Source organism: Rosa rugosa, chromosome 1 (assembly GCF_958449725.1).
Source record: "Rosa rugosa chromosome 1, drRosRugo1.1, whole genome shotgun sequence".
Lineage (NCBI taxonomy): Eukaryota > Viridiplantae > Streptophyta > Magnoliopsida > Rosales > Rosaceae > Rosa > Rosa rugosa.
The window spans coordinates 43,692,462-43,763,258 of NC_084820.1; the positions used below are offsets into that span (position 1 = coordinate 43,692,462).

General features: G+C 37.0%; 6 protein-coding genes and 1 long non-coding RNA gene across 11 annotated transcripts; 3 read left to right on the forward strand and 4 right to left on the reverse strand.

Annotated features, from left to right (window-relative positions):
* Positions 1 to 5,124: 5,124 nt before the first annotated feature.
* LOC133738177 (large ribosomal subunit protein uL30z) lies at positions 5,125 to 8,196 on the reverse strand. The gene is made up of 6 exons (XM_062165640.1): positions 8,054 to 8,196; positions 7,732 to 7,934; positions 6,895 to 6,992; positions 6,664 to 6,801; positions 5,575 to 5,677; positions 5,125 to 5,467 (listed from the first exon to the last, which is right to left on the reverse strand). The coding sequence occupies exons 2-6, from the start codon at positions 7,915 to 7,917 to the stop codon at positions 5,252 to 5,254; spliced, it is 741 nt and encodes a 246-aa protein (XP_062021624.1). The 5' UTR covers positions 7,918 to 7,934; positions 8,054 to 8,196; the 3' UTR covers positions 5,125 to 5,251.
* A 1,332-nt stretch (positions 8,197 to 9,528) lies between these two features.
* LOC133725024 (Golgi SNAP receptor complex member 1-1) lies at positions 9,529 to 13,072 on the forward strand. The gene is made up of 5 exons (XM_062152040.1): positions 9,529 to 9,806; positions 10,925 to 11,164; positions 11,782 to 11,949; positions 12,096 to 12,209; positions 12,788 to 13,072. The coding sequence occupies exons 1-5, from the start codon at positions 9,768 to 9,770 to the stop codon at positions 12,899 to 12,901; spliced, it is 675 nt and encodes a 224-aa protein (XP_062008024.1). The 5' UTR covers positions 9,529 to 9,767; the 3' UTR covers positions 12,902 to 13,072.
* Positions 13,073 to 21,916: 8,844 nt separating this feature from the next.
* Positions 21,917 to 23,347, forward strand: LOC133738186 (zinc finger protein 1-like). The gene has a single exon (XM_062165652.1). It carries the CDS (start codon positions 22,148 to 22,150, stop codon positions 22,898 to 22,900), a length of 753 nt encoding a protein of 250 aa, XP_062021636.1. The 5' UTR covers positions 21,917 to 22,147; the 3' UTR covers positions 22,901 to 23,347.
* A 3,930-nt stretch (positions 23,348 to 27,277) lies between these two features.
* On the reverse strand, positions 27,278 to 30,902 carry LOC133738196 (uncharacterized protein At2g39795, mitochondrial). Its single transcript, XM_062165662.1, has 4 exons — positions 30,441 to 30,902; positions 29,328 to 29,668; positions 29,013 to 29,177; positions 27,278 to 27,907 (listed from the first exon to the last, which is right to left on the reverse strand). Exons 1-4 carry the CDS (start codon positions 30,693 to 30,695, stop codon positions 27,901 to 27,903), a joined length of 768 nt encoding a protein of 255 aa, XP_062021646.1. The 5' UTR covers positions 30,696 to 30,902; the 3' UTR covers positions 27,278 to 27,900.
* Positions 30,903 to 45,168: 14,266 nt separating this feature from the next.
* LOC133738206 (deSI-like protein At4g17486) lies at positions 45,169 to 47,127 on the forward strand. Its single transcript, XM_062165672.1, has 3 exons — positions 45,169 to 45,600; positions 46,032 to 46,319; positions 46,669 to 47,127. Exons 1-3 carry the CDS (start codon positions 45,468 to 45,470, stop codon positions 46,917 to 46,919), a joined length of 672 nt encoding a protein of 223 aa, XP_062021656.1. The 5' UTR covers positions 45,169 to 45,467; the 3' UTR covers positions 46,920 to 47,127.
* A 1,018-nt stretch (positions 47,128 to 48,145) lies between these two features.
* LOC133725025 (uncharacterized) lies at positions 48,146 to 53,221 on the reverse strand. Of its 4 annotated transcripts, none has more exons than XR_009854231.1 (10): positions 51,877 to 52,971; positions 51,487 to 51,568; positions 50,757 to 50,831; positions 50,641 to 50,677; positions 49,770 to 49,853; positions 49,586 to 49,646; positions 49,369 to 49,475; positions 49,156 to 49,221; positions 48,541 to 48,692; positions 48,146 to 48,443 (listed from the first exon to the last, which is right to left on the reverse strand). XR_009854231.1 is itself a non-coding variant. In XM_062152041.1 (10 exons), the coding sequence occupies exons 2-10, from the start codon at positions 51,917 to 51,919 to the stop codon at positions 48,597 to 48,599; spliced, it is 651 nt and encodes a 216-aa protein (XP_062008025.1). In that variant the 5' UTR covers positions 51,920 to 52,050; positions 52,152 to 52,967; the 3' UTR covers positions 48,146 to 48,596. The 4 variants fall into 4 exon arrangements, 2 of the variants coding, with proteins under 2 accessions (XP_062008025.1, XP_062008026.1); XR_009854230.1 differs by having other exon boundaries at positions 48,146 to 48,462; positions 51,877 to 52,968; XM_062152041.1 differs by having other exon boundaries at positions 48,146 to 48,692; positions 51,877 to 52,050; positions 52,152 to 52,967.
* A 1,657-nt stretch (positions 53,222 to 54,878) lies between these two features.
* On the reverse strand, positions 54,879 to 57,048 carry LOC133738214 (uncharacterized). Of its 2 annotated transcripts, XR_009860017.1 has the most exons (3): positions 56,807 to 57,048; positions 55,664 to 55,706; positions 54,879 to 55,053 (listed from the first exon to the last, which is right to left on the reverse strand). It is a non-coding gene; the product is annotated as an uncharacterized LOC133738214 (long non-coding RNA). The 2 variants fall into 2 exon arrangements; XR_009860016.1 differs by lacking the exon at positions 55,664 to 55,706.
* Positions 57,049 to 70,797: the final 13,749 nt, after the last annotated feature.

The window sequence follows — 70,797 nt, forward strand, 5'->3', positions numbered from 1 at the left end:
GATGATCCTCCATAGGTTTCTCCATGTACCGACTAACCATACTCACAGCAAACATAATATCTGGTCTTGTGGTAGTTAAATACATCAAACTTCCAACTATTTGCTTGTAGAGTGTAGCATTCACCCTCTTTCCTGACCCATTCTTTGTAAGCTTCAAACCCACTTCAGTTGGAGTGCAAACCGAATTGCAGTTCTCCATTTTGAATCTCTCTAGAACCTCCAGTGCATACTTCTTCTGTGAGATGAAAATCCCAGCTGATGACTGTAGAATTTCTATGCCAAGAAAGTAACGCATTAACCCCAAGTCTGTCATATCGAACTCCTCCATCATGGACTTCTTGAAGGCATCCAACATAAGGCTATCATTACTGGTATATATGAGATCATCCACATATAAACACACAACAAGTATTCTGCCATCATCTCCTAATTTAGTATAAAGTGTGTGCTCATAAGGACATTTGCAAAACCCTTCTTTGACAAAGAAAGCATCAATACGGCTGTACCAAGCCCTTGGTGCTTGCTTTAAGCCATATAATGCTTTCTTTAGTCTATATACCTGATTTTCAAAGCCTTGCTTCACATATCCAGGGGGTTGATTGATGTACACTTCTTCTTCCAGCTCTCCGTGCAAAAATGCTGACTTCACATCAAGCTGATAAACCGGCCAAGAATTCTGAGCAGCCAAACACAACACCATCCGCACTGTATCAAGCTTAGCTACTGGCGCAAACACTTCTTGGTAATCAACACCAAATTTCTGCTTGTAACCCTTTGCAACGAGCCTCACTTTATATTTGTCAACTTCACCGTCTTACCTCAGCTTTGTTTTATACACCCACTTCACTCCAATGGATTGTTGACCTTTTGGGAGTTTTGCCAATTCCCATGTATCATTTTTCTCAATTGAATTCATCTCTGCATCCATAGCTTCTCTCCACTTTGTCTCCTTAGCAGCTTCTTCATAAGTTATCGGATCACAATCAGAAAACAGAGCTAAATGAGCAATTGCTTCATCATCTGTTAGGTCACCTCCACTCTCATAATCCATCATCCAAGCAGGCCTCTTCCTCTCACGTTGAGCTCTTGGACTTCGTGGAGATACTGGCTGGACCTCACTTGGACTTCTTGCTGCCACAGGTGATGGACTTTCATTTGGCGCTTCCAACTCATGATTTGTCTCACTGTCAACTCTTCCTTCATCAGCAATTAGCGGAACTTGCTGCTGTCCAATACCATTCCAATCCCATGAAATCTCCTCATCGAACACAACATCACGGCTAATAATAATTTTCTTGGTAATAGGATTAAACAATCTGTAAGCTTTAGATTCTTCACTTACCCCAAGAAAGATGCACTTCACTCCTTTATCATCCAGCTTCCTCCTTCTCTCATCCGGAACATGGGAATATGCTACGCACCCAAACACTCTAAAATGATCAACTGCCGGTTTACGATCACTCCAGGCTTCCTCAGGTGTCATGTGTTTCACAGCAACAGTTGGGCTTCGATTGAGCACATGAACACTCCAATTTACTGCCTCAGGCCAAAACTCCTTTGGAATCCCGCTGGTCTTCAACATGCTTCGCACCATATTTAGAATAGTGCGATTCTTTCTTTCGGACACGCCATTCTGTTGTGGTGAGTAGGCTGTTGTCAGTTGCCTGCGAATGCCATAAGAAGCACAGAAACTCATGAATGCACTTGAGTTATATTCACCACCACGATCAGTCCCAAGAATCTTAATTTCCTTCCCAGACTCTTTCTCCACTAGAGTCTTAAAACTTTTAAACACACCAAACGCCTCAGACTTCTGCTCCATGAAGTATACCCATGTCTTTCTACTAAAATCATCAGTAAAAGTAATAAAGTACCTTTTGTTTCCATTTGAGACTGGATGGATGAGACCACATATGTCTGAATGAACAAGTTGCAGTACCTTTTTGGCTCTCCATGCTCCTGCTTTCGGAAATGGGTCTCGGTGTTGCTTCCCAATTACACACTCTTCACACACTCTAGTAGAACAAGTGATATGAGGAAGACCTGTCACTAAACTCCTTTGTTGCAGCGTTCTCAAGCCATTGAAATTAAGATGACCATAACGCATATGCCACAGCCATGATGCATCTGACATTTGCATAGTGTAACAAGTTTGAATAACATGTTGGATGTGTAGAGGAAACATACGGTTTGTTGTCATGGTAACCTGAGCTATCAGTCCTTTTTCTGGATGCATGATTTGGCAGCAGCCTTTCCTCATAATGATCGTGTATCCCTTTTCTTGCAACTGCCCAATACTGATGAGGTTGCTCTTCAAGTCTGGGACGTAGAAAACATCACAGATTTTAACAACATGACCTCCAATTTTCAGTTTGATATTGCCCTTCCCCACAACAGTCATCTTAGCATCATTTCCAAGCTTCACAGTATCTTTGAAGAATTCATCATAATCTGAAAATAAGTACTTGTTACCGCACATATGATTGCTGCAACCAGAGTCTAAGTACCACACATCTGTATTTGTCCCCTCATGATATGCCATCAACAAAATTTCCTCCTCATTCTCTTCTTTCTCTGCAAAATTAGCTTTCTCTCCTCTACCATAACGCAAATTAGAGGTGCATTCAGATTTGAAGTGGCCATACCCATGACATCGATAGCATTCGACATTTGACTTATCGAAGCCTCCTCTGCCACCATCAAAGCCTCCTCTGCCTCTTCCTCGTCCTCCCCGGAACCATCCTCGACCTCTACCAGAATTTCTCCAATTTGTGGATACCTTCAATGCTTGCTCCTCCAGGTAATTGCTCTTCATTCTCTGTTCATGCACCAAAAGTGAGCTGTGCAATTCCTCAATGGACATCTCTTCAACATTTTTCGACTCCTCAATTGAGCAGACCACATAATCAAATTTTGATGTCATGGATCGCAGGACCTTCTCCACCACTGCTACATTCTCAAGCTTTCCACCATGAACACTCATCTTGTTGGCTATTGAAAGTGTTCTTGAAAAATACTCATCAACAGATTCTCCTTCCTTCATGTGGAGAACCTCAAACTCCTTGCGAAGAGCTTGCAGCTGCTGCCTTTTCACTCTTGTGGACCCCTGATATTTCTGCTTCGTGGCATCCCAAATCTGTTTTGACGTGTCCTTTTGGAGAATGGTCTCCAAAAGATCACGATCAATTGCTTGAAACAGATAGTTCTTAGCCTTGAGATCTTTCAACTTCAGCTCCTCCAATCTCTTCTGTTGAACCTCTGTCTGTGCAACTCCAGCTGCTGGTTCACTGACTCCATTTTCAACAACACACCAGTACTCCTTTGACCGCATGAAGTTTTCCATGAGCATACTCCAATGGTCATAATGACCATCGAACTTTGGGATCGAAGGCTGCACAAAATTTGATTCTGTGGCCATGATATTTGCTGCTGCAAATTTAAAGCTGCTGCTTTCTCCCGACCTCAGGCCCAGTGGGGGCTCTGATACCACTGATAGAAAATAGCTTTTACAGAAAGTAGTAAACAAGAAGAGGATTTTCTGGAATTCAAAAGTGCCTTTATTGACTGATCAACATGGTTTAAATAGTAAACCTACAACCAACTCTACGAAAAGAAAGCAACAGCTAGTCCACTACAATATGACTAGTCTACTCAACTGATAACAACAACTAAACTATGTCTCCTAATCTTTAGGGATATTCCTAAAGAATTGTTCTTCCTAAAGACTGGGTCATCACAAACCAGATTAGGATTTCCACAATTATTCAAATAAAACAAACTCTTTCAGGGATGATGCTCGATCTTAATCTGTTCCGCCCGCCACCCCATCTGGTTCACTAACAAGTCCATTGCTTGCAATATTTTCTTCTCCGAACAGTGGATGCAACCTGAAGGCACGAACAATATCCATGTCAGACCATCCCCACCTCCTCAAAGCCGCTTGATTTCGGTTCCACGTCTCCTCCTTCCCAGACAATGCCCGCAATGCAGTCACAAAGCTCGATTTCCGAGGGTCGAATCCTATTTCTCTAACTTCCCTCACAAGCTGGCCGAAGAATTCAGGTCTTCTCAACACAAGATTAGCATAATGCGTCAGCAACAAAGCAACACACTGCTGCGGCATCCCCAGTTCATTCAAAATCCCAATATTTGGCAACACATTCTTGGACAAATCTTGCAAGAAGATTCTCGAATTGTGCCTCAAAATATTGAGGACCCCTGACATCGGAGACCACGATTCCCTTGACGAAGTTAAAATGGCCATGTTAGACACTTGAGACTAATCAGTATATGGAGATTGTTCGGATTCTTCCCAATTCTCACTAGGGTTTATGTGTTGGTTTTGGGTGGTCTTGGGTTTTGGTTTTTTTTTTTTTCCTTTTATTTTTCGAATTGAAAATTTGAACTTGTTGGAACCTCTATCAACATTTTTGTTATAAAAATGAAAAATGTTTTGTTCATGGGACGAACATTAAAAAAAAAAAAAAAAAGACGCTAATTGCTCAAATCAGGCAAGTTCAAACAAAGGTCACCCAAGCAACAACTAGTTAAGAGGAAGACGGACAAACATAGTCAACACAAGCTTGCAGGATTACAGTTTGATCAGATCTAGAGAGCTTAGGAGACGCCAACTGCAACACAGAGCACCAAATCCCATACATTAGCACCCAAGAACATCTTCCGCCATCAAATCAACCACAATAACCAGATGAATAAGAACGTAGGTAGCCAAACCACAAAACAATCAAAAGGCCAAACCACCAAAAAGGGCAATCAAAGGGACAAACCACCAAAAAGGGCAATCGATCCCTTGTTGCACCAGCCACAGCCCCCCACTTGAAACGAAGCTCCAACAAGCAAAATCGCTGTGGCTGAAGGCATAAGATATTCACATATGCCTTCTGATCTGACTGAACGTCAATACCCAAAGAGAAATCTATTGTGTATATGGTCTAAACATCATTTTATAATACAGTAGGATGCAGTCATATAGTCACATTGATGGGGGTCGAATCTCTTATCACAAATAGAAATCACATATTTCTAAATCTAATGATACAATGACAGTTTCATGTTGGAGCTTTCACGAATGGCAGCTAAAACAAACTCTTGAGTTGGAAAAACGGGCAAGAACATTCAAAATTTAACAGCCTTAACTGCATCAAAGTCACCATACAGACATTGTTTCCAGTATAGATAAAGAACAAACGAAAACGTCGGGTCCTTGTTACAATAATAAGATTTTATCTTGCTAATTCATCTTGCTAATCAGATCATTGATTTTATCCTCCCGATTACCAGTGTCTCCACCATCTAGGTAACGTGCTTTTACTCCTTTCAATCCTACTTCTGGCTTGTTGAGTGTAAAGGGCCATAGAAAGCTGGCAGCCTCCTTAAAATATTTACCAGTAGAAGCAATTTCATGCACTATATCTTCTATGCATATGATATTATACTTCCCCAGTGCCTGCCATATACAACAATGAGGAATATAAGAGAAGGTATCTTAAAACGTAGCAATTAAAAAGAGAAGACTAGGATATTATCCCAATATTGAGAAAGACATTCAAATACCTCTTCAATCAAGTTGTTGTCAGTCAAAGGAACTCTTTGCTTGCCTATCTTTGCATAACCTTTCTTGTAAATCAACTCCTTCACATTCTTAAGGCTAGGATACCTAGGGAAACAAGAAAACTATGATCATTACTATGAAACCATATAATGCAACAAGATGAATTAAATAAGACTAATGAACTTTAATATTGGAATTAGTCTTTGATTAAATTTGGGAGAACCTCAGCTCCATGGTGAATGTTTGTCGACACAAATGTCAACCAACAATACTATATATACAAAATCTTTGTGCAGCCAAAAATCAATATTATGCATATACAAAAAGTTCTTCACAGCTAAGCATGTATTAAATCCTGTTACCCAACCTTGAACAAAATACTGCAACCAGAAATTGAAATCTTAGAACAAAGATGCCAAACTAAGGCACGATTATTAGGGAACAAATGCCCAAAAACATAGAGTAAGGTTCGAAACATAAACAGATCCAAAATACACAAGATATGAGAGTTGAGAACCATATAAGGAAAGATTAAAATTCTCATACAGTTGAATGCTTAAAAAAATCCAGGTAATTTTAAAATACAACTCCATCTTATACTCTTAGAACTGCAAAGCTTATAATTACTATACATTTGGCATAAGAACAAGTCCACTTCTAGATATAGAGCTTAAAAAGTTTAATAGCAACACAAAGTGCTCATATACATCTAATACGAAGTCACAAACATGAGCTGAAATTGTTCTCAATCAATCAAAGAGATTAACAGTTTCTTCATCAGAGAGTAATAAATGGTAAGTAGGTCCAGAGAACCAACACAAGACAACATACATCAATCATTAGGTGAAAAAAAGGCACTCCTTATCCTAATGTTAAGCTTTTCCCATTATGTGATACCCACAGTAAGTCGATTAATCCCATAAGAGGAAAGGGATCAAATGTAACACGAGACAGGCTAAGTCATTCCACCAGCATGGCAATCAAGTACTAGACTATTGTAGTGATCATTTCAGAATGAAAATATGCCGATAGATCTTGTATAGGTTCATCCACTTGCAAAATTTAATGTTGTGGATTCACATCGCTCTTACCCATAGGTAACATAAGGCTCCACCCTCTGCAACTTTTCTAACATTGCTTCATCTGCTCTCACGAGAACAGCATTGAAGATTTTCCTCAAGTTTAGGCTGTATAAGTTCTTCCTAACAACAGGATGCATGTCATTTTTCCTGGAAAGATAATATTTAAGATATCAGAAAATAGAGAGTTGAAGACAGAGATATTGACAAACAAAAATGTATAATTTGAAAATGGAAACCCACCCCTGTATGCGAATGACCAAAAGAAGCTGGGGGTTAGTTGTCTCTAATGCTGATCTCTTTCTCTTCAACCTGTGTTTCATTTGGACAAGGTCCACCTCCTGAAAAGACAGCAAATATCTCAATCAAGTACTGAATCAGAATATAGGGAAGCCCGTGAAATGAAGTCTCAGATATCAATGAACCTATGGTAACATTATCAAATTGAAGGACACCTAATAGATTGAACCTATGGTAACATTATCAAATTGAAAGACACCTAATAGATTACCTAAACGCTATCAACATGCTTACAAGAGCCTCCACACTAAGTTGTATATGATTGTGAATAGTAAGGATCCGTATTAAACCCTTTCCTACTGTATTCTTGCATCCCACTTGGAGAGTGAAAGTGCAATGCAAAATTGCACATATCTCAAACTTCAACTAAAAAATGAAACCCAGCCGTTTGTACTAAAAATCATAATCTAAACTTTCCCAGGAGACTTAGCTCCAGTATAACCTGAGTAAGATGGAGCGAACGGTAGATTCCAGGTTAAATGTCCTTCGTAACCACATGATAATCGATAGTAAATATAAAATGTGTATCCATGTATATATAAAACCTCATTTTGTAGCAATCATAGATCACTCCCTAAATCACACATCATGGTCTTAAACTAGGTTTGGGCTCTTAAAACAACAACCCAAGAGCCGGTAACTATTTCTACTATATACAAGTCTAATTATCCTGGATTACAAAAGTGTTGTTGTGATTTGAAGCTTTTACGAAATCAAGAATACAGGAGAATAGTAAAGATTAGATTAGATTAGTGAGAAGGGAAGAAAAGAAAAGGATACCGTGTAGCGAAACTCTTTGACAAAGTCCTCAGGTTTCTTGATAAACTCTTGCTTGTTCTTGTTAAGGCGAAACTTCCTCTGCTCCAATTGCTCCTTCCTCCTCAAAGCCAATTCTTCATTACTTTTCCTCTTCTTCAATATTATCTCCGGCACGGTTGCCAACGGCTGCGCCACCTCTTGACTCATCTCTCCCCTTTCTTTTACTAAACCACACAAAAACAGTCAAAAAAAAAAAAAATATGATCCCAATCCTAAGCTTTCGAAACAAACGCATCAACTGAAACACAAATCAATGGTGAAAGAAGAAGAAGAAGAAAATTACCAGTATGGGATGGTTGAGTTAGGGTTTAATAAAGAAAGGTAGAGAGCGGCGAATGTTTGAGAGGGTTTTAGGCTTTTTTGCGGTTGCAGTGTATATGGCAACTCGCAATAGACAGACCCGTTAAACCTCGAATTGTTTTTCTAGGAAAAATACGAATATAACCTTTCAAGAAAAATAAAAGTTTATTTAAGAGATGGGGCAATTTTATGAAATTACGAAGATGATGCTACCCCTTGGTCTACTTCTTTTTCTTTCTTTGTTTAATTGGTCAATAGGGTCAATTTCATTACTTTCAATTATTATTATTTTTTTAAGGAAAGAGGACGAGCTGTATTAAGTGAAATTAAGGAGTATATGGGGCGATGCAAAGTATTGAGAAAAAACGATAAAACATAACAAGATGCACTAGCGCATCTAAAACTAAAGATAAACAGGATGTGACTTGATGCCAGAAGGGGTCACCTAGGTACTGCATATGTCACACAAGCAGTTAACCGTAACAGTAACCGATGGGATCACCTAGGTAATGCGCTCACCAAGAGTTTGAAACTAATCGAGGGTGTCAAAAACTCAAACGTTAGCAAATAAACTCCTCAGAACCAGAACCAATACCAGCACAGTCTTGGATCCAAGATTCAAATTTGGGTGCGACCCAGGTCCCAAATTTGAATCCAAATCCGACTCGAATTCAAAGCTAAAACTGCTAAAGCATACATGACTAAAGCCCAGGGCCAAGTGGATTTCCTTTAGGTTTGGGCCCCTAACTCTGGCCTGTCTAGCAATGTTGTGGATACCCGAACAATTGGTCACCCATGCACCAACCCACCTTGAGTCAACCCGTCTAGCCGAACCATTGCACCATCGAGCGTCGCATCGCCTGAAAGAGAACGAATCGAGCAGGGAAGAGCCCACCAAGCAATCTAGAGAAGAGAAGCCCCAGATCGAATCGATCTACAAGTTTTTAAATGGAACTCTTCCCCGCTGGAGAAAGCCCAAACTCAGATCTGCTGACCCTCGTCAGAGAAAGCCCAGACACTATATCGTTGCAGTTTAGATTCTAGGATAAAATTCACATTTGCCAAAATATGAAATTCGGCCAGTACCATTTGAAAAGTTAAAGACAAAAGGTCACTGTTGGGTGTGTTTAAATTTTTTCTTAAATCTCTACTACTATAAATGAAAGCATTATTTTGTTGGTGTCAAATGACTTCACCAAAATTTAAAGTGTTTAAAACACACCCTTCTAAAATGTCATTTTAAATAAAAACTAAGATCTCAAAATAAAATGATCTAAAGAGTTATTATAAAAAAAAAAATTTAATTTAAAAAAAAAACATAAGTAAGAAAAATACTGAAGAGTTGCCTATATTTTTAAAAAAGTAAAAATTTTGTTTGTAATATTTGGAAAAACACAATGTGTTTTGGTGGACCCACCAGCAAGCAAGGGGCAGTTTTAGTGGGGTGAAATTGGGGGTGCGGTGGTGATGAAGGAAAGGTTGAATTAAGAAACACGCCACGACCACATTTTGCCGTTGAATCAGACCATCTGTCTCCATCTCCAAACGAATCCCCAATCTCCAATCTCCAAATTCCATTCTCAATTCTCAATTCTCAATTCTCAAAACAAAACCACCAACAAGAAGAAGAAGGTTCCAGAAGCCTCAAGGAAGTAATCTCCGAAGATCGATCGGCCTCTGTTTTGGTGTCGGTGGATATGGATGTTCCAAGCTCATGGGACGCGCTTCGCAAACAGGTACTCTTTTCTTCATATCTTTTTTTTTTTTTTTTTGCTTGCTGATCATGTTTAGAATTGAGATGAGATCAAAATTGGGACTTGTCTGAATTGATTTTCGGGGATTCATGGTTTGAGTATAAGATCAGCTTCTGATTTGTCTTGATTTGTGTCATTCTGTGTTTCTGATTTGAGCAGCAATTCTATTGAAGCAAAACTTAGTTTGACTGTAAACTTGACATAGGGATTTGTTGTTGATTCATGCTCAATTCACCGTGGATTTAGTTTTCTTTGCTGCCTAATCATGAAATACTTAAAGACTACTTGTATTGCGAAACTCCGGTTTCAGTATATATGATTACAACACCTGAACACGTTATTCCGTTGGTTCCGAAAGTTTTTAGGATTGTAATCTGGTGCAAGGTGTGAAACCTTTCTTACTTGGAAAGAGTTTCTTAAGTTGAAAGAGTTTGCTAAAAGTCTTACCACTGCAATCTATATGTGGCCTATAAGGTTTGCATTAGGAGATTCTAATAATACCAACTATCCTGACAATCAAGAAGAGCTACAACTGAGGCATCTCCTAAAAAGATGCTACACAGCTGAAAAACAACGACATCAGCTCCCTCCGGAGCAGAATTTTGCATTAATAGAGGATACTTCTCCCATAATGATTGTCGGTTATTAGAATATTTCTTAAAGCAGCCTCCCAAATCTAAAACAGCTACTTTAATAGGGTTTTTCATAATGCCGACAGTTCTCCCTGAAAGCCAACATGCTCTCCTCCTATAAAAGCCTCTTTTTAAGATCTGACATAAAAATAAATAAAAATAAATAAAACTATAGGATTAGGCGATCAGTAACCATTTCAACTTATATCTTGAAGCTCTCCATCAGTAACTTTAATTTCCAATCTTGCACAGCTTATTGAAAATAGGAGACATCGGATCTGATCATTAAACCATGATACAGAGTGATATAATCCTCTAACCAAGCAATGTATTACACAGTTTGAATTTTTTGGTATACGCCAAGCATATTCTATGCTAATTGCTTTCCTTTGTTGTCCTTTTCATGCACTCCTGTTCATACCAATTTTTGATACCATAAATGAATATTTTATCTGTCTATAATTTCAGGCTAGGAAACTTGAAGCTCAGTTGGATGAACAGATGAATTCTTATCGTAAGTTTGTCTCTGCAAAGGGTTCTGTCAAATTTGATGCTGCTGATAATGAGCTTGAATCTGGGATAGATCGACTATTAAAGCAACTCCAACAAGTAAATTTACAGATGCAAGCATGGGTATCATCAGGAGGATCAGAAATGGTTTCTCATACCTTGACTAGACATCAAGAGATTCTTCAAGATCTCACTCAGGTATTCTGGCCTCTTGACTATGCCAACAGGCGAACTTGTATGGCAGTTTAATATTTGAACTGTTCTGTAGTTTAGGTGTTCCCCAGATGTTTTGTGTTACTCAAAAGAAATATGCATGAGTGGTATATATTTTATGATGTCTCATACCTCCTTGTAGTTCTGTTTGAAGTCGAGTCAAGACCTGCACATGTTTAGGAAGAAGTTTGAGTTACAAAATTTATTTTTAATTTTCTCTTTTACCTTTCTTTCAACTCATTTATTAAATATTTTGACTTACCGCCTTTGTTTTTGTTTCAGAAAAAAGTTGAATGATAACTTTAGTCTTTATCATTCTGACTTCAATGTGAAGTTGAACAGTTAAAAATGGCTGACCAATTTCACTTTCCAAAGGATAATTCTGTCGTGTACTTTAGTTTGATATTACTATCCTCTTTTCAACAAAATACCTAGGTTTAGAGTCATGCTATATGCTGGTGAAGCAACTTTCACATTCAGTTTCTTCTCATTTTTATCCGGTATTGTATCATTCTGCACTCTATATCAATAAACCAATCTTAATTAGAATACGATTGAACCTAGCAGACACTAACTTGCTGTTAGACATGATTGAAGTGCAGGAATTTTATCGTCTCCGCTCCAGCCTTAGAGCTAAGCAGGAGCACGCTTCACTACTTGAGGATTTTAGGGAGTTTGATCGAACAAGAGTTGACTTGGAAGCTGGTGGAGATTCTGCAGAAAACACTCTCCTGAAAGAACATGCTTCTGTTAGCCGAAGTACAGGACAGGTATGTAATAGAAAAAAAAAATGATACATTTTTGTCCTTAAGGTTAGGGTTTGGCTGGTTAAAGGACAAGCAATTTTGGACATGCAGTTTGATTAGCATTCAGGTTTCTCAATATTGAAGTTCCCATATTTGTTGTGGTGATGCAGATGGATACTGTGATCTCTCAAGCTCAAGCAACTCTGGGTGCACTTGTCCTTCAACGTTCAACATTTGGCGGTATTAACTCAAAGCTCAGCAATATTGGCAGTCGCCTCCCAACGGTATAAAACCAGAAGTTCTAGTCATTCACATTGGTCTCTTTCATTCTAAAAACAAAAAAAAATTGAATCAAGTATTTCTGCTTTAGATATGAATTATATATATAAACAAGAGTTAAGATGCGTGCAATGCGCCAGTGGTCAAAAGTGAACCACCAGTTGAGAAACTACTGAACCAGAACTTATCAAGTGAATCCTGGTGTTTAAGGATTCAGGCTGAAAGTGTCTTGCACATGTTACCCATGATAAACATTTCCTTAATAAGGTAAACTGCTAGAGTCTAGATTTGTCTAAGATCAGACCTTAGAGCTCTGATTGTAGGAGATGCCAAGTTCAATACCTTTAATGCCCTTGCCTTCTTGTTGATTTTTGGCATACTTTACCTATGTGCCTTGTCTCAGGTCCAAAATGTTTATAAGTATAATATTAATTAATTCTTCTGAAAAGCAAGAGGATTTATTTAAAGGGCATTGCAAGAAAAGTAAAAAAATAAAAAATAGGACTGATGCTTAAATAGATATATTATGTTATCTTAGTATGTCTCTACTATTAATGGATAATGTCCCATGTCATGACTGCAGGTAAGTCACATCCTTTCTGCAATAAAGCGTAAAAAGTCTATGGATACCATCATTCTTTCGCTTGTCGCATCAGTGTGCACATTTCTCATATTTATCTACTGGTTGACAAAGTGAGGCTGCAAGAGGAACTGGTATATGTGGGGGATTGTGTAAGTGAGAAAGAGAATTGTTACGATTTTTTTGCTTCAATTTTTCTTTGATGAACCAGTTATTTGTCTCTCAAATGTTTAGGTGTATGAAAACAATATCAATCTATGCAGTTATTTCCAGTCTATTGCTTGTTCAGTCATAGAGTTCAGTTTCAATTTCTACTTTTCAGCAGGATGAAACAACATGCACCCACTCAATATGCAAGTGAATTGTATTATATATCAATACATAAAATTTTCTGAAAATTTGGTTTAGATTAATCATAGTCTAGGTTAGGGCCAGCCAAAGATATGGATTTGTGTGGTTTGCGCAAGTGATTGACAAAATAATGGGACTGAATTCTGAGGAAGAGTGGTGTTACATATTTGTTCGTTCGTTTTATCTTTAATATTATTAGAACTTTACATTGGGATATCCTGTCTGTTCTGCCACCTCGCCCTCCTCCCCCTGACATTTACATTAGACCCATATTTCCAACAACCTCCCAAGATTTTACAGTTAATTTCTTACTGGTATTTGGTATGTAGTATTGTGAATGGTGATATCTGAGTACTCTGATTGAAAACTTTTCCCTTCAGAACCACCAGAGGTACAGGACTAGAGTGAGGTAGTGATTAAATTGAGTCCGAGGAAGGTACAGTAGCGGTGTGAGGTTGGGGCATGGGGTGAGCTTTTGGGGTTTTGGGCAGGTGTGCGGTTGGCGATGACTTCATTTGCTGGTAAGAATTAATGTTTAGGTGGTAAGGATGGAAATGCTAGAAGCTTCAATTGGTGGCCGAGTGGTCTATTTAGAGCCTCAATTTGTTTTTATTGATTCTGTTGTTGGCGTGCCTGTTCTTGTTTTTCACGACTTAATATTGTTGGTTGGGAGGGTTCCCTGTTAGTTTTTCCTCCAAAGAGAGAAAGATTGGCAGGTCACTTGGAGCTTGAAACAATCCCAAGCTGGAGGATGTGAAGCCCTGGATAGTGAAAGCTAGTGCTGGTGTTAGTGTTGAGAAGAAGCCTAGGAAGAAGCGGATCCCTAAGCCTCTGGTGGGTGGTGGTAAGCGTGCCTTGTAGTTGGATAGGGAAGAGGTTGAAGAGCCTCCTATGGAGGCTTTGATGGATACTGGAGCTGAGAGTGAGCTGTAGTTGGAGAAGGTGGAGTCTATGGTAGATTCTGTGGTTGATTTGCGGTCTACCCCCATTTAGTTTTTTTCTAGGTCTTTGAATAATTTAAGGTTTAATTGTTTTCGAATTTTAACTCTACCTTTGTCAGGTTACTTGTTACTTGGTGCTTAATTTTCATAGCAACATTCTAGGCTTTAGTAGTCTAGGGCTCTAGGCAATGATTCAATATTGATGTAGCTCTCCTGGAGTGAGTCATTGTGTAGTTTCATTTTAATAGATTGACGCCCTCCTTCTCAAAAAAAAAAAAACAAAACAAAACAATAAAACTTAAAAAATGCAACTCAAGCTTACTGTAGAGGATCCGCCTGATACCTATTACCTAGGCAGATCAGCTTGCCGTCATCAATGCAGCTCCGCGGCGGCAGAGTTGTGCTGTTGTTTTCTCGGCCAGTCTCTTCTGTTGGTTATCTTTTCTTCATTTTAGTAAATTTGAAATTGGATTAATTATTAATTATAAAATAACCCCTGAACTGAGGCAATTTTTATTTTCATACTCTACTACTAAATTTTTGCATTTGCATGTCTTAAGTTTCATTCCGTTAACATTTTGATACATTGGTCATTAATAACACCGTTAAAATTTAAGGACATTTCAGTGATTTCAGTGACTTTATGACTTTTGACATTTACTTTAACAAATATTTTTTCTGTTTGAAATTATCATATATTAGTAATTTGTCAAAATATTTAACAAACACTAAAACTAATACAGTATATTTTTTGAAACAAATATTATTTCCAATGACTAGAATAATTCATATATATATATATATATATATATATATATATATATATTTGGAATAAATATGTTAAGCAAAACAAAATAAAATAAAAGAGATCAAAACTAAAATAATTAAATAAATTAGAAGCCGATACGAAACAATTCAATCACAAAAACACATTGGTCTTAGCATGCATCGGTGAACAAACGTGCTTGGGTTTGAGCAACATTAAAAACAATCCCAATGAAAAAACAATTAATTTTAATTACAAAGTTCAATGAAGAAATCTTAATTTTAATTACAAATTTGACTAATTGACGGAAATGTCCTTGAATATTATTAAATTTTAACGATGTTAGAGCATCTCCAACAGAATACTTATTTCAAAAAAAAATTGAAATTTAACTAATTTTAGGCTAAGTTTGATCTCCAGCAGACTAGCTAAACAAAAGCTAAATTTAGCTTTAGCTAAAAGACCTAGCTATATTTAGCTAGAGAAAAGAGAAATTTAACTAAAAGTTAAATTTAACTTGAGATTTAGGTATTCTGCTGGAGCATAACTCAATATTCAACTAGCTATATTCTAATTTTAGCTACTTTTAGCTATGAAGATAGCTATCACTGTTGGAGATGCTCTTAGCAGTTAAGGTATTTAAAATGTTAACAGAATAAAACTTAAGGTATGCAAATGTAAAAGAGAAATTTGATTATTGGGTATGATAATGAAAATAACCTCATAATTCGAGTCTCGAGGCGTAGCCAAAAATTTAGTTAAGAGGGGTCAAACTTACATAGCTAGTCGATTAAGTGAAAAAAATAAAAATAATAACCGACTCGATTTAAAATACTCTTTACTAATCTACAAATAATCACCTAATACAGTTTTTTTTATCTCCAAACTATTTTCCTATGATGACAAAAAACAAAAAGAAATATGTACATAAGGATGAGATAAACAAATCATGGAGAGGAATAGATATACAAAAAGAAACACATTTGTTTGTAAGAATAAGGTGTCATAAGCTAGTTAAAATTAGATTAAGTAACTTCCTTTTTTTTTTTAAGGATTCATTTTTTTCTTAATATGAAAATACCTAGCGCTCTGCTAGGGCTGGGAGAACGCCGCCTCCGGCCTCTCTGTACCTTTCTCCATCATCGATGGAGTACTGTTCCGATGTCGTCCTCGGCATCGGTTGTTGTGCGCACGGCTCCCGCCGTGCCCTGTATCGGGTCGTGGTTCGCATCTCGGCCGGTGGTAAGTTCTTCTGATCAGATTCGTTCTGATCGTGTGTCGCGTCAATGGGAAGAAGCCATGGATGTAGTGTTGTCCCAGATCCGGTCTGCCTGTAGTGCTTTTCGTCAGAGTGGGGAAGAGGCTGCGTTCCCGTTCTGGTTTGGGACGGCGTCGAGATTCCGACCAAGCCAGGCTCGACTGAAATCGGGTTTAGGGATGGCGACGAGGTGGCTGGGCAAGGAACTCGAGTTCGACAAGCGTGGTGGTGGGGAGCTGCTGCCAAGGGGTTTGTCGGAGTCAGGCTCGGTTAGTCAGAGTCTCTCCGATCTGAGAGGGGACTGGGTGTGGCGGAGCAATTGCACAGTCCCGGGTCGAACCAAGATCCGCGCCACGGAGGGCGGCGCCTGTGAAGGTGTTTGGCGACGAGGTGACCAGGGTGGGATCGATCTGGGCGAGATCTGCGTTCCGGCTGGGATACCCTTTCTGCGACGAAGGACGGTGGAACAGAGTTCAAGGCCGAGGTCAGGGATGGCATGGGTGCCAAGAGTGATTTTGGGTGCCCATAGCAGGCTGTGGATATGGGCCTTTGCTCTGTTGGACTGCCAAAGGGTGTTGGCGTGGGTCTTCATTCTTAGGGCTTTGAAAATGGTGTATGAGCCCATAGCGGTTCGGGTTCGCATTTGGGATCCCGGAGACGCTCTATGGATCTTACATTGTTATGAGTTTTGGATCTGCTGCTTTGGTTCCTTAGGTAGAAGATTGCTCTCTATTCAGCGCATTTTTTTGCGTGGAGTAGGCAAGGTCGGTCACACTACCGGCGGTCACCTTAATAGAAGGTTACCCTCTATTCGACGCATATCTTTGCGTGGAAGTATGGTCGACCATACTATTGGTACCGTTTTACATAGCCCGGACTCTGTCTGGTGCCTCATCAAATGCTCAATTGCATCCCTTCGTATCCGTGCTAGGTTTTATTTCCGATGCTTTGTTGCATCTAGTATTTTTCTTACTATTTTATATTTTGATGTAGTTTCTACATCTATCAGTTGTAATCTTTATTCTGTTTATTATTAATAAAATTGAGTTGACAGTTTCTCAAAAAAAAAAAGCTAGTTAAAATTAAAGTAACTATTTTGTTACTTTAGAAGGGGCAAATTGAGTCAAGTAGCTCATATTTTTCTTACATAAAAGCAAACACTTCAGGCAAAATGGAGTTCATCAAGATGGTGAGCAGGGTCAATTGACCCTTCTGATGTCCATGTAGCTACGCCCTTGATTCAAGAGTATTCTGTAATTAATCCTTTCAAATTCTAAAGAGAATAAAGCACAAGACTAAATATGAGAGTTGACTAGATTTTCATATGAAGTGAAGTGAAGTTAAGTGAAGTGAAAGTGGTGTCAAGAGTTGATGATGTATTGGGTCCATTATTGTACTAGCATGAAACAGAGATGGATGAGCCTGCCAGTGTCACAACAGAGCAAGCAGAAGTTATGAATTTACATGTGATTTTTCTCAAGTGGGGAGAAGGATTGATAGTTTTTTCATGTGTTGGAGAAGTTTAATCAATCTCTGTGGGCAGAGATAAGATTAGATGGATTCCTAAAAAGGCCACAGTTCATCATGACTTTCACTTCAAACTACATTCAAACACCCACCATCTCTACACAGAGGAACTCACAGACAAAAAAAATCTATCAAAAGATATGCCTCTGAGCTCCATTCAAAATTTCAAATTGGATTGGACAAAGCAAGCGAAAGCCAACAAAAAAGGGAATCATACCGAAGCAAACAGACAACCTTGCCAAATGGCAAGTAGACAATCTTAAAGATAGTTAGTGCACTCAAATACTACTCATAGGAAATTGCATCATTTTCTTCAACCATGAAACAGCCACGTTGTGCTTCATCAGTACATGTCAAAATCACAGTTGGATAATAATGCACATACAAAACATATGGAGTCAGCTTTCCAGGGCGACCACTTCTTTTTCCTATAATTGTAAGTTTTTTTCTTTTTGTGGACAAATTTTATAATTGTAAGTTAATTTTAAGTTATTCTCTAAACATTATTTAATCATTTAATTACCATCATCATTTATTCTTTTCCAAAATTATGTTTGTCGATAAACTCATTAATTTTTTTATTGAAGAACATAAATAATAGGTTTATATATATATATATATGAGGGAGTATCAAGATAAGACATCCTTAAACCTGAAAAGTGAGAATGTTTTTATTTTTAAGATGTATTTTAATAATCACAACCACTCATTCTCTAGTTACCTACACACATATGAATTCTACAAAAAATTAGCCAAATTGGAAAATGTTTAATCATTTTATTAGCACAATGTTCGTTTTAATTTTATCTAACGGATTACATTTGTTTACACAATTTTGAATAACCAAACGATTATGGATTTGGTTGATTTTTTGTAGACATCATTCTTGCATAGGAATATAAAGGATTAACAGTTGAGATCATTGAATTAGGTCACATACTTGTGTAAAATAAGAAAAAATTCTCAAATTCTTAAAGTAAGGAGGTCCTCTCTAGAACGGGCATATTTCTTTTATTTATTTATTTTAGAAATCATTGACATATCAAGCAACACGATCTCTAGCCTTAGGATATTGTTAAGAACATCTAGAGGCCTAACGTAGAGATATGTTTATCTTTAGATGGAGAGATTAATTGCTTCTCTCTTGTGTTCTAACTAGAGGTATAGTCATTTGTGGTCATCGTATGTGGTATTATTTGTCTAAATTTTGCATCAGGATGACATTTTATCGCAGCATATGAATACTGTTCTCACTAGATTTTTTGGCCAAGAGTACTAATTTTTTTTTTTTTGTTAGAGTAGACAAGGAGCAAGTGTTCAGTAGGACAGTCGTATCACGTGAGAATTTCAGTGACCTAATCTTATGCAAGAAGGGAGTGGCGTACGGGTATTTTTGGATTTTTCTTTATTAACATAGGGTAGGGGTATTTGAAATATGTAATGTACAAATGAAGAGTTCTAATCGGTGAATATGACCGCCGTACCTTAGACTATTTTCCTTAAGGAGAACTAGTACTTCGTTTTTCAGGAAATCTTCGTATATATGAGCTTCTCCAATCTCCATCATCAATTTGTCGGCCACTTGTCGCCTACTCCACGTTGTAGCATAACCCATTAACCATCTCTATTATCTTTCTAGATAGTGAGTGGCCAAGCCTTATTGGCTAGGTCTTAGTACTTGCTGTTTAGTTGTGCACTTCTCCTGGATTTTCATTTGGATTCGTATACTTGCATTCGATTTTTTTTTTTTCTGAACAGTTTGAAGATAGTTATGACTTATCTGTCAAAAGTCGCAGAATTCTTTCTTAAGGCAAATGCGAAAGAAAAAAAAAAAGGTTGTGGGGGAAGAAAAGAGCCTATATGATCGAACCAAGGGGGAGGAAAAAGTGCCTATATGAACTATTATATATGCGATGCCATTGTCTTACGGCTGGTAGAGTTGACAGCGACTATATATATTCCCTATATGATAATAGGCTCTTAGAATTGTTATGCAAGGATACCTAACATTTCCAGTAGCAAATTCAACACCATTGGCTATACCAGTAGCCACCATGTACAATGAAGCTACTAAGAAAGAGACGGAGAGATTCATCAAGTTTATGAGAAAAGTTCTATAACTTCTCTGATTCATAGCTGGAGACTCTCCGAGATAAAATTGAAGGAGTTTTATCCGCTTTTGACTTCCAAATGTTGCAACAGGGGCTTACTGTTACTCTTCTGTTAAATTTTATCTTTTTTACTCATTAGGAATGTGGAGATTCTTATCGAAACTCCATTTTCTATTCATCATTTGGTTTTGATTAAAAGGCTTTGGGGTATTTGCAAACAATGTTATGGGGGGTTTGAATACTAATTTAGTAATTTTGTATTCATGGTCTTTTGCTGAAGAAATTGAAGTTCAAAGTGTTTCCTAAAATAGGAAGTTAAACATTGAGGATCTTTTTGATTCATTGATTGAGGGTTGATCTTGATTCGAAGAGTCTGTAAACATGAGGGAACAAACTCATGTACTGAATGACTTGGCTTGATGGATTTAAAAGTTTACTTATTTATCCCACCATTGATATATTCATTGTTTAGTTAGATAGAATCACCCAAATTATTATTCAATAAATAGAAGATGCAGAAGGCAATTCAAAACCACTACTTGGGATATGTTTCATGTGTTATAGTAATTCTTCTCTCGTGTTTGTGTAGGCCTTCTATTCATGTTTAAACAACTAGATGACTATTCATTTCGTTAAATTTATCAGTAAAAAATTTATATGGTTTTTTACGGAGGTTTCGTTCAAATTCGAACTGATGCAAATGTAGTATCATTACCGAATACCGATATGCATATCTTCAATCCTTGGGCTAGGAAGCAGTGAGAAAATAAGTTAGAGAGTTTGTTTTGGGACCTCTTAATCTACTCACTAGACCTCCCTCAATTTTTAATTATTCAATGACATATGTATCTTTATACAAAAAGACCGTTAAAGACAGCAAACTAATAAGGAAAATATTTTTTTCTCTGCAAAGATTTATAATAATGGAAACACATTTACAGTACTTTAATTATTTATTTCCATTTTAGTTCTCATTTCATATTTCTCATTTTCTTTGTTTATAAAAGCTTTTAAAAAAGAAAAAATCAAGAGAAAATGCATTCAAAATTACCTGGCAAATTATATAAAAATAAAACTATGATACAAAGGTCTTTCTCTTGAGGATCATAAAACAGGAGATAGAGAGCTCTCATGTAAACTAACCAAATAAGTTTGTGAAGCAGCATATAAGACAAAAATAAATAATAAAAGAAGAGCGTGAACAAATTTAATATTGCAACCTACCTAAATTCCAGCATGCAACCATAAACCATAAAAACTAAGCTTTGAAAATCCATAATTAAGCATGAAATAGTAGGCTTGAAAAACCCCTGATAAATTTATGTTAATTAGTTACACTATCTTTTTCAATAATTATCTCAGGTTTTATTTTTTGAACAATGTCAAGTTTATTTTGTGGTAAATAAATACTTATGGGAGCACTAACTCATCTTTAATGCTCCCAAATATTTTCTTTTATGATCGAGTAAGGTTAAGTTAGGTATATGAAAGGGGTTTACATAGCAAATTTTTCTTTTTAAAAAAAGCAAATAGGAGGTGTATAGAGATGAGAGGTCAAATGAGCAAATATGGAGGTCCTAATAGAAAAACTCGATAAGTTAATATTATGTGATGATACAATTACTGTCGAAGAGAATTCTCCAAGTAATCCCATAACAGCTGGATCCCCCCCCCCCCCCCCCCCCCCCCCCCCCCCCCCAACATTTAATCTAATCTAATTTTCAACTTCTTTGATCCCTAGGGAACGAACTTGGAATCTCATCCAATATTGGGTGAAGGAATAGCACTACAGTCATTCTCAAAAAAAAAAAGGGGGGTGCACTACATTGAGTAAATCTTCAAAAATTTGGATCTTATTGGCATCTTAAACGATAACGTACTGTTTTACAACAGATTGAGTTAATGTAGCTACACACTTGCATACAATTCAGGAATCCTGATTTGTCTACTTTGAGTGGGAGTTCTAGTCCGTCCCAAGTCATATCCAATATCCATGAGTGTATAGTGTGTATGCCTATAGAAGGTTAAACCCCTAAAGACAAGAAATGTAAGCAGACAAGAGTGGGAATTAGACAAACAAAAGTTTTAAAAACTTTCTATGGGGGGTATACTCACTGTACGCAAAAAAAAGAGGTACATGGATGGATGTCCCTCATATGTTTCAATCAAGCTTCTCTCTCTCTCGTATTCCTTAAGTCTCGCTATATTAAGACCTCTTAACTGTAAAAACAGTGTAAACATCCTTCTATACATAGACGAAAACAGCATTATTATTATTATAGCATATGATCAAAACCATATTGATCCTCATAACCCAGAAGGAGGCCACGAAATTCTTTGTTTCTCCACATCAAGCCTCAAGCTTCTGATTACCCTCAGTCTGAAAATTCAAGCCTCAAAGTCTCAATAATGGAAACCCAAAGCCAAAAGCCACATAAACAACCAGTACCAGAAGATACTAATCAACAACTCCCACAACAAGCTCCAAACCCTGCAGATATTGTCTTGGATCTAAGCCTCATATCCAACAAAATATCCGATCAGAGGTTGAATACCGAACTCAATCTCATCGACTGCGTCGATTTGAATATGTGTTCCGAGACTAGTACTGATGATCCTAAAGGTACTAGTCATGAGCCTAGAGTTTTCTCCTGCAATTATTGTCAAAGAAAGTTTTACAGTTCCCAAGCACTTGGAGGGCACCAAAATGCTCACAAGAGAGAGAGAACACTGGCAAAAAAAGCAGTGACACACAAGATTGGTGCAGCCTCAGATAACTTTAGGCTTCTCTCACACAGATTCTCTAGCATGGCTTCTCTCCCTTTGCATGGCTCTTTCAATAATAGGTCACTTGGTATTCAAGTGCATTCTACAATTCACAAGCCTTCCTGGTACCAATCAAGTCTTTATGGACATAATGGCAATTTTCTGAGACACCCCATTGATCAACAACCTGCAATTGGGCGGCTTGCTGCCGCTGGATCCATGTCATCGTCTTCTTCGAGTGGTGGTGGCATGGGAAGGTTCGAGACTAGTACTGCTCGGAAGTTTTTTCCGGTGGCTGAAAGAATTGGAGGTTTCTGGTGGAATAGTAGTGTTAGCCATTTGAAGACTACGCAAGATCATGAGTTGCAGAAGCTTGACTTGTCCCTCAAACTCTAATTAAGCACTTTCCCAATCTATTACTTTTCTATGAATTTTCATTTTTTAATTTGAATCCGAGCACCCCTTCTTTTGTTCTCATTTAATTTTCAGGTATGATGAGTTGCAACTTTTGTACAATATTCTTCTTTCTGGCTATAGTTGTCAACATTTTTCAGAGAAGTTGTTTTGAAATTCTAATTGTGGGTTAGGTTGGAACTTTATTTGAAGTTGCGTGGTGATAGATCAATAATCAATCTTCGGATTCCCTCAATGCTGATGTGCTATATTGAGAAGTTAATAAAGCCAGAAAAGTCTTCTTCAAAACCTGTTGGGAGGGGCTAGGATATCATGACTTTTGTGTTTCATCGATTTCTAATTGTTCAAAACACGAGTTTTGGTTGAAGTTTCAGTTATTCAAGATGGCCATCTCATAATATGATTTTGCGGGTGAATTCGATTTGATCGCCTAAACCTTTATACCTTACATTATTTGTGTTTCTTCACTTCTAATTTCATTATATGCTCTTATATTCACCACTTTTAACTAATTTCGTCCAACTCTTGTTTTTTCGTCGACTAATTTGTAATTTTTTTTTATAATTTTCGTCACCTATCATATGAACTTGTCAATGATGCTACATCATATAGAGCGCCAACTATGGCTATATCAGTAAACTTAACAAAATTATTGATGGAAAATTTAACAATTTGAAAAGAAAATATTCTGATTTCATTAAAGTTGAAGAATCAAAGAACTATTCTCCTAAAAATTAGGATAATTCGAGAAGTATTCTATAAGAAATTGTAGAAATTAAAAGTGCAGACTACAAATGTACAAATGATTTAAAATATAAAATTTTGAAAAGTAAAATAAATGGCTGTTTGAAAAATAACAATTTCATCTAATGAAATGGTGAAATATCAACTACTCTTATTTTCTCCTTTTTTTAACCTCTGTCTTTTTTTTTTTTTCTTCTTTTTAAGCATGTACCTTTAGAATCATATGATACACATAAAAAAATAAAATAAAAGAAAAACCTCAAAGCGATGACGACCTACTAGGCTTAGAGGCTCCTCAGTGGAGTTAGGAGTATTTGTAAAGAGGTTTCTTATTGTCTATTTGATTTGGTGGTTAAGATTACTCGCTACTATTTTATTGCATGTTGGATTCCACCTTGCTTTAAAGGACGTGAGGTAAACATATTTGCGATTAGATTAAAGTCAGTTTTGGTTGATTGTGTGAACTTCTTTTTTCTTTTTTAATAAGGGTCGGTGGCGGTTATTCTCAAACATTAATTAATGAAATCACAGAGTACATGAGATACATGCTATCTAAACCTCAGATTACAATATGTATCAAGAAATAATAACAAGAGTCTCAACTAAAACAGTGAATAGAGCAAACATTAACTAGCGAATAGTGCACTACTGGCTATTCCATTCACTTTACAATTGTGGTGACATTATTGAAAAGATAACTCTATTTCGAAGAAGCATCATTACAAATAGCATAGTTTTCCCACTATGTTGCCAACAGAATATAAATCCGATGACATTTAGTTTCACCTTACTACTAAGAGGCTGCGACCATTTGACCAAGCAAGGAACTCATTGCCTCCCTAGAGCAGATAAGACATACAAGGTGCATAGACCGATACAAAGCCAACCCCATCCTACCAAACCATATCAGAGACTTATTATCAATTAAAAAAAAAAAAAACAACAACAACAACAACTAAGCCTTAAACAACTAGAAACAAAAGACCACCAGCAAGGCCCGACCCAACCACCACTCTCCCCAGCATGGAGCCAGCATTGCAAGTAACCAATTTCGCCTCCAATGAACTCCCATGTCACCACGCTGCCACCTCACATCTCCATGCCGTAGATTAGCCCCAAAACCTAGCTAACGTTCGTGACTGGAACTCAAAACGAAACATACCTCTTTTGGGATCGTCTCTACCATGAGATCAAAACCCTAACCATCTACCCAAATCTCAGGTGCAAAAGCTATAACAATGTTGGATCCATTCGATGGGCCAAGGCTTAAACGACCTGACGCAGACGGATTGATATCTAGGTTTACCAGCAATAAACCTAAGCAAAAAGATTCTGGAGTCCACTAGAGATAAAAGAGAATAATCTCAATTTTATTGATAAAAGATAAAAGATAAGTTCTGCAGCCTGAAGGCGGCTTATTTATAAGAAAATAAACCCTAGGGCGACTAACAATGAAACCCTAAAGCCCATGGGTAAAAACGAAAACAACCCGAAAATAACTAGGAAAACCAAAACACCGGAAAATAGAAAAATGCAGTTTTGAGGTCCTAAACGACCCCGAAAGCCCGAAAAAGGCCACAGGTCGTGGCATAGCGACGAGTTTGATTTCTGGCGCGATTCCCTTTCCGGAAAGGTAAGGTGCGTCCCAAACGGACTCCGAGGAGTTGTTTCGCGTCTACTAGTCACTTTTCGTTTTCCTCCTTTAGCACGATCCAACTGTTCTTCAAATTGGGCTGCCATCTGTTCTGCATCACGACCAAAACCCTAACATCAATAAGGTCTCCAAAGTCGTGTTGCGGCCATTAATTGACTGATCTAAAGGTCGCAACGAAGTCTTACCAAGACCATTTTAGTGTCTTCCCCAAAAAAAAGGGCACCACTGCCAACTCTGAAAAAAAGGGTAAGGACCAATTGAAGTTAAACCCCTTTGACCACCAAATCCTATTGAGCTGCAAGGATCTCTTCAAACCGTAACCTCATGAATCATTATCCGCGGGTTTAAAGTAATTAACACCGGCCCATAAACGATGCCTGACAACATTATCCTAGTAGTGTAAAGAGCACCAACCCAAAACTGAATTAGTTTGAATTACCAATAAGAGCAAGTTCACCCGTTGGATCACTGGGTCAGATACTGTTCACTACTTGTTTATATTTGTTTTCACCCGTTAGGTCCGGGTCACTGGATTAGTTTGGAAACTGACCTGGGTCACTTTGGATCAGTTTATAGGTTATGAAACTAACCCAAAGAGTGAACCAGAGTGACTCAGGTTAATTTGGAAACTAACCCAGTGATCCAGACCCAATAGGTGGAAACAAACATAAAAATACAGTGAACAGTGTTTGACCCAGTGACCCTCACCCAATAACCCAACGAGTGAACTTGCTCTAATAGCACTCCCCAAACAATACTTAGCATAAAAAAAGACACACCACCTCAATCGAAGATCAAAACCTGAAACAACTTCCACCTAGGTGTTCTCTACTGTCAAACTGTTTGAGTGAGTCCATATCTATGTTAAACTTCTGAATATATTGGTCCACAAAACGTGCAAAGATTGGAATCTTGTGATTGCCATTTCTTACTGTGAATTGACAAGGACTTATCCAGAGGGTATGTAGTTTGGTTTGGATGGTCATGATCTTCTAAGGGACACCATTCTTTGACCCACCTGCAGTTGAAGTAATAGACTATCTCTATTGGGATCAAAATGTTTGGTGTATATAGCAAATCAAGCCATGTGAAAGCCACATAATCATAATGACCCCATCTCACTTCACCTATCAATTTTCCTCATTTTAAATTATGGATAAATCTTGATTCCTTTGATTTACAAAATCTATCACATTAGGCTCCTCATTATAGTGGGTCCAAAATCTACCTGATGTTTACTATATCAGCTTAGTCATAATAAAACAGGATTATCCTAGAATTAAGGTGCAACTTAACTACAATTACGTCTTTTTGACAGTTAACCATGATTGAAATCTCAGATTAACAGAGGGTTTTGATAGGAGGTAGACAAAATGTCACACTAAGTCCAGAAAATGAAATGTGAAGGTTCAGGTTTTTAATACCCCAATTGCGGCTAATCAGTTGGGCAGTCCCATTCTTTTGTGTTACACTGCCTCATTCTTTTACCATTACACCATTAGAATACACAGAAAGCTTCCTCCAAATTAAGAAACACTTGAAAACACAGGAAAGTTAGAAAGAGGTGCATGTCAATGTGGAGCTATCATGTTGCTGAGATTAGGTGAAAAAATAATTAATTAAACCAAGAACAGGTCCTTCTCTATTGCTATTAGGATCAATTTGTCGTTTTATAAATAATAGAAATCATCATCAATCTTAATTTGATTGTACCATACCAAATATCTCCTTTCACTCTCTTTGAATTACTTAAGAGTTCACCTAATCTGAAAATTGTGTTTAGGTGCATGCAAAGTTACAATGTCTGTATAAGTTTATATACATGGAATGTACTGAATTGTATGAATGTTCAGAAACATCTGTTCTCCTTTCGTTGAGTAAATTTTTGAAAGTTAATCTAGAGAATATTAATCAAAAGCAGTTAGCAACATGACCTGTGCCTAGAAGTGTCTTAATCAGTGCTGTCGTCGTTCTTGCTCAGAACACTGTGGACTCCTACTGATAAACTGGAATTATAGTCTACACTAAATTCAGTAGATAGAGGTGACAAAATCTGATACAGACCAGCCAAGATACCCCAAATAACATGACATCAGATTTGAATTGATCATATTCAACTAAAGTGGATAAGACTTGGATCCTATCCATGTTTGACCAATATACACCATAAACATGGGTGTCAAGCAATGATCATACATCATAGTGGAATGTGAAGTTCACTAGCCTCAGATAATACTGTAAAGCATCTTCATAAAGCTTGCTAGGAGTCTAGGACCACTACTTGAAGAGTTGAAGACAACAACAAAACTTGTTAGTGTTTGCTTAATTGCAATTTAGCTTACTTGGTACACAAACATTATCATACGAACTTAATTTGCCTATCAATATCCCTAGAAAAGAGTGTTAATTAACACTGAACAAAAGAGAGTAACGACGGTAGACCATGTAATGATACCTGCTATTAAAACATGTAAAAGTAGATGCAGACATTATATGAGAATGGAATTCAGTCCACAACTTCAGAGCAGTATGATCCAAGGAGCAGAATCTACCTACGCACCACCACAAGTAGTCTTAAATCTGATTATGACCTGCAAGAGCTCATTTCAACTTTCTGAGATGATATCTTATCCCAAAGTGAATGTTCAAAGTTTATGGGGCTACACCAAAATTCAATAATTGATGTTGTTTTTTATTTATTTTTTATGTAGCAGAAGCATACTTTTAACTTGAAACAATGTTTAAAACATATAAGCAGTATAGGACAAAAGCCAGTCTATTTAATGAACAAGCACAGAAAAATACCATTTAGGTGTACCAAGTGACTGAGTCGATGAATACAAAGCCAGAACGAACAAACATAGAGTGAAGCAGGAGAAAAAAAATATGAAATCTTTCCACGTAATTCAAAGAATTTCCATTTCCACAACAAGGCTTACAAGATCATAGAAATTAGCAAAATATGTCCCGACACAAGCTTCATATCTACTATCTAGCATATTATCACTGGTGACTACATATTCAAACCTCCTGCACCATGAACTCGTAAACCTAGAGCTTTGGCTATGGCAATTGCATCATAAAACAACCAGGATAAGTAATCTCAATGCATAACCAGCAGCAGATACTTGTTGTCATAATGCTCTCAGCAATTGTCTAGCTAGGGTAGAAAAATTCACATATAAAAAACTTTTAAAATAGCAAATACAAAGCTTACTGCTTGCAGGATATGAAGACTGCATGCACTGAGCAGACCTACCCAAAATATGGTAGGATAAGAAATTAGCTCTACAATGAGCTGAGCAGATCTACCTGTAAGTTAAGCTCTACAATCCTACCATGTAAGAATAAATTCTGGTGCTAACAAGAGAAAACGCCAAAACATTATTTTGAAGATTCTACAACCAATAGAGATGTCATATGCCAAAATTAGAGGCTCATCTATTATGCAACCTGCCTAAAGAGGTCAAAATAGACACTTCTACATACCTGGAAGTTCAAAACAAAAAAATGATTCCATCAACTGTTTTAATGCAGTACTCCAATTACAATTATCAAGCCAGTTTCTTCTCTCAATCAAATATAACCAGACAAGACCAAATGCAACGCCAATATGGCATCTAGGCTGAGTTTTCATTACCCAAGACAAATAGGATCTTAACATAAAATTCTGTCAAAGTGCTGCAGTATCAATACCTCTTCTTCTTTTCAATATATGATTTCACAGTTCCCATCCATCTAATGAACTCAGTTTTATCTTTGTTCTTCATATATGAGTGCAAGAAAATAGCAAGATCATCATTTATACCCCTTGCTTCTAAGAATTCGTAAAGCGAGTCTTGCAACTCATCATCAAGTTCCCTGCACACAACCCGACAAAACAAACATAAATACCATTTAAAAAGATGAAAGCAACCTTTAAGATGTAACTATTTTGTTTAGCCTCTAGCTCCTTTCAGATTATTATAGTTCCTCATAACAATTAGTACAAGATATCATATGTGCTCATACCTGAATTCAGGACCCGTATAGGGCTGAGCTGGCATGTTCTCAGTTTTTCGTATGAATAGCTTGTTGATCTCTATAGTATCTGGCCATACCGAGCACATAATCTCCAATGCATTGCCACCTTCCTCCTTGGAGATATTGACAACCATAGTAATGTGAAGTTGCACATCTTCTCCAAGGCCTCCACCAACACCACCGCCTCCGGATTTTGTAATAGGAACAGATCCATCAAACATGGTGGCTTCAATCTTTATCTCTTCATTATGTCCAAATTTTCTCTTCAAGCTTATCCATTGCTCGCCAGACCGGTTGTCAACTGTAAATGAGTTGAATTCTGAAACTGGCTGGAAAAAAAAAAAAAATGTTCTAATCAAGGAAATGTTTGGGTCAATGATAGTCCTCCATGGCTATCTCGTATTGTAACTTATGATGTTTGTTGATTGTTTGTTATCAATGGTAATTCCACATTCTCAAAAAAAAAAAAAAAATTACAAACAAATTTCTTTCTAGAGATTAAGATAAGACTATTTAAAGTACTTCAATTCCCCAAAATAACTGCCCACCCTAACTAGTAATTGTCACATTAAGGGTCAGTTCTTGGAGAAAAAGATAATTACATACAGCAATAACACTAGGTTCTGGCAGAAAAACATAGCAAAGCACAATATCTTGAATACAACCTATTATCTGGCCTTGAAAGATTGCATTTACAATGAGACCAAAAACTTCTCACCACACAAACCGTATTTTCTGATTCTCTCCTCAGTCCCGATTTATGAAAACTTGCTAATACATTGCGTAACCAGAATAACAATCAAAAGGACTATGATGCACCTTTTAGTATAGGAACCTATTCGACAAAACAAAGTCTGAGATGCATATTAAAAATCTAGAATAACTTAACATAGTTGTACACAAGCTCTAGAGCACTCTTCCAGAGAAGCCGTCTATCCATACACAATGCATTTTTGAATTTTTCAGATTGACCCCCTTATTCTTGAAGCAAATTCTAAGGCCTAAGCTTCATTCACACATCAAATTTCTTTTCTTTACAATCAGATTCTAAGCAAATCCAAAATTACCGATGTTCATCGTTCTCATAAATTACGTTGGTACCTGATTAGGAGGAGAGCGATCGAGTTCATATTGGATTTCATTGCGTAGGAGTCTGAGCATGTTGCCTTCGAAAGCCGATTTGCGCATTTCAGAGATGTAAGTTCTTGCGCTCTGTGGTGATGGAAGCTTGGGGTTTAAGAGGGGGGCTTGTTTTTCTGGTGCAAGACGTAAACTGGGTAACTGGGGAAATAGGATTTTGGAAGAAGAAGAGGGACGAGAAATGGAGTTTCTTAGAGGTCGGATTAGGCGCGCCATGGAGTGAGGTTTAGGGTTTAAGGTCTTCAGTGAAAATGTTAAATGGAAAGAAAGGTGGAGAATTGGGGATAGGGAAGAGGAAAGCTAAAACCTTGAATAGGAGTAGAGAACAAAACACAAACAAACTCCAGCCCAACAACAAGCCCAATACCAGACCCTCCGCCCGAGCACACGACAGACTCAACCGGTCCGGTCAACCAGCTCTGCAAGCCTTGACTAACACATTGCACGAGTTGTGGAATCAGGTCATGTGACGTGACCGAAGTTTGCCTTAATTTCTTTGGTACTCAAGTAAATCCAATGGCACGTTTACTTACTTGGAATGGAAAATAATCATGAATCGGAGACAAGTGGAGTGGGAGAAGAAAGGAATCGGTATTGATTCCGGAGGAATGATTCCTAAACCCATCTCCCCCCTTCGTAATCGAATTCCTGATTATTCAGGAATCGATTCCTGATAAGGAGGTGAGACCTACATCCATTCTGATTCCTTCATGTGTTAGTAAACGCAGGAATTCTTTTACCCGGAATCATTCCGATTCCTTTATGTGTTAGTAAACGCAGGAATGTTTTTACCCCGTAATCATTCCATTTCCTTCCAAGTAAGTAAACGTGCCCCAAGTCTCTTAGGCAGTGTTTGGGTAGGGGGTTTGGAGATTCCAGCAACTTCAAGGCGTCGTGAAGGGATTATGAGGTGATGGGACCATCGTGAAGGGATCTTTCAATGACTTTGTTTGAGTAATTTGAGTGAAGGGATTTAATTATGGGATTTTGTAAATATATTTATTTTTGGGTGTTACTATTGACACAAATTTTTTCTCTATTCACACACTTCCTCTACTTTTCTATTACTACAATTCAATTTTTTTATATATATTATCCTAATTACCATCCCTTGCAATTACATTTCTCTCTTTTTTCTTTTTTCTACTTGGCAAATCAATCATCCCTACCCTTTTTATAATGATATCATTATATCTCTCCTCCTCAACGTAGGGTCGGTCCCAAACTCCATAATGTACCTCAAGCTCACCCCATCTGCTTCATACAACCCCATCTCTACACCTCATCAACCAAGCTTTTCGAGAAGGACTTGCATGCCATTTTAACTGCCATGGCTAACGAGCCCACACCCAAATGAATGAATAGATCACCCACATGCAAACCTCCTCACTCTAGAAAACAATGCCACATTGATGACATAGAAATCAAGGTAGTGGATTTAAAGGATGACGATGATGAATTGGGGGACCTTAGGGATTCCAAACCTTAGGGTTAGATTTTAACCAGAGGAGCATCCATCACTGAGTTACCACCCGATTGAAATTTCCAAACTTTGTTGTTGTAGATTTGTTTGCTTCTCTCTACTGATTTTGGCCTTTCGATTTTTCTTATATGGGTGGTGAGGTTTTGAGGTGGACTAACGAGGTGACACATGGCGGAGAGGCGCTATCCTTACCTGAAAACTCTGCAGGTTCCGTTGGACGTCGCATGATTAACTTGCTGAATGGAAAAAAGAAAAAGAAACGTAATTGCAAGGGAGAGTAGTTAGAGTAATTTGTAAAAAAAAAAAAAAAAAAATTTGAATTAAAGTAATAGAAAAATAAATGGGGTGTGTGAATAGAGAAAAATGGGTGTGTCAATAACACCACCCTTATTTTTTAACAAATTAATCTTCTTTTATATTTTTTGAATCAATCCATCAATGATTGTCATTACTCAAGCCAGAATGACCATTACATACCCCTCCCCTATCATTAGCCAATCGCGAGATAGACAAGAGGTTGTGGGGAAGTTTTTCTATTGGAACCTCCAAATTTACTCACTTGACCTCCTATGCTTTTTACACCTCCTATCAACTTTGCAAGTACTAAATTTACTCACTAAACCTCACTAAAGTTCCTCAAATAACCTTATTCATATAATTTGCAAACAAACTATTATGTTTAAAATAAAAAAAAACTTAGTCATTTCAATGATTTAATTACTTCATAAATCTTAATTACATATCCATTCCTTAATCAAATAACATAAATCTCTTTTTCAATAAAAGAAAATCAAACACAAGGTATTGAGTTTCAAAAATTAATTTCTAATCAACAAGAAAATAACATGAACTATTATGTGGCTTTTTTTTTTTTTTTTCTGTTTTAGCTGTGCTAAAAAAAAAAGATTAATAATTTTTCTTAATGTTTATTTTATTTTCTCTATTTTCTGTATCTCATGATTAATTATTTAAATATTATTTAATTTTTTTTAATTACTGGCTCATTTTTTGTTTTTTACAAGTATAATGGATAGACTTAGATTTAGGTCATAATATGATTTATTTTGTTTTCTCTCATCAATATGAGTTCAATACGTATATCATACATTTTTATGTCACGTGATCTTAATCATAGTTTTAATTCTTATTAAATATATATGAATACTTTAATGAGTATGTAGTGAAATTGAAAAATGAAAATAATAAAGAATACAATCTAATGTTATTGAATTGGAAAGTCTAGAGAAAATTAATATAATATTTATTTGGTATAATTATTGTCTTTAGTAGTCATTTTATAGTAGGTTATATATGTCATTTAATAATTCAAAATAGAGTGAGGTCAAGTGAGCAAATTTGGAGGTCCCAATAGAAACACTCATCGTTGTGGGGGTACTACAATGGTACATAGGTATAGACCATTCATTATACAATCAGTGCTCACTTAATAAAGCGAGTCTATAAGCTAGAACTAGCAAATAGGTCATGTAAAACTATACTCATTAGCACTCATTAAGAACTAACAAGCATAGATCCCTAGAAAAGTAGGGAATTATTAGAGAAAAACTAAACTAAATAGAAAATGCCCAAAGGGCAGCCCAAAAGAAAAGCCCAAACTCAAGCCCAGCAAGTTGGAGCAGCGAAGCCCAAGCGCACTAGCAGCAACCACATTCGGCCTCCTCGCCTTTGATGCAAGTTGCCCCGATCCACGCTGCCCTGCCCACGTAGCCGCACCACGACCACGTCGCTTGCACAATGACGCCAGATCACGTCGCCTGCACCACGGCGCCAAGCCTGGTCGACGCCGCTCGCCTTCTTCGACCGAGCTTTGCCTCTGTATAGGACCGCCACCGCACATCATAGGAGTCAAAATCGGTCATCGCTGCCTCATCCCTGCCAGAGCGTTGAGCAACAACCATTCTCTAGAATCTGCCCGAGCAATAGTCTCAGAACGTTTCTCGTCCGGCCACACTCTCCACACAACGACAAGCCAGAAGCTTGCCACGGGCGGGAGCCTCTGGAAGAGCAAAGAGATGGATAACGGGAAAAAAACCTAATTTTGGCTCGACGTAGGGTTTTCCTATAGAACTATTGTAGTTAATTGCAATTTTTTTTTTAACCAAATAGATGGAAAAAAAAATGTATGGCTCACAAATTAATACCAAAACTTCCATTAAAATAAAATAAAAAAACATGAAAAACACTAGAAATTTGAAAAATGCAGCAACTGAAATTTCAAAGTTACTATCCTATTTTGGTCTTGCTTGAATTCATAGGCTAAAATGTCAACATTCTAATGACATTATTGTGATAACATCCTAAAAGTCATAACAAAACCATACAAATTTCAAAAGTCTTGTGGCATTGACTTTAAAACAAATTCATTTTACTTCTGAAGTGGAATCTTCTTCAATATTTAAAACTTTGTTAATTGCATTGTTAGCAAAAACTTCAATTGCTCTCAAACGAAGATGTTTTTGTAAATCAGGTATTGTCATCATCTCCTCATAACCTTCACCAATCGTCACATTTGCTTTCTTTGAAGTTGTTGAAACCATACTAGAGGCCATCTCTTTGATTGAAGAAGTCATTTCAAACATCGCCATAGCAATTGTTTCTTCCACCTTGACTTTTTTTGCTGTGATGGAACTGTTGAAGTAGAAAAAACGGCTTTCCTCTTCAAACTATCATCTTGAAAACCAACTCTCATTCCACTTAGGCTAGTGTTGTCTTCTTCAATGCTCATAGTCTCACTCGCATCCTCTGCATTTTCAGTCCCAAATTCGGTGGCCTATCCTTTGCACACAAGTCCACTATGTCATCCCAATTAGCAATTGTCTTAAAGTGATACTTTGCAGCATCAATATGTGTCTGCCATGGAAAAAAGAACTATGTTATACATATATATATGCAAGACATGGCAAACATCTTGAGTTTCTAGATGTCAGTAATAAAGCAAATAACTGCAAACTATGTAATCAGAGAGGGACTAATAAAGGGCAATCTCCACTGTGCTTCAAACAATTTGAAAGCATCATGCAATATTAGTACATAGTGTTTAAAATAACAGAAACCATAAAAATGGTACAAGATAATAACCATGTTCCTCTTTTAGCTCACTATGCCAATAATGCCTTCAGACGACACACTTCAGACGACAGAAGTCTTGTTTTCTGTTGTCTGAATTTTTTAAACTTCTTTAGACGACATATAAGTTAATTCTGTTGTCTGAATTGCATGAGAATCCATACTATTTTAGTTTTTTCATCTTTTTTGTAAGTTGGAAAATTAGGACAACAGATAACTGTCATCTGAAAAAAACTGATAAATTCTTATTAAAGGTTGAAAAGTTGGACAACATTTATATGTTGTCTAAGTAAACGGAAAAATAATTTCCCCTAGTCTGACCAAAAATAATTTTTTTGGCACAACTAAACTTATCCAACCTTTTTTTCCCTAAGACCCCGTGTTTTTCCCACACTTGACTCAAATTTTCAAAAACTCAGCTTTCTTTCCATCACGCCTTTCTCGACCTAGAGGTTCATTCCACAGAAACTCAGATCGATTCAATGATTCATTCATGTCTCAAAAACTAGGAGAGGTTCTTCTCCCCTAAAAGAGACAGAAGCTACAAACACACTTCCCGAGCTGGGTTTTGGACAGAGAAGAGTTTTCTCAACCTCTCTCCGAGCTTGTGGCTCTCATCACTGTTGGTGGAGTTCTTCAATTTGAAGAAGGAACAAGCCCAAAGAATTCATTCACTGTTGTTCATTGGTAAGCCTCTTTCTTCGTCGATAGGGTTTCGACTTTGGTTTGTTTTGGGTTTTAGGGTTTTCTTGGATATTGATTTGGGGGTTTAATTTTCTAAGGGTTTAGAAATGGATTTGGGAATGGTTTGTTCTTCAATTCGATTTGGGTGTTTTATGGGTATAAATTTTCATTAAAATTTGCTGAAAATTTGATTTGGGGATGGTTTGTTCTTTTAATCGAAGGGTTGTCAGCCGAATGAGTACAACGTTGGGATTTTAGTTCGTGGGTATTGTAGAGCTTGGTTTAGTAGTAGAGGATTGGATGTTTTGGATTGTAGTGTTGTGCTTTGGTTTCGAGTTTTTGTAAAGAAGGCAAGACTGATGAGGCTGAGAAATTAGTGGAGAGGATGCAAGAGGAAGGTATGTTTCTGGATGTCATTACTTTCAATTCTTGGATATTGGCTCTTTGTAGTGCAGGGAAAATTCTTGAAGCCTCTGGAATATTTAGAGATATGCATATGGATCAGGCTTTGGGTAGATAAGGGAATGGAACCCAATATTTACTCATATAACATTGTGATAAATGGGCTATGCAAAAACGGCCGGGATGCTCTATGATGCAAGAATTGTGATGGGTCTAATGGAAAGAAACAATATTTTGCCATATACGGTTTGCTTTTGATTTAGTTATGCATTTGGGGACTACCTAAGTGGTGCTTCAAGACTTGGTTGCTTTCAATTATGTAAAGAACTATATATGTACTTAAACTATCTGATTTTTTCTTATCAAAAGTTTATACAAACAATCAAGGTCTACTAGTTAGGGTCAGGCATAAATGTAATGCTTTATGCCATTATCATGGTTCCTTTAGGTTTCTGCTGCATTGTAAGTTCTGCAACAATGGCAGTTCTAATATGGTAGTCTCGTTCTCTGTTTCAGTATTCCACTCTTGGTTTTTAGGACTTTCTTTTTGTTTGCTTATGTTATTATTCTTCTCTCCTTTATAGCTGGCATGTGGGTTAGTACTTTCTGTATCCTATCATATCTTTGCTTACATGTTTTTTGTGCTTCCAAATGCAGATTGTCCACCTTAGTGTCTTTTGGATGGTTAGGTATGTTTCAAAGAAAAGACCTGCTATTGCTTTATTTTTTAAGGTACTACCCTCCCATTTTTTACATCTGTAGAGAATATAAGGGTTTTTAAGTTTCAAAGCTTGCATGTAATGTCTGCCATTTTACTTTTGGGATTGCTAGCTAGTTTGTTCTAATATCCATATATTATGTTTGTCTAAATTGGTTCCGTAACGGATAGTGGTTCTAAATGGGAAGTTGATATCACAAGACGTGATTGTAAGGTTTGGTTTGAAAAGGGTTGGCCAGAGTTCTTTAATTTTATAATTCAAGGTTTGTGCTTTACCCTTCTGTACCTTGCTTTTTGTGTTTGCAATGTGCATGATATAGTTCAGAACAGTTTATGCCTGTGTAGTGGGGCAGTATTCCGGTGCTGAAAATAGAAAGGTTCACTAAGTTGTTGATCCAAGAAGTCATGGAAAGGTGTTAACTTCCCGAAGAAAGATAAGTTTGAATCCTTGGCTCATTCCCGAAGAAAGAACAATTAGCTGGAAATTCTGCAGAAACTGCCCTGCAGCACAGCTCTATTTGGTATTTGTTTTACCCTACTTACTGATGTTCAAATATCCTGAAATTTCGACATGTTTTTTTTTCTGTTAGTTAACAAAGGATCTGGAAAGTTTCATCTTATTCCGAAGCAAGGTGATTTTTTGGTGATTTTTCCAAATTTCGTCTGCATTTGGGAAAGTTCCAGCATTTTGAATGTATCTTCTGATTATCTGTTGAGATTTGAACTCTTATTTGAATTATTTAACCTCTGGTTCTTATGTATATTGAATTATACATTTCAAATGGTTGTTTCAAAACTGATTTTATGTCAATTGGACTTACAATGAATTTTTGGTGAATTTTCTAAGTTGACCATAGTGCTGAGATTTTTTTTATATAACTCCTGCAGTTCAGTCAGATTGTGTTCATCTTTTTCCTTGCTTCCCAAACTCCGAATTGCATGAAATTTTAATATATTCTAACTTAACATGTTTAATATGAGTCTGCAAAATTTCAAGCTCATGGCTTGTTAGTATAAGTTTGTGTTTGGCATTCCCTCTTTTAACAAAACTCTACTCTCATTAAGAAGCCCAAAATATGCAGCCCAATCCCATATTTGTTTAATTACAATTGTTGTGGTTGTCTTGCTGTCAAAGACTCACTTGAAGACATGAAGATCAGTTTGCTGCCTTGCTGTCAGCTTCCCCATCTTAGCATGATTGCAACTTGCTTCTTCTTCTCTTGCTGTCGAAAGCCAAGGCCAAGTTTGGAGATTAGTTCAATTGCAACTTGATACCTCATCTCAGTTTGCTGCTTTGCTGCCTTGATGTCGTGTTTCCCCATCCCATCTCATCTTGCTGTCTTGTCCAAGATCAAGCTTCAAACTTGAAGATCAAAAGAAGACCCCTCTTCATCATGGCTCAAGTAAGCTCATACATGGCATCTCTTTGACAAAGTCAATGGTTTTTCATGGGTTCCCTTCTTGTGTCAGTTTTGATTAAGGAGTTGGAGTGTTTGGCTTATAGAATTGGTATTCCCAATTGAAATTAGGAGCATGGGTTTACATGTGCAATCTGAAATTATGGGTATGGGTTTACCTACTCCAATTGAGATTAAGGGGTTTTTGAGTGAACCAACCTTCCTCTTCCTCCTCTATATATATGGGTTCTCTGTTCCTACTCGTGCATTGAAAATAGTTGGGTTTTCAATCCCTTTGTTGTTTAAAGAGCTATCTCTTTGGTTTTCTGTTTTTCAAAGTGTCTTGTTCCATGTTGAAAACAATTTGAAAAACAACAAACCATTCATTCATTCATGCATATTCATCTCTTGCATCCCATGAGGTCATTTGGGTATTGCAAGATTCAAAGGTGAAATCTCCAAGACGAACTTGCTGCGTTCATAGCTTGTTTCATAGTTGAGATTTCTGAGTTGTTCACTTGTGTAAACAATTAGCAAGGAGTAATTACAAACTGTCTAGTGAGTCAGTCTAGAGAAGTTGCCGCGTCCAGTGCAATCTTTGTTTTTGTAATCTTGTAAGTTGTTGTTCATTAGTGAATTGGTTTTGGTCTTTCAAGAGTTAAAGGCCACGCAGATGTTTTCCCTCGATAGGGTGTTTACTGCGTTAACAAAAATCTGTGTTCTTTAATGCTTTAGTTGGTTTGCTTGATTGTTCAATATATTCTGTTCAATATCAGCACTCAGGATTGATCACCCAGTTGCAATCCCTAAGAAAGTTTTGAACGAAAAAAATTGGTTGTGAGCCTATTCACCCCCCCCCCCCTCTAGGCTCCTTCTAGGATCATCATGGCTAAACAAATGAATTCTCAAATCTAAGCTGTTCATGCCTTAACATTCCAGTTCACTTATGTCTACTTTTTTATGTGTGATGCACATTGCTTTGACCCTTTCGTGTCGATTTTACTGGGAGAGGAGAGCTTGCAGATCGTCATGTCAGTTCCATATATATGTATGGTAGTTGAGTAGTAGTACTAAGAAACTTTTGTTGTCCCTATACATAGAACTAACTGGTCACTATATGATCATACTTATACCTAGTTTTTTTGTGCCTTCATCGATCATACTTAAACCTAGTTTAGTATTAGGGAACTGATGGGATTGATCACTATATGTATTCATGTATTTTGGTGGAGACAATGACAAATTTGGCTTCTTTTTTATGACTAATTTTAATGGCTTTGGTGATTGTTATTTATGAATGATATTGATATGGTTAAAATCTAACACAGGTTTAACAATATATGTTGTCTCAACATATATAGGAACAACTAAACCAAACTATTATCTGTTGTTTCTTCTTATTTGTAAACAATAGAAAAGTGAAATCAAAATCAATATCAAACAACAGAAAAGTGAAATCAGAATCAATATCAAACAACAGAAGTTGCAATCAGACGACAGAACTCATCACATAGATGTTGACTAGAAGAACCTAAAGCAACATAAAACTGACCTTGACAACTAATTCAGACAACATATTTGTCAACTAAATGCTAAAATTGGTATATTCAAACAACAGAAACAACAGGTATATGTGGTGGGAATGGGGTGGGGTTTTTTTTAAAAAAAAAACAACAGAAACACATGTTTCCCCGTCAATTAAGAAGCATTAAAACCACAGATATATGTCTAAGTCTGTTGTCCATAATGCTTATGGAACAACATTTATCTGTTGTTTCTTCTTGTTAAAAACGACAGAAGGTCACAAATTCTTCAAAGTTGGGTTGTTCAGACAACAGAGCCTTGCGAAGATTCTGTTGTGTGAAGGAGATGAGACGACAGAGGATATCTGTCGTCTGATGCCATAAGAGACAGCAGCTGGATACACAACAGATAATTTGCATATCAGACGACAGATATCATCTTTCGTCTGAAGCTATTATTGGCATAGTGGTTTTAATGTCCATATCATAACAGAAGGCATAAATAGTTGATAACAATTTCAAGTCTCAGAAAAAGGTAATGACTGATATATGATTCAAGGTTGGTATTTTCAATACATCCACTTCAATAATAATCTATATAAACAATATGAATTGATAATCTAATTTTATCATACAACCACTCGTTTTATGCTATAAATATCCATTATATCCCTCAAGTTGCACTCATTCAGTTAGTACCCCTATAATTGAGATTGCTCTATTCAACAAACTATGACCCAACTATCTCTGATATAAAAAGCTGTTGAAAGGGAACCACTAATCTTCTACTAGTACTGGGTACTTCCCACATAAACACTCTTATGGCATCAAAAAAGCAACATGGTTTTAGAAAAACATATCCATTCAAAACCTAGTTTGCCATTATCCATGACACAAAGAGAGTTGAAAATTAAAAAAAGAAACAATACAAGTGTAATGGATACGTGCACATTAGAGTACTCTTATGTTTAACATGAAAATTTAGGAAGCAACAGTATGAGTCTTTTTCTCAAACCTTACAACTATTTCCCATAGTTTCAGAGAATACAATATAGAAAATATAAAAACGTTATAGCTACAACAAGTATCATAGGACAATTTAGACTAACAAGACTGAGGTCATTCCTAACAAGTCTAATAAGACTCCGATGGTGGCTCTAACAAGGAAAAAGATTCATTAATCCGATAACCACATAGAGCTTTCAATTTTTATCTATCTCATTATATCAGTAATTGTAGAGGAAATTGAAACAAAATTGCATCAATTGCTTTAGTCTAATAACACAATCAAGGCACATGCGTGGCAGCTATGGCAAGATATTTCCCTAAAGTGCTTTCTGCTTTTCATATGGAGGCAGAATCTTTTAAGGCAGGACTTCTCTTGGCTATCTACCAAGGGTGGGATGAGTTTGAACTTGAAAGTGATTGCTCACTGATGGTTGCTACTTTGAATCAGAATATGGAAGACAGGTCTGATGTTGGGCGCATTATCGATGATTGTAAGTCATATTTGGCATCTTTACACTCAATTCAGATTACTCATGTCTTTAGAGAAGCAAATGGTGTCGCTCATAGATTAGCACACCTTGCTAGTTCGGCTTATTTAGATGATGTTTGGTTAGATGAGGCACCTGTGATTATCCAGGATGTCCTCTATAAGGATTATTGTAATCTTACTCGAGGTCAAGGCTCTATGTCCCCCTCGAGATATGTTCTAAATTCTAATGCAATAAATCAGGCGTGGGGATGAGCCTCCCAGCTCGGCTGGGTTCCAAATCCCTTTAAAAAAAAATAACACAATCAATTTGATAACCTAATCAAAAAAATTCTCATTTTCTTGTTATATGCAAATTAGGCTAAGAAGTTAATAGATCATACCTTTGCATATTCATTCCATACATTGTCATCATCCACGGGTTATCATCTTACGCTCACTATCCCAATAAGCCACTTTGGCTTAGGATATCAGAAACTGCTTCATAAGTCCTTTTTCAACCTTTGACATGATTCTTCACATTATCCTTCGTCACAGTTACATTATACTTGGCTGACATCTTCAATGCAGCCGAAGTAAATGCACCAGTTTTCCACCCACCATCATTTTTATGGCCAGACTATCTCTCACTTTTAAGAATATCGGCCAATGAATGATCCATTTATGGATTCCAAGGCAAGTATTAGCCTCCATCATCTTCCATTGTCATACCTTTTTCTTTGTATTCATTCCTTTTCTAGCTTGCATTATAACTAAAACAACAAAAAATGATTAATGTTAGTATAACCGAAAAGGAAAAAGACTTGTCCATTCCAATAACCATAACACAAAATTAGAGCATAGATCAACGAAGTATTGAGATTCTAGCACAAAAAGTATTAGTGCAGAAGTTTAGGTCATGAACCAGTGGAGAGTATAAGTGCACAAAGAGTATTACTGAATCAATGGAGACAAAAAAACACTGCAGAAGTTTGTGAAATCCCTCTAGGTCAAAGATCTGAATCTAAATAATAGCATTCCCAAGAATCCAACCTAACCAAAAGCTACATAGGCCTCATATCTCATGGAAACCTCTTAACAAAGTTGGCCCATAGAGCAACCAATTGTTACCTTAAAAGTTTCGCCTATTAGAAGTCTCACTTGCTACCACGAACATCCTCTCCTGATCGTGAGGCTCTTATCTCGTTGCTACAAGTTCAGTAGATGTGAACCACCCACAGAGACGATTACTCGAGGTGACAAAGGAATAACCGTGCCACCAATCCTAATCCATAAGCTAAAGCCTACAACCAAAATCATAGTTGAGAGACACCCTTCGCCACCACCCAACTTCCTTTGGAAGACCTCGTCTTGGTCACAAACTGTACCATGAATAACCTAACATTGCAACGCAATTGTTCCATATGTTGAAGAAGTGATCACCTACAACACAAGAAAGACAATCTAAAATTGTGGACTCTTAGGGTTAGGGTACCGGTATGGTACCAGCCAAAGGGATCCCGAATATCAAGTCAATAAGTTTCTCAACTAAAGCAGTGAAAAAATTTGGCTGAGTTAGGTTAAATCTAGGGTTTTGTGATGCATACTTAATTATCAGTTTGATGGGGACATCCTTGAGTGTGAATATGTATGTAATTTATGAATGATATGCCCGACTCCCAAGTAAAAATGTCAAGTTTTAGTAAAGGGAAAGTGAGAGTATCGTACCCATGAGATTGAGTAACTGTATCATAAACTAGATTACCTGGAAAATAAACCTAGAAAACACATGCAAAGTCTACATTTTTACAAGTTCAATAGTTTTGGCCCTTTGGAAGCCTAACTACCAAATGGTGATGTTAACAATGAAAAATAATGAATAGCCTTTTGAATTGATTTTAACTAAATTAAAACTAAAGTGCAAATAAAGCAAACTAAACTAAGAAAGTGTAAGAGATTTGATCAAATGAGATGAAAGGATCGAGTTGTAAGGCATCACACCTAACCTCCTTTATGCCGAGTTTAAGCAACCAAATCTAACATGCTCATGCCAAGATGGAATCCCCCTCGGTTCTCTTGATTATTGAGTAACCAAGAAACAATTATACTAGAGAATATAATTAAGCTACCCCTTGATTATCTGAAATAACTCTCCTACAAATTTCTACCAATTCATTGATTATCGGATACAAGTAGACCTATGTAGTTGCAAGCTAAGATTCCTTGATTATTGGAAACCTAACCCACACCCACATGATAAGCCCAATTGTAAGGAACCCAAGCAACTAGTCGTAGACACTTCTTAGGTGCATTCTTAAGGACCTCTTGGGTCCAACATCATTGACTTCATGAGTCACACTAATGCAATTTCATTTGGCACCTCTTAGCTATGAGCGTAAGGGACCTTGTAGGTCTATCTCATGTAGGCACCTCATGGTGCAACCTCTAAGATTTCCATCAATAGTAGGCACTTCATGAGTGAAGGCTCTAGGATGTCATGAGTCCAACTCAAGTAGACACTTCGTGTATGTAGACTCTAGAACCTCTTGGGTCTTACTTATGTAGACACCTCTTGGGGATAGACTCCGAGATCCCCGTAGTTAACCTCATGTAGACACCTCTTAGTTGTAGTTTCTAGGGCCTCCTAGCCTTACACAAGTAGACATCTCATGGTTGCAGGTTCTAGGATGTCCTAAGCTCATTAACTGTACACACCTCATGGGTGTACAAGATTTAATATATTTTTGCCATGCATTGGAGGATGCTTGTGCACGCATTTAGGAAGATTGGGCGCAGTCTGAGCAATATGAGAAATAGTGAATGCTTATGCTAAGTGGTTGTCTTTTGTATAGTGTGAATCCGATGAGTTAGATTCTAAAAAATTATGGAAGAGATGAAATATTCCCAAAGCACGAGTGATGTTGATGGGGAGGGAAATAAGCAATAGCACGACCTAAGGCGGGGTCATGGCGGTTGGCCATTATTATCGATGATTATTGAGTTGATTCTCCATTCCCGTTTTCTTTAAGACTATCGTAGTTGACTCCTCGTTAAATTTACATTTTTTACTGGGGTCAAGTTCTCATAAATGAAATCAGCTCAATCCTGGAGTAATTCACCCTATCAACATGTTGGACACCATTTCATCCAAAAGAGAGGAGAAATGAAGTTAGATTACAAGATAATCTCTACAAATTAGATAAAAAAAAAATGTACTTTTTATCCTTGTAAAACACTTCTTTTGCTTGAGTGGTGAATCATGATATATTCAATTCATTATTTGTTTTGACTTGGATTCTACTGCTAATCTCATTTGGTTAATCTTTACTCTATGATAATTAGCACTTTTATAACGAATATAATTGTGGCTAATTTGAGAGTAATTTCGGTGGGATAAAATTAGTACTCCATTAATAGACATGAAAAATGAGAGCATTGGTAAAATCGATAAATCCTGCTAATTAAGAATCACTTAAACCCTGCTAAATTTGCTAATCTAAAACACCAATGAAGCCAAAGTTTGACGTTGGCACCAGAATTAAAACCCATAAATTAATCCCCAGACAGACTGATAATCAGCCTCGTACTAATAATCTACATTCATGATTCATCTCATCTGGCTTTGGGTCCTTTGCCCTTCTTTCTCTTATGTGTGCCCCCAAAAGCCAAAATTACAGTAGTTTTCCCAAAAGCAGAATGCCCCAAAATCATTCCTTTTCTTTAAAAAACAAACCCTAATCAGGATTATTGTGTTTTAATATGACACCCCACTATGTAGCATAATGAGTGTACGTCACTTTCTCCCAAAAATTCAAATTCTTTATCGAGATAAGGAGGCTTTTCGCTGTAATTCCAATCAAATCGAAGCCCAATTATTCACAGATATGCAAGTTTTATATAACAAAACACATCACACCAACACCAACCATAGTCTCTCTTTCTCTCCCTGTTATGTTATTTTGAAAAGACAGCCACCACCACCTTTCACTGGGTGGAACCCATCAACAAGATTCTCCTCAGTTCTCTTATCTATCTCCAAAAATCAAACTCAAAATCAAAAACCCACAATTTAAAAAGTGACTTGGAATTCTGATGCAATCGATTACATTCTTCTTCCTCTTCTTCTTGTTCATCAATGGGAAGTGGGTGCTTGTGTGAAAATGACAGTGCCCATATAAGCTTGAGTCTCTAAATGCAGCAGCAACAACAAGAGGACAAAAATGCTGTGTGGAAAGGGTGTCTGCACTGATGACAGTGGATCCGTGCCTGTGTACTTGAACGTTTATGATCTGACACCTTATAATGGCTACGCTTATTGGCTTGGTCTTGGAGTCTACCATTCTGGTGTACAAGGTTAGTTCTACTTGCCTCATCCTCATTGTCTTGTTAATAATCTATGTGGGTTTTGAAAATTTTAAACCGTGTATTCGATCTGTCAGATATGCTGAAATCTATTCGAGATGGTACTTATGTAATGTGGATCGTTTACTTAATCTTTGGACTTGGTTGGTGGATTTGGTTCAGCGCAGATTGGTAGATTCAATCTCTATTATTTTGGCTGATGACAAAAAGTTCTGGATTTTGAATGATCTGCAATTGAAAGTTTCATAATTTTTAACAGCTTTGGTAGAAATTAGTCATGAGCATTCTCTTAAGATACTGTTTTGTTTTTCCTATTTTTATGGGATTTTTTCTGGATAGTGTTTGTGGTTAGCAGTGTGGACCTTTATTTTGTATGTCATTGTTCAGTTTTGTGGAGGTTTTGATTGGATTTACTTGTGCAGTCCATGGGATTGAGTATGCATTTGGAGCTCATGAGTATCCAACAACTGGGATTTTTGAAGGGGAACCAAAAAAGTGTGAGGGATTTACATTTAGGAAAGCAATTTTGATTGGGAAAACGGATGTTGGCCCTTTAGAGGTGAGAACGGTGATGGAACAGCTTGCTGAGCAATATAGAGGGAATGCATACAACTTGATCACCAAAAACTGCAACCATTTCTGCAATGATGCTTGTATGAGATTGACTGGGAACCCAATTCCAAATTGGGTTAATCGGCTTGCAAGAATCGGTAAGAACTTATCTGACTTTTGCATTTTCATTCTAACTCTTGCGGTGTTTGTAATATTTCATGGGAAATGGCAAATTATAATTAAATGAGCTTCTGTAGACATGGATGCACTTAGTGGGGATGTTGTTGTCCGTTGAATCATTCTTATCAATAAAACACAGCAATCCAACTTCAAGTTGTTAGCCTAATCTTATTATTTTTCTTTGTTAATTATTTCTCACAATAGATTATGGACCTTGTTATGAAGTCCTTCAAATTAAACTCCGCTACTCTGCATTGGATTTCTTCTTTGTTTTAATTGTGTGGCTGATTTTGTTATGACACTGGAAAACCATTTATTAAATTGCAGGCTTCCTCTGCAATTGTGTTCTTCCTGTAACTTTAAATTCAACAAAAGTTCGTCATCACAGAATAGACGATAAGGCATATGAAGGAGACGAGAAGAAACTAACAAGCCAAGCAAACAATGTGGCAATACCTTCTACTTCTTCTTCATCTTCATCATCCTCCCCATCCGGCCCAACAACCCGCAGGGGTAGAAGCCGAACAAGACGTGCTCATCCTCCATCGTCGCCTTTGATTGTTGGTTCTTCATCCTGATCATGGTTGTTTGCAGCACAGATTTTCGTTTCTATTGAGAATTGCTTCAAGGAAAGAGGCAAAGTGAAAAATTCATGTTTCCGTTTCTACTATTTCGTTCATTCTTTAGCTGTGCTCCTGAAAATGCCAACTATGTACATGTACAATTTAAGCAACTGATCATATTTCTCTGCAAAACAATGAATGAAAGCTGATCCCTCTGGTTTGATTTTCGTACGATGATAAAATGACGCCTAATTCTGTTTTCCTGACTTGATTTGTACTCACAAAGCAGCAAGTGTGCTGTGAAAGTGATTATAATCTATTCAAGAGAATAAACATTATACACATTGGTCTAAAAGTGTAGCTTTATTAAAGCAAAAGATGCACCTAGTCACATAAAGTGATAAAGATTAAACAAAGGAAAGGTCTAGGAAAGGTCTGGGTTCTGTTTTCCTTCAAGGTTTTCCCTATTGGCATAAAGAAAGCTATGCAACCATGAACTTTTGTGATATCATTGGACTGTTTCAGTTTGGAGAAAGGCTTTGAAAGTGTGTTTGCTTTGAAAGGAGTGTTGAATGCCCCACGCAATTTTGAAAGGAATGTTGAATGCCCCACGCAATGTGCCATCACGTTCTTTCACTATTTCTTTGATCATCATATGCCCTTCGAATTGAAAATCATGTCCCTTTCTTTCTTTATCAGAAATCTCTCATGCCGCTCACTTTAGTCATCTCATTGCTCTCTTTTTCTCGTCTTTAACTATGGTCGGTTATCAACTTAGAACTGCCTATTTGACTTGTTGGAACAATTTAGGCACGTTTGTGTCTCAATGGTCCAGGAGTGTTGCACATGCACCAAAATCCGTAGTCCAAGTGAGTTGCACATGCACCAAAATCCATTCCAGGCGAGTTCATTTCTTCAGGAGTATCGAATGCCCATGATAATTTGATCTCACGGACGATTAGTTGTTGCGCAATTCATTGTATTATTATAAAATAATAATAATAAATAAACTATTCAAGCAATGATTCTCACACATCCAGTCCTACGTTGGGTAAAACAGAATGATAAAAGCACGAAAACTGCAACTTTTACTCTTGAGTTTTCTGGGACTAGTAGGTGATAAAATTTGCTATCATATGGTGAACTATGTATTAAACTGAGCACAATTTCAGGATTGTTTTATAAGATGGTAACAGGGAAGTGCACCCATATCAACACATGATTATAGATTCAGACGAAACTTATTGGCAGGAAATTCAAAAGTGCCTTTTATTCTATCACACATTCATGATACAATCGCTTCACACTAAGATAGCATAGTTCAGCGGCCTTAACACCATTCGCTCAAGAAACTTAGAGCAATTAATTGAATATTCAACAGAATTAATTATGGAAGCCCCTGTGACATTTAACAAGGCTTTCCCAAGAACTATCATATCACAAACATACAATTTCCAAAGCCAAGCACTTTGAGGAAGCTATTCATATTTGGAAGAGAAAAAGAGAACCGAAATAAAATCCATGGGGCCGTCCAATGTCCTGCAAAAAGGCCAATTCACTATAGAAATATAGGTAAGTACGTCAACACAGCCACAGAATATTGGGTCGAACTGGGAAAAGTGGGAACGAAGAGTACTTCAGGAGGAATTGTTGTTTTCAGCAGAGACTGAAGTTGACCAAGAATCATCAGCTCTAGCTCTGCCTTTCTCGCACCCATTCAACAAAATTGTCAAGGATCAAAGGCCATGCAAGTTCAGGATCGTAGTTGCTAAGGTCTGGATAACTTATCTGTGCAAAAGATTGTGTAAAGGGTAAGCGTTAAGGCCATGGCCACCAGCAATATGCAAAACAATAAACTACAGGTATGCTTCATTTTTGGAGCAAGGGATAGTTCAAATTGGCTCAGCTTAGTAAATTTCGAGCGGTTTCAAATGCATTAAGGTACTAACTGTAACTACAGAATAGTTATAGAAAATCAGGTAGCCAGTTACATTTACCCAAACTGGGTGTATGACTCAAACTTCAGTTGGAGTTTGAACATACATGATTAGTGCAAAATTTTCATGTGTTAAAGCCAAGATAGCATTAGCATGCATTATAGCACATTTTATACATTAATAACATTATAATTAAAGTTTATAGCTGTATTATATGTGGTACACTAGTAGTCAACAGGAAAGATAAGCTGGAAAAATGAACAGAAGAAGCAAAAGCAGCAATTTTGAAATCAGCAGCCAAAGTTTGAGATTACCTCATCACAAAATCGGTAAAAGCCCATCCATTGATCCATGTTTATGACTTTGTAATCATTCTGAGTCTGCATTTAGCAAACAAACACTTTCAAATTTACTTCCCATATATATATATATATATATTTTCTGGAAAAGGTGCTGTCTATGACTCTAGCCATCAAAAGGTCCACATACATAAATGACTGCAGAATGACACAAATGCAGTCACTTACCTTTAAGTACTCTACAAATGAGTCAACCTGCGCTTGGTATTGAGATCCTAAAACAATATGTAATAATTGGCATATGCTCTCTATATCTATGCTCTTCTGTTTCTCCTCTAACAAAAACAAATCACACAAGGTTGAAATTAGCATGCATATATGAATGGTAAAAACAAAGGACACAGTTATGTTTGAAGATGAAACAACATGCCAAGATAACGATTACCTGTTAAGCAATATCTGAATGCATAGGAATAGAAATCCACAAAGTTTGATGGCCTCCTGACCTTTAAATGATACAATTAAAGGAAGAAAAAAAAAATCAGATCTTCTGTGACCTCCATCTTATATGTGGGAATCTATTAAATTATCACAATGTTCTAGAAGAAAGCTAAATTGAAATATTATACCTCTTTCTCTAGCTCTGGAAGTGCCTTCTTTAATTTACTTAAACTATCCGCCCTTAATGCTTTAAGTGCAACTCGCCATTCTTCCTGTCAAACATGATATTCGTCTATCAATTACAACACATGGGAATAAAAGACTATTAACTATTAAAGTATCATCCATAAGAGACAAATATACAGTAGGATATGAATACGCCAAATACAATGATTCTTTAAAAATGTAAGCTAGATATGGCTAGAAGTGCTAACAATGACATACTTCAAGCAGATATCTTGTTATAAGATTAGCATTTCTTAATGATGGGAAAAATGGTTGTTCAAATGTGACTACACATGGCCTTACATACATCCATATCTAGAAAATATCAGATTCTTTAATTTTCATCATTTCATATAGTAAAAGATAGGATTTACTTTTGCGACAGGCCACAAGTGACTCACATACTTGAGGATGTTTATATTTTTAGCATTTAGTTTAATAATCTAAACCATTCATTCAATAGTTGTATATATATAGTATGAATCCTACAAAAAATTAGTCAAATCGAAAAATGTTTAAACATTTGATTAGCACCATGATAGTTCTAATTTTATCTAACGGACTACATTTGTTTACACAATTTTAATGACCAAATAATTATGGATTAGGTTGATTTTTTGTATACACAATTTTTGCATAGGAATCCAAAAGATCAACGGTTGAAAACGTTGAATTAGGTCTTATACTAGTGAAATAGTAAAAATCCTCAAATTTAAAAGTATGGAGGTCCTCTCTAGAAGGGGCCTCAAATTGAGGCAAAAGCAACTGTACAGCACAAGAAAAAGATACTAGCCTATCAATTTCGATCAACATACTAGAAAAGGTGTTGCTTACCAGGGTAAAGAATCCCTGTTTTTCAGCCTTCATTTTCCTGGTCCATCAGTTTTAACACATTAGAATGAATCCAAATTTATGAAGTGATGTCACAAATGACTATAGATAGAACTTACCAGGCAAGCATCAAGACCCTTACATCTGTAGGGTCAACTTCCATATCTGAACAAAGACGTTCGATTCCCTCTGGGCTGTTCAGAAAAGCAAATGAAAATTAATAATAATTCATAAGAGCATGGCACATATATATTAATGAAATTATAGCTTCTCACATTTGAAAATATTATAAGGTGGAGTTGATAATTATTATATCGTGGGATTAATGTATCACATGTCTATAAGACTATAACATGCAATTATTCAATTGTAACTTAAAATTATGAAATGATGTTTCTTTTCCAGAATATTTATAGTTTGTACGAGCATTCTATTCTGTATGTCTTCAAGATAAATTATGATTCCCTCAAGTTTCAGGGACAAATAATAAACATGGTTACTATAGGGCTATATCGCCAGGGCATAAGGTTTTTATGGACAATAGCATGGAAACCCTTTATGGTGATTTCCATGCAACTTTTGCTTTGGTTCCTGAAGAAGACCTATAGTTATGACATGACAACTGTTCAAGATCAAAATATCCTTAATTATAGTGTTCAAAATTCTGAAGTTCCTTGAGATTCATAGATGCAACAAGATCTTGACTTCATAAAGAAGTTGCTAAATTTATTCTGTCACTATGCTCTAAACCTTTCATTGACCAAAAGTACAACTTTCCACGACCTGTTCCAACAAAAGCAGAGATCAAATTCATAAATCCAAACAAGTATTCTGATGGAGTAGACTTACTCAATCAAACCAGAAGTTGTATTTGCATAGGTATAGAACACATTATCAATCCGTTCCAACTCTTTAGAAGCTGCTTTAATGGCTGAACAGTTTAAGATTGGATTAGTTATATTTAAAGAATATATGGAAGGCAAACTCAACAAGAATTCAGCAGATAATATCCAAAGCATAGGTGAATTTCTGAAAAATTAGAAACATACTTCTACAACTACTAATATCTCCACTAAACTAGATAGCCCCAAGGACGAAATATTTTCAACATAAAGCAAGATTTCATTAAGTAATGTGCTTCCTAAAAGCATATAATAATCACAAGGGAGACCACAGTGATTGAGACTCCAAGGACCCTAGTGGTTCTCATCCACAAGTGCTAAAGGAGGAGTCCTGTACCAAGCGGAAAAATGCAAACACTGGCAAAGGCCTCTGTGCCCATAAACGTTTGCCTCTCTGTTTGAAAGACCAGCACCACCCATGCCAACTATGTAGCTGAAGAAATCTAATCCTAGAATCCCTTCTCAATTGACGAGGTTCTAACTCTATGGAAGGCCATCAACAGAGGTGATTCTGGAGTTCATCAGCAGGAAATGGAGATTGAATTAGAATGATACAGCAATAATCACGTTAATTATCTTTAAAGACTTTGTCAATTCATGGTTGAAGGATACTTGATGAAAATTTTCAAGTGGCTCTTGATTTCAGATCCAAGATACAGCCATCGATAAGGAATAATTTCTGTTCATTCAAATCCACTGGGTATGATACCATCCGGTAAAGTCTAGGTCACGTACTCTGCGTGTTAGAACCAATCAGAGTCCCAGTTCTCCCAGGGCAGTTGATGTTCTGCGTGAGATTTTAAAAACAAGTTGAAGGACCATGTGAATGTTTCTTAGTTGACAATACAGTAGAAGATGTTTATTCCTGCGTTCCAGCCTTGATAGTAAGAAGATTGGTGTGAAACAAAAAATTGTTAAAGTGCCAAACAGGTGGACTCAGGAGCTTCCAAAGTCATATACAATTAAATCAAGAGAAAGGCTTCAATTGAGAATGGAAATTTCACAAAAAAGAGATAAAAGTGGTGTCAATAAATCATCCTCAGCATCCAAAATCAATTCTAAACAGTATATTCTTTCTTCTATGTCGCTCCTCTCTTTTATTTCCTCCTCTTCCCATTTTAACTCAGAAAACACAAAACAGGAAACATTACTAAACGGCCGTAAATTATGCAATCATAGATTTCTGGTCAACCAGCTCACTGATGTCAACAATCGAGTAATTCATCCACCCCCATTCTTCACCCGATCTTTCCTTTCCTTTCTTGATTTAGATTCCTATAAATTTCACTATCCACGAAACTAAAACCAATTCCATTCGTTGCATGAACCTCCAATTCACCCTGATCTACACTCCTACGCTCATCAATTCAATTATCAAAACCAAAAACAAAAACAAAACAAAAAACCTCGAATCACATAAATCAAAACTACTAGTAAACGAAAATAAAGAATTAAAAAAAATAATAATAAAGAATTGAAAGCGAAATTTAAAAAAAAAAAAAAAATCGGAATTACAAACCGGAGCGTCTCATCTTGGCGACGGAAAAAGACACGGGAGAAAACAGAGAAAGAGAGTCGAGAGCAAGCGAGCCCCAGAAGCCTCGTCGCTCAAGAGCTCTGTCAAGGATGGTCTCTCAAAGCGAGAGAGAGAGAAGGAGAGAAGAGGTGGGATTGATATTGGGGCTCCTATGGCCTCTATTTTTAATTATTTCCGAGTTTGAAGAGGGGCAGGTGATGACGTGGCGGTGTTTTATTGGATGACTGGTTTTTTTTTTTTTTTTTTTTTTTTACTAATTTGGTGGGCGGCGTAGGATGACTGAAAGGAAAAAGGGGTCCCGCTGAGTTTCACTTTTTACCGTTCGTGTTTGTGACGTTAATATTTTGTTCAGGTTAAAGTTAGATGCTCGTGAGTTATGAATCTTATGATAGAGTCGAGTATTTATGACATGAAGGTTGGTCTGAGACAGAAAGCTGAACTCAAATGGGTATGAAAACAAAGAAATCTTCGGTTCAGTCTTCAGTCTAGTTATTACTCAAAAAAGTAATAAAAGGATTTTTTTTTTTTGCTTTGGGAGAAATGTAAGTGGATCCAACATTGATTATGTAAATTTTCGAACGATAAATACGAAACAAAAACGAAATAATTTGAGTTGTTCAATTAAATCTAGATTTTGTGTCTGGCCCAAACTCGAGGTTACTTGTTCTAGTTGAAATAGGGTTAGCATTATAGATAATTTCGGAGAATCTCTATGTATGATTACCTTTCCTTGTACAATTCTGATTTTGTGCCTTGTAATTCTCTATATAAAAATGTCTCTATTATCAATGAAAGCACAACAATTTCTCTCTCAAATATCGATTCCCTAAAACACGTTATCAGCACGAAGCCCTAACCCTGAAACCCTGAAACCCTGAAATATTAGCCTTTAAACCCTAGCAACCACAGCCGCATATATTGAAGCCCTCAATCCCAAGAGTCCAGAACCAGCGGCGCCACCTACAGAATCGGCCGGAAAAATACCGAACCGGCCTTATAGTCCTTGAACTGGCCACAAGAACAGTTGCACCCTTTGAACCGCCGTCTGCCCTAATCCTTCTGTTCCAGTCAGCCCAGACCCAGACGAGCCCAGAGAAGGAAAAAAAAAAAAAAAAAGGCAACGCAGCCCAGCCTAGAGAAGAAGAAAGCTCGACCCAGAGATGAGAAGAACAGGCCCAAGGTTGGTGCGGCCCACTGCAAAAAAAAAACAAAAAAAAAAGGGAGGCAGACCACCTGGCCCACTGACGCACTAGGCCCACCTCCGGTGTCCTATTTCGAGGTAATTTTTATTAAAAGTTCCGGTTTTTTAAGTTTTTATTCTTTTTCTCGGGGACTTGCAACCTCCGTTGTTCTACCCCCCTTTCTTCTTCATAGAGGAGACCAAAAAGCCGAACTGTAGGGGTTCATGATCACTCCAACCTTGGAGCTTGTAGAGTCCTCCAAACTTAGAGTTTGTTGAGAAGTTATGATCGACCACAAACACATCATTGTTTTGATCTAATCCAATACCTCTTGGAATTGGATTTCTTGGAAGCGACTACGCTCAGAAATTTTTATTGTTTTCGTGGTAGACTTTTTCGCTCCAAAACTAAACCTAATCTTTTGTTGTTTTTTACGATGAGTAACCTGAACAAGTTGAACTTTGTTCCACTAGAGACAACAGGCGCAGGATACCACATGTCACATCCCAAATTTTTTTTTTTTTTTTTTGAGATGCAACTCATACTCCAATCATGGAAATAAATTTCCGAGATCGAAATATGAATAATTGGAAAAGAACGATACTAGACAAGTTTCCAAAATTGACACACAACCTTTATTACAAGAGGGGTTTACACCAACATTTACAACAAAAGGTCAACTATATTCCAAGTTCTTGTCTAGGAACCCAAGCATGATTAACAATAACACACATGTATATTACATTATTAAAAACACCCTTGCATTAAAATAACTTCAAACTTATTTATTCGTCACCTGCAAAAGATAAAAAGGGGTGAGCAAACATTGCCCAGTAGGAGAAATAAACCTCTTTGAAAATCATAGTTAGAGTAGCAATAATGAATGGATGCAACTGCTATCTATTCCCGATAATCCACATTGCAAAATAAACCGAGCCTACATGTCTCATACCATGTATTTTACCACGATGGTAACTCAGAGTATTCAACAATGTGAACTAACCCCCACCCAAAATCAATCCCCCTAACCCTCTTTTGCTAGTCATCTTGTCTATTCCCCTTTCGCCAGTCCTGAATTACCCTTTCAATATCCTATACTAAGTGCACATTCACAAGTGGGCATACCTGGGATCTGGTACCTGCTGAGGTTATAGACTCAACTACGCAAAAGATAAATCAACATACTCATTCCAATAGCATATTCACATTACTATCACCACCCTTATACTTCATGTCTTATTAATGCACAAATACTTTGAATATGTAAGTGTATTCACTATTCAACCATACCAAACAAACAGAAACAGAGGACATAAATGCATATAATCATGTACACAACCATCCAATACAATCATGTAAGCAACCATCCAATGCAAACATAGAGGCTCCCCAAGTTTTTCCTCTACCTCGATTGATTTTTACGTTAAGTATCCGGATGAAAACAAGTTCCTATTGCAAGAATAGAATTCATTAGTTCAACACACAAAGAATTAAAGCAAAACTCAGCTAACATACTATGAAAATCTTAGCAGTGAGTTATTTTGACCAAAACAGGTTTTTACTTGACAAACTAAAATATTGCAGTTTTCTGACCCAGTCACCTTAATGTTAAAAACTGTACAAATCTGTTTAAAATCTGGTTTCATGGTCTTCTAACGATTTGTAGCTGACATCCTAAAGAAACTCTTGGAATTTGAATCACCTGAAAAAAAAATTCCTAGAATTAGTTATGAATTTTTAAAGTTCAGCTACAGTCCCACGTTTTTCTGCAGAAACTGCTACTGTGTGCTAACCTCTTCAGTTTTAATGTACTTTCTAAAACTCCCATTTGTGTAAAACTTTCAGTACTGAAAATAGACATTTTAAAGTGTCAAAGAAAAGAAACCTCACTTTCAACAAGGCTTTAAAAGATGAGTGAAGGCTTTCTAAATTCAATTTTAAAACTGCATATGTTTCCTACTTGGTTCTTGACTCTTCTCAAGTCAGATTTTATTAATCTATGTCTTCCAAAAACTCTAATGACTAAAGGAAACAACAAACCAGATACAAAGTGATTTCAAATTCTAATTTGGATTAATTCAAAAATATAAACTATTTTCCAGAAAACTAGTGAAATCAAAATAGAAGATGAGAAAATAATTAGTTCTAGTTGTTCCAGTAACAACAACTTTATTCCTAACTGAACTTCATCTATATTGCAACTTCATCTATATTGCAACTTCTTCTATCATCATGAATCCCCAGGTCTTATAATAGCCTATGAACATAACCCAATTTCCAAATTGCATTAACCATCAGAACCAACAAAGGACTTATCAAATCAAAAATAAAAGAATCACACCTGACTCTTTACTCCTCCACTTCTAAGATACCAAAAAACTCTCTTTCTCTCTTCCTCCCTTGTTTGTCTATGTATCTAGCAACTCAAGGAACTGTATGAAAAACATAGATGGTTCAACCTATTTATAGTATCTGGAAAGGAGGTGTAAACGTAGAAAGCAAGATTGGTCTAACAGAAGGAAAATTGGATATTCTAATTGAAATCTTACCCATATAGGTACTAGACTCGCCACCTCCAGATTGTTAGAGTTCCAGCTCTTGATTCTAGGGTTCCAACTCTAGCTTCATAGCTTTGGGGAATCACCAATCTGAAACTTGATTTCCAAGGCTGTTGACACCTCCTACTTACCCATGGCGGCGGCTATGTCCTTTGTACTTTCCTAAGGCGGTGGCTGGTGTATCAGATGGATAAGAATGTGGAGGTGAGGAAGACGATGAAGAGAAGGGACAAAACTTTGAGTTTAGGCGTTGTTGATCTAGTTTTGGTCGTGGAAATCGTTCTATAGGCTGTTAAGTTACTTTGGGTTTGAGTTTTGGGCCAAAAACTTTGGGCTACTCTAATTACTTAAACCCAAAAGAAAACAAGTAAAATTATCTCTAAATAATAATATTTAAACAAATAATTTAGCACAATAATTAAAATTAAATTTATTTTTTTAGAAAATGTTAAAAATTTTAGGTCGCACATGTGGGTCCGTGATGTGCGCCTCCATCTTAAGGCTGATGGAATCCTATATACGATCCAAGAGCCAAGTCATAACGTTCTTACTTCTCAACAAGCTTCCACTTATGAAGCGAATAGAGCTACGAGAGAGGCCAATGAAGTTAAAATCATAATTCTCATGACAAGGCACATGAATGACGCGCTCCAGAATGAGTCCCTCAATGAGGAAGACCCTAGAAATCTATGGGTAGAACTCGAGCAGCGTTTTGGCAACATTTGTGACTCCCTGCTTCCAGATTTAGAAGTGAGATGGCATAGCCTCCGCTTCTGTGATTTCAAGTCCGTACTTAACTACAATTCGGAAGCCCTTCGTATCAAGTCTTTGATGGAGTTCTGTGGCAAGACCATCACTGATACGATGTTGATTGAGAAGACTCTCTCTACCTTCCCCATCTCTGCACTGATGATTGCAAAGAATTATAGGATTGATGTAAATGCAGGACGCATCACAAGGTTTCATGAGCTTATTGGAGCCATGAACGTAGCTGAGTAGCATGACAATATCCTTGTGAAGAACTATAACTCTAGACCCGTGGGAACCAAGTCTATTCTGGAGTCTAATTATAGTCGCGCCCCCAAGGAAGGACATAAGGAGCGAAATCCTAAGAGTAGAGATAATTCTGGACGTTCTGGTCCATATTCTCGCCCAAAAAGGAAGGAAACCGCTAAGATAGGCGTACACAAAACCATGGAGGTCAACGTGTGAAGAGAGAGAGAGGCCAAGCCTCCGGCTATGGTGGTGACGCCACTAAGGAAAGAAGTCATCCTCAACGCGCCCCTAAAGCGTCTCGATCAAGGGAGCCTGACCATAATGATGCTTGTCTTCAATGTGGAGCTTCCAGACATTGGGCCAAAGCATGTAGAGTATCCCAAAATGTTGCAGATGCATAGAAGGCATATCGTGAAGCAAGGGAAGCACATTACATGGAGCAAAAAGATCAAGATGACAATCTCGCTCTTAGGGTGGAAGACTTCAAGGGCCAAGAGATTGGCGATTTTGATTAAGTCTTTTTATTTTCCAAGAGATGTAGGCAATTGTCATATTATTTTTGTAGTGAATGCCTGTAAGACCTTGGAAATTTGTTATTAATTCCTAAATGTTTCCTGAGATTAATAAAGTGTTCGTTTGTACGATTTCGTGGTTCGAGGGTGGAGTGGAATTATTTTCGGACGAATAATTATTCGAAGTGCACGTTTTAGGGGGTTACGAAGTTTGACTTTTATACTTTTAGATTCTGTGAGATTTTCCTTCACGAAAGTTGTAGAGCGCGTCGATACGAGTTCGTGGACATATGGAACGCGAAAATCGAAGTTCGTATGAAGAAGTTATGGCCGTTGGAAAAAGTTTCCATTTTGGTTAAATAGGAAAAAAATCTGAAAATATCAGAAAATGCCAACTTTCCATTTTGGGAAAGTTTTCTCTCTCCTCTCTCCCGACCTCAGTTCCGCCCAGCCAACTTCGGCGGCTTCGTTCTCCGCCGTCCGGCCACCATAGGCCGTGATTTTTGTCCCTATTTCTTCGCCTCACTCCCATCTAGCACCCTGTGAAGTTTCACTGTGTGGGTAGACCTGTGCACGACGCAGAAACTCCGGGAAGTTTGGCACCCGAACTGCAAATCGCCCAGATCGGAGATCACGTTTTCGGCCACCATAGTCGGTGATCCTTGGGGGCTTTTGGAGCCCAGAGGATGTAGATGCTTCTCCCAAGGTGGCTTGCATCGATTCAACTTGTTTAGGTCGAATTTTGAAGATTGTGATTCTAGGGTTGATCGAGTTTCAGAGATTGCGAGGTAATTTCCGGCCATATGGCTTCGATTCTGACTTTGTGCTAGTTATGAAAGTTTTAATTGGAGTTGAGATGAAGAACTTTGGTGTTGGAAGTTTTGCCAAATTCCGACTTTGGGCCGGTGGCGGTGCCGCCACTGTGGTGGTGTTTTCCGGAGGTTTCCGGTCACCTCATGGACAGTTTCTGTTCCTGATTTCGATCTACTCGTCGATCCGAGCATTTCAATATATAGTTTGTAATTTTTGGAGATCGTATGAGCATGTTAGGGTTTTAGGGTTTTCGATTCGTTTCGGTTTTCGATCCGTGAGGATTCGGCCGTTAGATCGACTTGTAGTTTTGATTTATTGATCATAGAAGTGTTCCGAGATTGTTGGATGGTCTCGAATGAGGATCCGACTGTTGGATCGTCGTATAATTGTGTGTTGTGAATTGTGTGCTTTGTGTTGTATTGAGTGTGACCTTGATGTGATTAGGTGATTGACGGAATTGTGTGAGCGGAGTATGGATGATTTTGTGCTTGTCTTGGTTTTGTGTGAAGACGCAACAGGATTTGAAGGTGAGTAAATCTCACATGGTTCATTTACGAACGGATTTATTTATTACTCGGAATTACTTGTTTAATAGTTAAATCATTTTCGAAACAAATTATTTGTTTTAAAATATATGAACTTGATCGACAATGGTTCATGGGTAAGTTAAAACAATGTTTTGTTATAAAATGATTTTCGAGAAGTATAATTTATAAAACTATAGTTGGTGTTAGTGGTCATTCCTGCGTGAATGACTACGTATATATATATTTACGTGGAATATATATATCTGGATGGTGTGGCATTGTGATATGTGGAATTTTGATGATTTTATTCATGTTATTGAATTAAATATTTACTTATGCCGGAGATATATTTGATGACTTATATTGTTGAAAGAGTGATTTGGAGTTATGATGTGACATTTGTGAGTCGTGTGAGATTTCTTTAAATGTCTGAAGTTTGAAGGTTACAGTGATAACCTGGATTTCTATTCTGAAGACCGAAGGATCTGAAGTTTGAAGGTTACAGTGGTAACCTGGATTTCTATTCTGAGGACCGAAGGGTCTGAAGTTTGAAGGTTACAGTGGTAACCTGGATTTCTATTCTGAGGACCGAAGGGTCTGAAGTTTGGTCGTAAGGTTGAACCTCGACAGAGGTGACAGGTTACGATTCAGTTGAGCTCGAGTCTGTCGTAGTTCAGGGAAGGTTTTTGGGGTTTTTCGTTTGTGTTTACGTGAGATTGGGATCTCTATGAATTCTATTGTTTTCTTTAAATGTAATCTCCTGAACTAAGTTATATGCAGGGATTACTGTCTTTTGTATTGTTTGTTTTAATGTAATCTCCTGAACTAAGTTATATGCAGGAGTTGCTATGATTTGAATTGTGTGACTTTTGGTGATCTCCTGAACTAAATTTCTATGCAGGGATTACTAATTTTTATCTAGTGTGATTAGATGTTTGGTTGTGTTTGTGGAGGTAAATGTTGTTGCTTTAATTATCTCACGAGCTGAGAAATTATAAGTATGCGTGACGTGAGTCACTTTATTTGAGTTTACTCATACGGGCTTAAAAAGCTTACCGGGTTTGTTTTATTCAACCCGGTGCACTATTCTATGGTGTAGGGTTTATTGTGCAGGTTAGAATACCAATTAATCGTCGTCGAAGCTGAGGGGTACGTTCGGTAGCGTGGACGTCGAAGGGTACTCTTAGATTTAAGTCTTCCGCTGTGTAGTGAGTTGTGGTGGGTGTGTTTACTTATTGAATTGTCATTCAGTTTAATTTGTAAACTATCTGTAATGTAATATGTGACTCTAAAGAACGAGTCGGTATTGACATTGTGAGCTCAGTTTGTTTAGTTACTTAATTTAATTGAAAATTTTTCTATGTGTTTTTCTTGTGCTTGTTAAGTTATTGCGTTTCGGATTTGAATTTATTTATTCAAAATTCGGGGCGTGACAATGCCAATGGTTTAGCCTTTCTTCAAAGTATGCTCATCCAAAGTAAGTGTGATGTCTAGGAAAGTTATGAGATTAGTGGTACTTAAGCGAGCCTTGCTCCACCGACATCTCTCTACTCACCTGGTCACATTTGCTTTGGAGTTACCGAAAGAAGTTAGACAAATGCCATTGTTTTGCATTAGATAGTTTATTGGATTAGATTTTCTTTGGCTCAAGAGACAATGATGTAATTTTGTTTGGCTTATTAATAAAAGTTGAGTTCTTTTCATTATGACTCCTTTTTAATTAGGAGCTTTTTCTTTTAAGAATTGATTTGGAGAACTGCAATGTCTTGCTGATAGTGCGACTACGCACACCATTCTCCGCCATAGGCAGTTATTCTTGGAGATGTTGCCTACATATTCCTCTATGACTACGATGATTGGGCCATCAGGTTTAGTTCAATGACATGGAATGGCCCAATTCCTTTTGCCAAATGGCACCTTGATTAATGTCGCAAAAGCTCTCTACGCTTCTAAGGCAAATCGAACCGTATTGAGCTTTGAAGATATCAGAGCCAATGGATTCCATGCAAAAACGCATACCTCAGAAAAGAGTTCATTTGCATTACCTCTAATGATTGCAGACGAAAATGCATCTTAGAGAAGCTTATATGTCAATCTAGTGGACTTTATGTCACTACGATTCGACTTATTGAATCCAATAATGTGATAAGAGAAGATCTCTTGGATTCTGACACATATTGGCTTTGGCATGACCGACTAGGACATCCTGGTCATGATATGATGATCCGTATACTAAAAACTACACACGGACATCCATTCTTTCGAGTGAAACGAAGTAAGAATCCAAGATTGATTCCCGGACTTAGTGTGATCGCCGTTGCAGCCGCTTATGGCGCTGCCGCGTCCACCGCCGCCCTAGGGCCGCCTCTGTCCCCCTTGACAACACCATAGATGGCGTCACCCATAGTCCTGATGCCATGGATGCCACTTCCCATGGTTCTAACGCCATGATGGGTGATGTAGTCATAACTTTGCTTCGAATAGCGCTTCAGACGCTCAGGCCCAACCAAAATCCTCATTGGTTGCTTCTAAGGCCCCATTTTGCAAAGCCTGGTCCTTAGGAAAATTAGGACTGAGACCATCCTACGCAAAGGGTTTAAAAATACTCATTCCGTTCTTATAGAGTATGATGTTGATGATGTTTGTGGTTATGATGTTTTATGTATCCTGCATGTGGTCTCGTACTTTTTGGTTGATGATGTTTGTTGATTATGATGTTTTATGTATCCTGCATGTTAATTGTAAAGAGTTTTAGAGCTTTCATATTCTGTGGACTGCTGGCACATTTTGATAGTACTTCCTGTTTTCATATAAGTTTCCTATTAAAAAGGAGTGAAAATCCTAGCCTCTACCTTATACCTTGGTATAAGTCTCGTCATAATTCCTAAACACTGGAAGCCCTTAAGTTCCAAGCAGGGGTAGGGAACACTAGTGAAATAAAATAAACAAATAAACAAAATAAAATGGCAAGGTAATACAGTTAACATGTGAGATTACTTTTCATTGAGAAAAAACTAAGGGAGTCTTCATTAATTTGCCTTTAGCTATAAGGCAGAAGGATTCCATTTAGGATCTGGCTATTTTCTGATTTAGCAAATTGTGCATCCTTCTCTGGCTTTGAAATGATTTTTTGAACAGTGAAGCAATTCTGGGATAGCAGCAGAGCTAGGGATCCCATTAACTCACAGAGGAAACTAGGAATCTAGATTTCATTTATGCTTGCATCTTATGTCTTTGCTTGTAAACTACTAAGATCCTAAATTGTGCATCCTTCTCTGGCTTTGAAATGATTTTCTGAACAGTGAAGCTTTTCTGGGATAGCAGCAGAGCTAGGGATCCCATTATCTCACAGAGGAAACTAGGAATCTAGATTTCATTTATGCTTGCATCTTATGTCTTTGCTTGTAAACTACTAATATCATTTTATATTTTGGTTTCTTGTAGGTAATGTTCTCTCCCCCAGAAACAATCTGAATTTGAGTGACATTACAGTAAGTCTCCCAAGAAAATTTACTCTCACTCATTGCTAAAGATTAATTGATGTAATAAATTGTAATTTGCTTTCATGATCACCTTTTTACTTTTCTTGTTTTTTATTAGTGTAAATTGAAATTACCAACATTCTTGTCATTATGTAGACAAAAGATGCTCGCTACGTAGAAAACCAATAGCAGAACATAGCTGATGCTATCGATCTACTCCCTCGACTTGCAACCTATTTTGTTGTTAACATAAGGTAAGTCTTTATTTTGTGATCTTCACCCATATAGTTTATTATGATGATATACTTTGTGACATTTCATTCAAATTACTTAATGCTTGCAGGATAAGTGATTTTGAGTTTACTCCAAAATTTGCAATATTGGATCTGTTAGACATCCCACTATATCATGGCTGGATAGTTGATCCCTAGCTAGGTTTGTTTTTGAAGTTCTCAAATCTTACTTGGCACGAGTAAAACACTTTTCTTATTGCAATATGAAGGTTGCTGATTCTCGGTGAACTTAATTGTGGGGCTTTGTGATTCACATTTATGGTTAATGTACATCCTGTACAAATGTTATCCCATAGTTGTGTATTATTTTTCCAGATTCAATTGTGAATAAACAGCTGATTTGACCTACGTTCTTTGTTGTTTGCACTTCTCTTATATATACTATGAATCAATCTGGATACTTGATGTTTCAAGAAAGGTTGTAGTTTTACTCAATTTATGATGTACTTAATTAAGGAAATAAGATGTGTTGATTCGATTTTGGCCTGTTTTGTATGTCCAAAATCTGTTCACTGGCTGATGCTTTAAGATTGTGTATAATCAGATTGCTTGAATTAATGCAATGCCCCATATTCAAGAAGCGATGTTAAAAAAACTAATGGACGTCGATGTAAACTACAAGGAACGATGTCTAGTATCAATATGGACATCGATTTACAATTTGGAAAACGATGTATAGCATCAATATGGACATCGATTTACAATTTGGAAAATGATGTATAGCATCAATATGGACATCGATTTACAATTTGCGATTTACAATTTGGGAAACGATGTCTAGAATCAAAATGGACATCGATTTACAATTTGGGAAACGATGTCTACTATTAATATGGACATCGTTGTTAACCTAAACCTGATGTAATATAGTAAAATGGACATCACTTCATCAAAGTAAACGATGTTTATTATAATATTGCACATCGTTCATACAATACTAAGGAATGTAGATTGAATCTTAAATAGTGGGATATATGGAAAATATGCGTGAACCTCACAAACCGCGGGCAAAATGAAAATAATCCGATGTCTGACACCATATAAAACATCGTTTCTAATTTGAGTAACGATGTTAAACTGAATACTTCTGCTATTGGACCTATACTTCATTAAGCATTAAATGTCAAAATATGAAGGTTTAACAATATCTAAACACACTAATATGTCATCATAATAACAGTTTTACATCAGTTCCATAAGCTTATTCGATGTCTATTTTTGAACTGGACATCGGTTTTTGACCGATGTCTGGTTGTTCGTGATCTTTAACATCACCCACTAAGACATCGGATGTTTTTTTTTTAACATCGGTTTCTGGCCGATGTCTAAGGCAAAAATTCTAGTAGTGCCATGAATCCTTTTAAGAACTGGGGACGCAAACAAGGAATAAAGAAAGAACATGCATGCTAAACTCTCTGATCTCCTCTTCTCTCTTTCTCTGTTTATCCTCCCTAGCTATCATGATAAATAGGCTTTTTAGATTTCAATTGGTGATTACGATTTTGATTTCAACCTCCTCGTTTGGTTTTCAATTTTAAATCTTAGGGTTTGACATTAATTCTGTTTGTTCTCCATGAAAGACTTCGATCTGGTCATTGCCCCTTTTCAATGGCATATATGTATGGGTTTAGCAGTTGCCAGTTATTGTTTTCTATCCATTTAATTTCCTCTGCTCTTTGATTTGCATCAGTAGTTTCACCTCTGAGATGGTTGGTTTCTATTGGTCTTAGTATAATTCTCAATCTCTGGCTTTTGATTTAATCGCTGGGGACTTTATACAGTTATAGGTGCACGTTTGATTTTATTGCAATTATGCTTGAAATGAAAGTATTATTTCATGATTGATTTACTGATATAACAATGGAATATTTACCATTGAAGCCCAGAATATATTCTTCAGAGAATAAGCGAGCAAAACTCACATAAGCGACTAGGACAGTTAGGGCTAATCTTTTTCTATTAGGATGATTTAATGTCGGTGAGAAAGAATATTGTTCAAGTGGTATTAAGCCCCCGTAAAGGATAGTTTGGGAATGAAAAATTGTATGAGTTGTATTAAGTGATGTGGTTATTTTACTAGCCATTAGATGATACGAAGGATTAGGATTACACGAAATTTATCTAACTTTACAAAAACTCACTTTAGAGGATCCGGATCCAAAATGAGAACATATTTTCATAAAGCATGAGCTAGGGAGATGTATACAAATCTTGTTATGATTCCAAATAAATCAATCTTGTCTGCTTTTACTTTACTCAAATATCAAATTGATCTTATGGATTTAGAGTCCTAATCTTTTGTGTTAACTAACCCTGCAATATCATACCTTCACAAGAATTTAATTCTCTCTCCTTCTCTCGTTTTTTTTTGTTTCTTTTTTTCTTTTCTTGCTTTGCTCCAAAAGACTACTTAATCAGATCAGCAAATTCATACACAAACTATTAACCATCAAAATGAAAAATCTAAGACTGAAAAGGTTGAATGCCAAAACTTCTCGCACTGATTATGGTATATATATATATATATATATATATATATATATATATATATATATATATATATATATATATATATATATATGCAGGGGTTCTTGGGTGCGGACGTCCGTACCTAAGGATTAGGTACGGATTTCTCATTTTTCCCCACTTTCCGATCATAGTTTCACATCTTAATCGTTTAGTTTTTAGGTCCTAATGTATAGATCACTTATGCAAATTTTCAGTCAATTTGGTGATCGTTAAGGCATTCAAAACTGCAATTTATGCCAATGAATACGAACGGTTCCGAATCTGTCGAACCAGAACCGTTCGTATTCATTGTTGTAAATTGCAGTTTTGAATGCCTTAACGATCACCAATTTGGCTGAAATTTTGCAGAAGTGATCTATACATTAGGACCTAAAAACTGAACGGTTAAGATGTAAATGTGTGACCAAAAAGTGGGGAAAAAATGGAAATCCGCACCTAATGCTTAAGTGCGGACGTCCGCACCCAAGAAGCCCTGTATATATATATATATATATATATATATATATATATATATATATATATATAAAATTTCATTATCAGTGTTTACACAACTGTTCTGGTTTAAGAACTTATCCCCCACCAACAAGTCAATGGCTTAGATTTTGGGTTGGTCCCGCAGATATTGCTAGACGTATAAGGTGTGCATGGAGATCGATGGATGCCAGTGAAACTAAAGTGAATCACAAAGTCTCAGTTGTTTGAGTATTTGTCAAGAAAGGAACATATATATAATGCCAAACAAAAATGTCTTCATTTGGAGGAAAAATAAACAAAAGTCTCAGCTGAATCAGATCGTATATCAAAAGCATGCGTTATGTTACTTTCTTCTTAGTAGTCACAAGACAAGGTTTTCTAGGCTTGTAGCCTTCTAAGTTTTGTCAAAATCAACTTTCTCTTGGTCTATAATCTATACACCAAACGAGCTATGTAATGCTTTCTTGCGCCCTTCGACAGTTGGACGTAGCCTTCAAAAGTTTAATTTAAATTTGATTTTTTGTTATTCAACATGTATAGTTGTTAGAATTATTGAAAATTAATATGGGTCAAAAAAGGATGTGGATGGTATTCGCAGCTGGCCCTAGCCTACCCATGGAGATCGCCGAAGTTGATTCTTCGAATAGGTGGTACTGTTGATCAAGCTCAGGACATTAGGGTGGGGTCTTTTCTGTTGCATTTTGGGTGAGGCTTTCGGGCCTATGAAGATGGTTTGTGGTCTAATGGAGGCAGTGTTATCACCCTAAATTATAATTTAGTGTTTCTCTTAAGCCTGTAAATGCGAACATGTTTTGTTGTTCATTTAGTTAATGACTTTTCAATTGCACCATAATTGAGTGCCTTGACAATTGAAGATTCACTGGTTCGGGTATTTTGGTGTTTTTGAGACATGTTATTGTTTGTAGGTTCATTGAAAAGACAGCCAACATATCTAAATAAGTGGTGGTTGTTTATTTTTGTAGTTGCTAAACTGTTAGAATATTGGTTTCACACTTCGAAAATTCATATATGTGTCATTCTGCTATAAAGCAATTAAATGATATGACTCTAAAAAATTACACCAAAATAAATTTAAGTAGATTCAATTGTAGTTTCAAGTCTCAAAAGACTTTTAGTTGAAATTAACTTATAGCTTATTTGCAAGCCGATTTAAGGTCTGGAGCAAGCGCAAAAACTGGCTCTCTTGTAAATTTTGGTAGTTTGTGAATATTTTATGTCTTGCATGATTATGGTGGCAAATAAATTGTTCAAAAAATGCTTATAAAAATCTGTACTAGCTAGAGAAAAAGAGGTGGGGTTAAGCAAGAATTCTCTTATTTCTTAGTCTTTTTTTTTAATGAATAATGTTTTATGAATAATATTAAGTGAATTTTTGGATATTACATGCATCTCACATTTTAAATTTTAATCGAATCATATAAATTTTCACTCGCACAATATAAATCATTGAAAAAAGATGCACACAAAAACCAAATACTCACACAAACTTCCAGGGTCGCGTATAACCTAGTTGAGCCACGGTTTAAGTACACCAACCAATCCGGAGTAAAAACTAGGGAAAATTACTGGTCCCCCCCTATACTTTGAGTGCGTCGACAGTTCAGTCCCTCGTTTTTTAAATTAAACAGTTTAGTCCTTATTCTCTTTAATTTTCACACAATAGGTCCAAAATGACTATTTTACCCCTCACTTTATTTTTTTAAATTTTTTTTTATAATTATGTTTTGTGCCTCTCTCTCTCTCTCTCTCTCTATATATATATATATATATATATATATATATATATATATATATATATATATTCCCCTACCAACAAATAAAAATGTTTCCCTCTCTTTGTTTTTAGGAGGAGTCCTTTTTTTATAATTATGTTTTGTACCTCTCTTTCTCTCTCTCTCTCTCTCTCTCTCTCTCTCTCTATATATATATATATATATATATATATATCTTCCCCTACCAACAAATAAAAATGTTTCCCTCTCTTTGTTTTTAGGAGGAGTCCTTTTTTTATAATTATGTTTTGTGCCTCTCTCTCTCTATATATATATATATATATATCAGAGAGAGAGAGAACATAATTATAAAAAAAAAAAAATTTAAATGAGAGAGAGATAGAACATAATTATAAAAAAAAAAATTAAAAAGAAAGTGAGGGGTAAAATAGTCATTTTGGACCTATTGTGTGAAAATTAAAGAGAATAAGGACTAAACTGTTTAATTTAAAAAACGAGGGACTGAACTGTCGACGCACCCAAAGTATAGGGGGGGACCAGTAATTTCCCCTAAAAACTATAACCCCAAAAACACGACTACCCTTGTAGACCTGCAAACCAAGATTGGTTTCAAACATGGGCAATGAAAACATATATGGAGCTCAACAACCACACAGTCGCCAAAGAAACCTAAGATGGCAAAAACAGGGTCAAGGATTAGAAACTCCGTAAGTGGAACACTGGAACGTACGTGCTCAATCGGAGAAGCAGAAGTTTTTGTCAACCTTAGCCAACTCCTAAAGCAAGTACGAAACCGATCTGGTGGTTGTGAAGACAAAAGAAAAACCCTAAACAAACATACGTCAAGATGTTTATACCTTAAAAATAATATTATATTAATTTGAACTATTTTTGCATTCGATGAATTGAAATTTGAAATGCATGTATTAATCTTTTTGATCAAAAGGGTACTTCATTACTAATGAAACGATTACAATGATTTGTGGATCAATAACTTGCAATAGCCCACCACCAGGGTGACTCTTGCAAAATTATTGTCTCAACTAGACTTCACACTGGAAATCCATACTGACAGACTGATGAAGCCACTGCGGCCCCGACTCTAAACAAAGTAACGGCTGACTAATTTTCAAAGCTTCTTTTGCAAGCCGATGGGCAACCTTATTGCCTTCCCGTCTCACAAACTTACTACTACAACTAGGAAAAGACTGTAATAAAGACTTGACTTCATCAATTAAGTGACCTTCAGAACTTAAATCTTCCGAACTCTCATGTAATGTATTAATAACTGATAGAGCATCACCTTCAATTTCAATGTTGGAGAAGCCGACATGTGCAGCAAACCGAAGCCCATGTAACAGGGCAAGAGCCTCCACAGATCTTGGAGGGAGGTTGCCAACCTGTGGGACCGCTAATGCACCTTTCATTATTCCCCGATGATCTCTGAATACAATCCCCAGACCACAGACTCCATTTTTCGAATCACATGCCCCGTCAAAGTTCAATTTAATATTTCCAGGATGAGGAGGTGACCAGGCAACACTATTTTGACATTGTACGCCAATCACATTCTTTTTCGGTCTGCTTATGTTCATATGGCTCAATTGCCAATCTTCAGCTGAATGCAACAACTCGTTGGGACCCATTATTTTCTCTCCATGTCGCTGCAGATTTCTGTTCTTCCATAACCACCAAGACACATAACAAAAGAAAATAAATTCACTCTCAGTAGAAGTAGTCAAAACGTGATGCACAAGGTCAAAAAAGGATGGCTCCTGCCAAACCCGGCAAACCCCAGTTAGAAAAGTCTTCTTCCACACTTTCATTGCATTTGGACAGTTCCATAAAACATGCAGCACTGTCTCCCTCGGCTCTCCACACTGCCAGCAGCACGGATCATCTAAAATCCTCCTCTGTTTCAAATTTGCTGCACATGGTAGAAATCCCTGCATTGCTCGCCAAAGAAAAACTTGGACCTTAGGAGGCACCTTAATACTCCATATTCTTCCCCACACTTCCTTACTTCTATTAACACTGCCACCTGCTATAGACTCTCCGTGTTGGACCTGCATATCTTTTGCAACCCAATAACCAGACTTCACACTATAAACACCATTTTTGGTATAATGCCAAACAAGTTTATCTGGTATACTTCTCAACCCCAGGGGCATGCTTAGGATCATCTCAGTTTCATGAGCTAAAAACATTTGTTTGATCAAAGGGACATTCCAACCACCAGAAGCAGTAAACAAAGATTCCACCTTTTGATGCTCCAACATACGTACTGGACTTATGACTTTGAAATTGACCGGGCAAGGTAGCCAACGATCAGCTTTTATACTCACCCTTCTCCCATCTCCTATCCGCCATCGTGTCCCCCTATCAATCACCTGCCTTCCCCACATCAAGCCCCGCCAAATAGCAGATGGAGTACGACCCAACGTTGCATTAAGAAAACAATTCTCCGGAAAGTATTTAGCTTGAAGCAAAGAACTTACCAAAGAATGCTTTCCCCAAAATATCCTCCAAATCGTTTTTGCCAGCATAGCTTGATTGAATGCTCTCAAGTCCCGGAATCCCAGTCCACCGTCTTCCTTCTTGC

Excerpts from the sequence above, each read along its gene's own strand:
- LOC133738177 (XM_062165640.1), bottom strand. The coding sequence starts at position 7,917 with ATGAGTCAAGAGGTGGCGCAGCCGTTGGCAACCGTGCCGGAGATAATA. Across the intron at positions 6,993-7,731 it reads TCAAAGAGTTTCGCTACACG|GAGGTGGACCTTGTCCAAAT; the intron begins GTATCCTTTTCT and ends CTGTCTTTTCAG. Across the intron at positions 6,802-6,894 it reads TTGGTCATTCGCATACAGGG|GAAAAATGACATGCATCCTG; the intron begins GTGGGTTTCCAT and ends TTATCTTTCCAG.
- LOC133725024 (XM_062152040.1), top strand. The coding sequence starts at position 9,768 with ATGGATGTTCCAAGCTCATGGGACGCGCTTCGCAAACAG. Across the intron at positions 11,950-12,095 it reads TTAGCCGAAGTACAGGACAG|ATGGATACTGTGATCTCTCA; the intron begins GTATGTAATAGA and ends GTGGTGATGCAG. Across the intron at positions 12,210-12,787 it reads TTGGCAGTCGCCTCCCAACG|GTAAGTCACATCCTTTCTGC; the intron begins GTATAAAACCAG and ends TCATGACTGCAG.
- LOC133738186 (XM_062165652.1), top strand. The coding sequence starts at position 22,148 with ATGGAAACCCAAAGCCAAAAGCCACATAAACAACCAGTACCAGAAGAT.
- LOC133738196 (XM_062165662.1), bottom strand. The coding sequence starts at position 30,695 with ATGGCGCGCCTAATCCGACCTCTAAGAAACTCCATTTCTCGTCCCTCT. Across the intron at positions 29,669-30,440 it reads ATCGCTCTCCTCCTAATCAG|CCAGTTTCAGAATTCAACTC; the intron begins GTACCAACGTAA and ends TTTTTTTTCCAG. Across the intron at positions 29,178-29,327 it reads TATACGGGTCCTGAATTCAG|GGAACTTGATGATGAGTTGC; the intron begins GTATGAGCACAT and ends GGTTGTGTGCAG.
- LOC133738206 (XM_062165672.1), top strand. The coding sequence starts at position 45,468 with ATGCTGTGTGGAAAGGGTGTCTGCACTGATGACAGTGGATCCGTGCCT. Across the intron at positions 45,601-46,031 it reads CTACCATTCTGGTGTACAAG|TCCATGGGATTGAGTATGCA; the intron begins GTTAGTTCTACT and ends TTACTTGTGCAG. Across the intron at positions 46,320-46,668 it reads TAATCGGCTTGCAAGAATCG|GCTTCCTCTGCAATTGTGTT; the intron begins GTAAGAACTTAT and ends ATTAAATTGCAG.
- LOC133725025 (XM_062152041.1), bottom strand. The coding sequence starts at position 51,919 with ATGGGCACAGAGGCCTTTGCCAGTGTTTGCATTTTTCCGCTTG. Across the intron at positions 50,678-50,756 it reads AGGGTCTTGATGCTTGCCTG|GAAAATGAAGGCTGAAAAAC; the intron begins GTAAGTTCTATC and ends CTGATGGACCAG. Across the intron at positions 49,222-49,368 it reads CATTTGTAGAGTACTTAAAG|ACTCAGAATGATTACAAAGT; the intron begins GTAAGTGACTGC and ends TGCTAAATGCAG.